General features: G+C 42.7%; 4 protein-coding genes across 6 annotated transcripts; 2 read left to right on the top strand and 2 right to left on the bottom strand.

The window, feature by feature from the left end:
- Positions 1-26,862: 26,862 nt before the first annotated feature.
- Positions 26,863-30,707, bottom strand: gata2b (GATA binding protein 2b). Its single transcript, XM_068742389.1, has 5 exons — positions 30,503-30,707; positions 29,609-30,097; positions 28,463-28,608; positions 27,615-27,740; positions 26,863-27,147 (listed from the first exon to the last, which is right to left on the bottom strand). Exons 1-5 carry the CDS (start codon positions 30,705-30,707, stop codon positions 26,863-26,865), a joined length of 1,251 nt encoding a protein of 416 aa, XP_068598490.1.
- A 10,925-nt stretch (positions 30,708-41,632) lies between these two features.
- pfkfb4b (6-phosphofructo-2-kinase/fructose-2,6-biphosphatase 4b) lies at positions 41,633-52,930 on the top strand. 2 transcript variants are annotated; one of them, XM_068741915.1, is made up of 14 exons: positions 41,633-41,675; positions 45,610-45,726; positions 45,827-45,923; positions 46,406-46,472; positions 46,565-46,639; positions 46,726-46,782; positions 49,856-49,977; positions 50,060-50,267; positions 50,403-50,549; positions 50,625-50,729; positions 50,919-51,048; positions 51,145-51,207; positions 51,383-51,447; positions 52,847-52,930. In XM_068741915.1, exons 1-14 carry the CDS (start codon positions 41,633-41,635, stop codon positions 52,904-52,906), a joined length of 1,356 nt encoding a protein of 451 aa, XP_068598016.1. In that variant the 3' UTR covers positions 52,907-52,930. The 2 variants fall into 2 exon arrangements, with proteins under 2 accessions (XP_068598016.1, XP_068598014.1); XM_068741913.1 differs by lacking the exon at positions 41,633-41,675 and adding an exon at positions 45,028-45,139.
- A 20-nt stretch (positions 52,931-52,950) lies between these two features.
- arpc4 (actin related protein 2/3 complex, subunit 4) lies at positions 52,951-56,166 on the bottom strand. 2 transcript variants are annotated; one of them, XM_068741917.1, is made up of 6 exons: positions 56,129-56,166; positions 55,624-55,742; positions 55,099-55,210; positions 54,879-54,974; positions 54,566-54,736; positions 52,952-54,367 (listed from the first exon to the last, which is right to left on the bottom strand). In XM_068741917.1, the coding sequence occupies exons 1-6, from the start codon at positions 56,129-56,131 to the stop codon at positions 54,362-54,364; spliced, it is 507 nt and encodes a 168-aa protein (XP_068598018.1). In that variant the 5' UTR covers positions 56,132-56,166; the 3' UTR covers positions 52,952-54,361. The 2 variants fall into 2 exon arrangements, with proteins under 2 accessions (XP_068598017.1, XP_068598018.1); XM_068741916.1 differs by lacking the exon at positions 56,129-56,166 and having other exon boundaries at positions 52,951-54,367; positions 55,624-55,813.
- Positions 56,167-56,548: 382 nt separating this feature from the next.
- LOC137897955 (ras-related protein rab7-like) lies at positions 56,549-63,761 on the top strand. The gene is made up of 6 exons (XM_068741953.1): positions 56,549-56,885; positions 59,504-59,566; positions 61,410-61,536; positions 61,627-61,845; positions 62,185-62,313; positions 62,430-63,761. Exons 2-6 carry the CDS (start codon positions 59,514-59,516, stop codon positions 62,523-62,525), a joined length of 624 nt encoding a protein of 207 aa, XP_068598054.1. The 5' UTR covers positions 56,549-56,885; positions 59,504-59,513; the 3' UTR covers positions 62,526-63,761.
- The last annotated feature ends 7,392 nt before the right edge of the window (positions 63,762-71,153 follow it).

The following is a 71,153-nucleotide window of genomic DNA, read 5'->3' as shown; positions in this document are numbered from 1 at the left end:
AGAAACCCAAAAGTACACTTAAGAACCTCAGAAGCTCGGCTGTAAGAAACCACAAATGGTTCTTTAATCGTCAGAGAAAAGCACTGCTTACAGATTTCGAGGTTCTCCACACAGTCAAACATGATCATTACCCACACAAACTTTGAAATGTTGTCTTTTAAGGATATCACCTTGAAGTTTATTCCTTGTCCTTGAGATCCTACACTGTATTGATTGTAATAGCCCAGTGTGTACACAGAGTTAATCCTGGACTGGCTAGCAGGGACAATAAGGTTCCGATGAGGGTTCTGTGTCTGCAGGGGGACCCAAACGGGACTCTGGTTCTGTCTGGGACTGTCAGCCTGGCCCAAACAATGCCTGATGGGGCTTTTAGGAGAGCGGCGTGAGTGCTGCTGTGCACGTATGTATGCCCAGCAGAACCTGCCTTTATGAAAACAGTGGCACGCTGCCCATCAGATACGAGCTCCACAGATCCTCGGAAAGAACTGAAAGGAGATCCCATAAGAACAATGCAAAGACTGTCTCGTCTCCGTCTGTCTCTCCAAGTCTTTATTCCCTGCTCTACGCACAACTTTTTCTCGTGTCTTTCTAAATGTTTCACTTCTGAACATTCTTTGCCTCTCTCACTAATCCATCCCTGCTTTTAATTTGATTCCCTGTGTTTAGCCCCCTTGGTTGTCTTCCTCCTTAATCATCTCACAGTGAGGCTGTCGACACGCACAAAGAGCAGCCCCGGACCAAACGCACACAAGCGCCCGCCCCACCAGCATCACAGAGCTCATTCTGTGACTCTCCAGGAGCCTAAAGTGTGTGCATACTTTGATTATTTGAATTTGCAATAACATTTATGTTTATTGTACACAGAGACAATATTCTCATTTTGCTCCCTGCAAATAACCCAATAGTGTTTTTTGTTAAATACTACCTTTACTTGTTTGGGAACCCAACAAAAAAAAATGTCATTAGTTTTGAAGAATTCTTCTTCGTATATGTGCTGGTGTGTGTGTGTGTGTCATGTTGAACGTGCTGAATTTTGTCCAGAGAGAATGTGTTGGTTTGATGGTGCAATGGTGTCCTTAATTATTTTAGTTTTATCAAAGGGAAATTCACATTTCAAATATTTTAATTGTTTTAGGCAGCTTTCATTTACTTTTCTAATAATCCCCCGAGGCAGCTGGAAGAGTATTTACCGTCTTTGATTTGCAGTCCTCTAGTTTTTACTTCAAGCGTTAATTAACCTTCAAATGGGGAAATTATAGCAGGCACACATGTATGCGTGCACGCCTGACAACCGCACACACGCACACACACGGCAACAACGGAGGAGCGTTTTTCCTTTGCTTTTCATCTGAGATCTCCCTCCCTCCCTCACACACGCATGCACACACACCAAACCTAAAACATGCAAGTCGACATTTCATCCTCGCTCGTCTCTTTTGTGCACCAAAGTCTGACTCAGTCTTGGCCTCCAGATTCTTTGAACTTCTGTCAGCAGGTTCAAAGACAGTCGATATCGGTTTTCTGAACCGTAATCTCTTTTGCCTTTCACTCCGTTTGTTTCTCTCTTCGACTCCTATATGTCATCATCTGCATATTTCTTTTGCCCACTTATTACATAGTTAGTAGAACATTGTACTATTTTGATATAGGCTCCCATTAAGGGTTCAGTCTAATTAAAAGAGCTCATTCATATGAAAATGGAGCACTGATAGTGATTTGCCTCCCTGGCAACAATCGCTAACCCTGCACAACGGCTCTTAATTAGAAACTCTTTTGATTGACATTGAGTATGCGCTGCACCCACATTTACACACTTGCATACATAAGTTTTCAGTAAAGCAATAAACTTGTGTAACATCTGTTATACCAACAATGTTTCACCAGAGGTTTAAATAATAATCCAGAAAATATATACATTCTCTAAAGCTCTGTTGACCCTGATCTTGTTTGTATGGACACTAAATTAGACGTATATATATTTAAGTATATTCTCTTTACCTCCCCTCATTTTGTTCGGGGTCTTATGTTGGGTTTGCTGTTCCAAAAAGATTCCTATCAGGGGCTTTTCTTCTACTCATTAGTTCCCTGCTTTCAACACTGCATATTAACAATCAGGTGTGTGTACATAATGCCTGCCAGAAGACACACAACGACATGGAGACAACAGAGGAGCGGAAGACATTCATGGGGGAGAATTAATGGAAGACACACAGTGACTGATGGCACAGAGCAAAATACAAAGCTCGTCTGATTCAACATTCATATCCCGAAACGTTCATTATAATTCTCTACATTAAATGTCAAGACATACAAGTTGTATTTATTTATTCAATAAGATTTTATTCAGCCAAGAAGAGCCTTATTGAAATTTAAGATCGATTTCTTGGCATCCTGACTGAACCAGGGACAAATGAAGAGGGTTTCTGACTGAACGTAAAGGACGGAGAATAACCGTGAAAAGAAGAATATGAAACGACAATCTAACTGGTGTACTGTGGCCTTTCAAATAAATGTGTGTTTAGGACATCACCAAAGTCCAGCACAGACACAAAGGTGGCAGCAACTAGAAGCAGGCAGGCAGGTACGATCTGAGGTTGCTAACCAACCAAGAAATCTACAATCGACATGTCCTCATCACATCTACGATGTTCCTCGTAGTCTCACAATGCTAGAAAGGAACCCCTGTAGAAGCAGTAGCTTGTTTTGAACCTGATTGGACAAAACCCTTTAATTGTTCACTTTAAAGGGACTATACTCAAAATAAATCTTGGAAATGGTGCATTTCATATCAAGGAAAATTAGTGTCCAATAATGTCTGTGCGCTGACCTAAAGGTCGGAAAAATTAAGTTGTCATCTGACTGGCTGCCGTGCATGTAAATCAAACAATATGTCATGCGATCGACCGATATTAACTTTGCGATCGACGTATTGAGCACCCCTGAGCTAGCCCTTTCAGGATCTCATATCTTACTTTTCTGTGTTGAAATGTTAGATTCTTTGTTTTCTTGTTAGCAGGATGCATTTAGCATAGTTAGCTGGATGTGCTTAATGAAAAGGGAATGGTGGCCCCTGGCAGAGGTCTACCCTCCACCGTGAGCCCGTCTACCTCTCTAATGTTTAAGATTTTATAAGCAGAGGAGTTATGATGACAATATAAGGTTGAGTTGCATCTTAAACAAAGAATTAAACGTAGTCCATTCAAGAATTAAATTAAATGCTGGAAATAATTTTCTGCATTAGAGCTAATGTTTTTTAAATCGATTGCAGACAGCATACAGGACCATGTAGGAATATGAGTTTAAGAGTGTCCTTAAGTTTAAGAGTGTGCACGCCTTAAATGTGAGTCTGCTTCTTCTCCTGGAGGATCTGACTGAGTATTTGAGGCTGCTGACTTTACTGCGTGAAACACTGCCGACTGTCCCTCCTCCAGAAGGATGGCACATTCATATTTAGTGTTACAGTACTGCGTGTTTTTGTTTGTGTAAATGCACGCAACACAACTCTGGTCATGTCTGCTGACTTTTCAGCGACTGGTATTAAGCCATAATCCTAATTTATCTGGCTTAGTTTGGATCTATTCTCATTAATTCTAATTCAAAGCTTTCAAAAATAGTATTATTTGATTGACCCTGATGGAGAAAAACTATTTAATCGTTCTGCTCCTCTTTTGATAAGTCATTGATTCTGCACTGGAGATTTAACCAAGCTAGTCCATTCATTAGTAAATGGTACATGACGACCACAGATGAAGGTCAGGAAGTCATCTGGTCAAATGATGGATGAAACACAAGCACACTGCTCAGCAGCTCTCAGGATAGTTATCAGTATTCCAGGAGATGTGAAACGGCACAACAATATAGGACAAAAGTTATCATTTTAACTGAATTTGAATTTATCATCCAAATCCGGAGTAGAGTAAACTTGTTTGGATAAATTTGTGGACGGTGTTGAGCGTCGCTTGCGGGAAGTGGAGGCTGTTTGGCATTGCTTGTGTAAGTTAACACTGATTTCCCTGCCGCTTTATTCGCCTGGTGGCTCGCGGGGGCCTATCCCAGCAGACACCCCAGGAGAGACAACCGCTCACACACACACTCGCACCTATGGATCATTTGTTGTGGCCAACATGGCTACTTGTTTCCACTGTTGTTATTTACCCACTGGTTTGTTGATGATTGACAGGTGATACCTGGTGCTTGTAGCCCACGCTGATATGAAGGTGCAACACTTGGGGCAATAATTAACACAAGAAAGCCCCCCTATAATACCACTGTGCAGATTGCCATTTTAAAGTAGGTTAATACATTTTGATACGTAATTATTTTTGTCACTTTTAGTAATTTTTCTCTTCTATGATAAAGTGAATGATGGAAAGAAAATTCACTCCCTTGAAGACACATCTCTTATTTATTTTCTTCTGTCTTTCTGCTTCCATCCCCAAAAGGCTTACTTTATTACTTTATTACTTTCATCTTTCATTTGATTTGCTCCAAACAAAACAAACTCGATTAACCTGTTTAATTCTATATTTCCAGCCACGTACATGTGTGTAACCCTCTCTGATACTGAACTAAAATGGGCATCGTGTAAATACGCAGTGTATCGGGGCATTATTCGCCGCAGCCTGTCAGTCGCTCCACTTTCAGCCACACACATGGTATTTTAGGACAAGTGTAATTCAATCAATTCACACTAGCGCTCTACCCCCCCCTCCTCCTTTCCTGCCGAACTCACCAGGTCATGTTCCGAGGCTCATGTGTTTGATTGAGGCCTCCCTCTCGTGCCTGGGAGGGAGGGGATGTGGGATCCGTAGGGAGCGATGGCTTGAACTTCCCTGAGCTGGGAAACAATTACAAGCACCGCAACCCCAACCCCCCCTGCTGCTGTTCATTTCTCCTCCGTCTGTCCACCAATATTCTTTTCTTTCTCTCCCTTGCTTTAACACCGTCCCTTCCGCCCCAGTCCTGGGGCACTATATACCCCCTCTATTTATTTGTGTATCACAAGACGGAAATGGACTCCCACGCAGGGAAAAGGGGTGAAAGCGAGGTGAACTGTGCGTGCACATCGGTGCGTAAGCAGATATGCGGTTTATATTGTGGGCGGTGAGATTTACTACCCAAAGGTACGCTGTGCACTCAGTGGTAGCATCATCATCATCATCTCTTGCAATTGCATCCCCATTTAATTAGTCATTTGTGCACTTGTCGTGGACATGCAGATGGCTCATTATAGTATTATGGTCTGAGGCGGTAACAACAGCTAAAACAACTTCTGATCCCAACTCAATAATAAAGCAGCAGATTTGTTCCTAATCTTAACAGAGAGACCTCATTTATGGTGCCTAAAACAAAAAGCCTCAATCAGACGAATAGTTCTGATAGCTCCTTCCTGCACACAACCTTCGCTTGACCTCTGGGAGACTCCTTTGAATGAAAGTGAAGGACTTCTGCTTGAGGTGGAGGAAGACGGGGTGAGCTGAGGTTCAGAGGAGCAGCTTTCTGATTGGCCCAGAGCGCGTGTTATCACCTTCATCACTGCAGCACGCTGTTGTCATTTCAGCTTGTGAACCTTTTTCTGGACAAGCTTTGATTTTTTTAAAGCTTCTCCGCCACCCTGTTGTTACAATCAAATGTTTCACTTGCTTTGACTGTCAAAGCTTTAAATGAAGTGATTATGGGCGGTGGGTGTTCTACAGGAAAACGTACTTCGCTGTTACCCTGTACCAGCAAACGTGCAAAAAGACGTGTCTCAAAGTGCACGAGTGGAGATTTGCTGCAATACTTTGTTGTAAAGAAATTATCTGCTTTATTATTTTTAACAGATGATAATTGAAAAAACCTGATTTATCATTTATTTTCAATATTGTTTTCAACCAATTTAAAACGTTGTATTTAATCACATTCTAATTTTAAACTACAACCGGTCTGTTTTATTTGGGCTGATACATTTCATGCCTCTAAAAGTTTTAAGAAGTGTGTTTGTGTTTTAAATACATTAAGCATTTAATGTTTGACTGCATTTTACTGTAAAATGATTGCAGCTTATGTATATATATTCTGAATTCTAGTCAAGAAGAGCAAAATCACAAAACCATTTAGGTACAATATACTAAATACAGTATAAATTTCAACCTAATAATTTGGACAATAAACTCTATGCTGCCCGGGTGTGTGTGTGTGTGTGTGTGTGTGTGTTTACATGTGATTTGTGTAGCTCTGAGGCTACGCTCTTCACCTGCAGGGCTGCATTCTTATCACATTGTACCCCTCTGATTGGCTTTAATCAACCCGCTGAGCTCTGATTGGGAGGTCGTAATGCGTTATAGCAACGGAGCATAAATGGCCTCATCCTAGAATTCACCTCCAACACACTGATATCCTCAACATCGTACCCTGGCTCTCTCATAGATCTTACCTTAAAGATTATGAATTTAGACTAACTTTAGTTTAACATTTCTCTATAGTAACACCTCGGCAGGTTCGTCCCCCTTTTACCTTCATACGTTTATCACAGACGGGTCAGTTTATAAAATGAATACTTTTAGTTTTCTATTGAATACTCATATAACCTAGCTGCTTATTATATTGAAGTGAGTACCGGTAATTGGCTTTTATTAAACTGTGTCGTATCATAGCAAATGTTGAGCAGAGTCAAACTGAACTGTGAGATATTTAAAATGCTCAGGAGGTTTCCCACAGGAGAGCGTTTCCCTTTGCCCTACAGGTGACTGCTAGTCTCTCTCTCTCTACTCAGACCTTCACTCTTATAGTTCCTATCAAATACGTCCAACTCTCAATTATCATTCTTAATTAAGGAACTACTCTAGAGGAATCCCATTTCCATCTGCAACCTCCAAAGGTCCTCAAAGAACATCTGAGGGTCTTTATCAGACAAAGTTTTTCCTTCATTTGAATAATTCTGAAAAATTGGTCAGAGGGAGATTTGAGAGAGAGCAGTGAAGTGGAATGAGATCTGAGTATCGCCGTGAGGGAGATCTACAGGGTTAGAGTTTAAAGATCTGTGTTGCTTATTTCTTTTTGCTTTCTCCATATATTTGATCTTCTTCTGGTCTTTGTTCTGCAGCCTTCACGGTGTATTTTATACTCATGCACGCACACAGACAAATGAACATACACGCTGGTCTGGAGGTAAAGGTGGGGGCAGGAATCATGTCCAGGGCCTGTATTTCATTACACAGGAGTGTGATAGCATCAGTCAGAATAATATTTAGCACATGCTGCCTGCTAATGAAGCAGCATTGTCCACAGACTGGAAATGAGCCTCTTTTCTTTTATCCTTCATCAGTTCTTAACAGTCCCCGCTGCCCATCCCTGATTTATGTTAATTATATTCATTATAAGTAACAATCAAATATGCAAACACTATCAAGTATTTGCTGTGTTTTGATAACTTATCGTCCATAAGCTTTTGGGATTGTATCTTATGACTGCATGTTGCTAACTGAGCTTTTGAGTCACATCAACAGAAATCATATCAATGTTGAGCTAAGCAGTTTAAGAAAAATCATTTCTATCAAAAGTCGCACTTAAATGTCCCGTGTGGAGGATTTAGGGGGATTTGCAGCAAACTTTTAAAATAACATTGACAGAAATGACCTGAAAACAAAAATCATTGTGTTTTTGTAATCTCAGATAAACTAGAGTAAATAAACTACGGTAACTATATTTATACCCAAGCGACAACCCGAATATTAGCTCTTGCTTTGTAGACCACTGTGAGGGGGTGCCAAAGCAATCCTACTCTTGCTCTGTAAATGTAACTATTTACTAGTTTTTTCAGCAATGTACATTAAGTATTAATGTAAAAGTACTTAATATGAAAAGAAGCTGCTCCTGTTATTTTATACTGGAATAGGATGTGATATTATTGCAAATCATTCATTTGAAAGCATTTCTCTGTCACTGTGGAGCTCGTTCTATCGCTGTATTATACTGCTAGCTTTATTTAATATTATGAGACACTATATAGAAAATTAGTTTGAAATCTGAACTGACAAAACAAATCATACTTCTAGTTTTTGTACACATATACAGTCATGAAATTAAAGTGTATTTATAGTGGAACACAAGCAATGTGAAATGGAAAAATTGGTTTCAAGTAACTGGACAGTTTTTGGCTAATTTGCGACATGAAATTAGTTACTTTTCCCACCACTAAACAAATTATTGGCTTTTTATTTGGATATGCATCACAATGTTTTCTGTCCAGTTATCTCAAAAACATATTGCTCCGTTTGAACAAGGGAGTTTACCCTACAGATGATAAAGCATTATAAAGCATTTTCCTTTTGCATGCGTTTCGATTATAGTATAAAAAGACAGAGTTATTATTTCACGGACGTGATTGAACCATAAAGTGTTATTTCAGTCAACTAAGAAAGGTTTGCTGAGTTCCTCTCAGACCTTTATTACATTACCTTGGTGGAAATGCGTCGTAACAATGCAGCTTTTAACACATTGACCTAATTGTAAATGATAACTTTATTAGATAAATGAGTCGATTGCAGCCGCCACAGGAACACAAGGACAAAGTTCTGTTAAACGTACTTTAAGACTGGACCACACTCGTGGATCTGATGGACGATGGCTTCGGTTTCCAGTCGGAAGATAAATTAGGTTTTATAGCTGCAGAATAAAAACGCATTTACTGATGATCCTCTGCTGGTTTATTGTCTTTATTTGGTTTTTGGTTTCGTAAAACCCTTGTGACTGTTTTATGACGATGGCGACAATTATTGCTTTACTTCAGGAAATAGTTTTCCTTAAACTGAAACCTCGTGTGTTTGCACTCGCTAAAGGGCAAATGCTTTTTGCATCATCCACCACCTTCTGACTGATCCTCTCTCCCTTAAATATTCGCTTTATTCATCTCCGGCCCTCGTCCCTGTCAACAAGATTTACAGGCTCTTTTTGTGTCCCTTTTATTTGCTGGTCGGCCCCCTTGTCGGCCCCCCCCACCCTGTCACAGAGGATGCGCTCGTGTGCCACCCACCAAATCCCTCTGAGTGTGTGCGTTTGGTGATGTCCTCGGCTCTGGTGTGTTACTGTTCGTTTTAATGTTTGATTGTTTTTAAAGCCAACTGTCCTCTAAATGAACAGAGTTAATACTATTACACAAGTCACATACTCGACTGATTGACTTAGTGAGTGTATTGGACATTAGAAACAAGTTTGTTTTGGAGCAGCTTGTTATAGCCGATTCATCAATCTGTCCGATCAGTTTGTCAATCTTCATTAATCAATGTGTCTGTCTGGTGGACCCAGTATTCCTTTAAATCCATTTAATTTTTATGTTTGACCACAGCTTGGGTCTACTTAGTTTAATTTAGTGTAAAATGTCCACCTTTATTGCTAATTCAAGCAGGAAACAAAGCAAAGATGCTGCAGCCACACCGGCAGCTTTCCATTTAGTGCCTTGAGCTAAATGCTACCGTACCAAGCGCATGATAACACACTGGACATGACAAAATACAGATGTTTATCACATTAGCATCAGAAACATGCTGAACTCTTAGCAAGTAGTAGCTGGAGCTGATGAGAGAGTATTTAGTCATGAACAAACGGAACCTTTTACATGATCAATGCCTCAAGTTATTATTATAATCCGTCCTGGGGGGTGCATGTATATCTGAATCAAATTTAATTGTAATCCATCCAATGGTTTTCAAGATATTTCAGAAAACACAGAAACAAACTTCATCATGGTAATAAAGGGAAGTTAGATTCGCTACTAACCATGAATGTCTGTATAATATTATAAGATTTTATCAAATATTTGTTGGCATACTGAATTTCAATCAGAACTAAAGTGATAGACCGGAAAGAAAAGCAGGTCTATGATATCCGTCTGAACAATTCATCAGTAATAAAACTATATATATATATATATATCATCTTATCCTATCATAATTTTGTAGTTTCGGGTGAATAAAGTAAATGTCATGTCATCATATTGTGACATCAGGGCCTTGGCATATTTCATAATCATTCAGGCCTTTGAAGAACACTGACATGAGAAACTTTAATGGGGTTAAGGTTAAGTACCGGTACGTGTATAATACTGAATCAGCATGAATGCAGGGTTCCCATCCCGGGGTACGAAACTATCCGTGGCATTCTTCGTCTTCATGTGAGATGTTACTTTTGTAGAGGTTGAGAACATATTAAACGTTTCCTAGGGGTTAAATTAGCGCATCATTAGAATCATGTGTTTATCATCAGAGGTTTATATGTTATCAGCGAAATGGGATTGTCTTCATTTTCAGATGGAGATCTTATTTCCTGGGTAACTTCTTGCCTTTTCAGACACATGAGATCCATTTGGATGCCGTTGAATCTGCATCATCTCTGCTCTCTTCCAAGGTTGAATCAAAAGCAACTGGACTTCTGAGGTTTTAAGGTTTCTCAAACCTCAAGCAGAAGTCCAATGTGTTCTGACTCCATGACCTGGATGGATGAGAATCTACACAAACATTTTATCAAATGAAACCCGGTGCTTTCTGTTATTTCTAAGGTCTTTATGAACAGGACAGTTCAAAGAAAATGTCCTGAGGGTCATACCTGAGGTCTACCCTCATATCATATCTTTCTTTGTCAGATATCTAAAACAACGTTTTGAGATATCTTTTGAAAACCCATGCTAATGTACAAAGATGGTTGATCACAGGAATGTTTTTAACAGGTTTAAAGAGGCTTTTCTTGCGTAACCTTTGTCCTTTCACACCACGTAAAGCGTCTGCTATTTGTCTTTGCTGTTGTTAGGATGTTATCAAGTCAGGCCCGTCACTATTGTCATGTAAATCCAGGGGGCTTGAACGGAACGGAAACAGTGATGGATAGATGTGTTTCACTGTGTGGCATTTTAAACGGCTCCTGCTCCGTGGCACTGGGATAAACCCCAACACACACACACTGAGCCCCCCCCCAGTCCAGGGGGCAGGAAAGTGGTTATCTCTGTCTTTCAGATCCTAATCTGACAGCAGCTCCTGCCTGTTGCCAGGTTACCCCTGGGGCGTCAATCTCCATTTAAATCCTCCCTCCCCACCCCCATACACCCCGCTCCATCGTCCCATTCCCTTCTCACCACCCAAGGCCTAAAGGTCCCTCTCTCCCGTCTCGTTGGCACCGGACCGAGCACACACAGGAAGGGCTCTGGCTGCAGGCTGCTCCAGCATGCTTCGGCTTGGGTTCACACACGGTGTATAGTCTGGTCTTGTAAAACAGGAGAAGGGGCAGCAGGCAGAGGGTCTCCTGGCCGTGGGAGGAGGAGGACAGTCTGTGCAGATGAGGGGAAATGATGGAGAGACTTCTCCTTCTCTCTGTCCTCCACTGAATAGTGAACGGTGCTTCATTGTGTACGTCTTGGATGTTGACCCTTACCCGGAGGTCATGTGTGGATGAGAGAGGTCGACCTTTGAGAGGCAGTACAGTAGCGTGTCTGTCCGTTCCTCTATATGCTTGATCTGTCATCTATTGTCGACTAGTTGAAGGAAATTGTTTCTGTGTTTTGGAAGAAGTAAGCATTTATATCTTTGAGAGGATAGATCCTCAACCTATCACGCAGGAGGATTTGTTTTTAGGAGTTTACTTTACGTTGCCCCCGTGAGGGGCTCTTCTCTTCATAGGTGGGTCGACTCGCCTTTATTTTGTGTGTCTTAAAACAACACTGACTTGCTCATACATACTGTTCAAGCAGTTCTCTGGGATGGTCCCTGCTGCACAGGTGTGCTATGTGGCCAACGTACCTGCACTCCTCTCTACCCATTGCCACATGATTTGGCTGCAAATTCAAACAACATCTTCAATCATATTTTATTTGCTATAACCATAATGTCTCTTTTACCATTACCTGTTCCATAATTCAATTAAGATCCCTGTAAATAAACACTTATCAAATTGTGCAATATCAACATCACTGTCTTGAAGGACAAATTGTGAGCTTTGACATTGAGGTTTTAGGGGTGTGTGTGTGTGTGTGTGTGAGAGAGAGAGAGAGAGAGAGAGACTACAGTCCACTGGCTCTCTCCAGGGCAGCATGTCAGTCAGTTCCTGCTCGGGGCATCTGAAACCTCGGGGCCGTAGGCTGGCGGGCTGCCCCACCCGGCTGCCCCACCCGGCTGCCCCACCTGGCTGCCCCACCCGGCTGCCCCACCTGGCTGCCCCACCCGGCTGCCCCGCCCGGCTGCCCCACCTGGCTGCCCCACCCGGCTGATCGATGCAGGCCTGTTTGAAGTCCTCTCAAGGAGAATGAACTCCATTCATAAGCCGCTGCACTAGCCCCACCCTCACTGCTAGCCCCCATTCTGTTAACAGCTGAAACGCTACACTGCTCGGAGGTCAAGATGAGATGAACCTGAGGTGGACAGACAGGATATTCTCCATCTCCATCTGTGGAGCTCCCATTAACTGGTGCATTGATTAACCCCACAATCTTATAAACTCCCACGTACATATTGGAGGAGCAATCTTTTATTATTAATGCTTTCAATGAATCTCTATTGATCAACAGTCAAAATGTTTCTCTTTGGTTTGCAGGAAATCAGAATCCATCACCCTGAATGGATCCCGATCGCCTGAGCTCAGAGAAACACGGAACATTTCCTACTTTCCTCTCCTTTGACTTGTCTTCATGAGAAAACAAGCAACATGGCAATGGTTGAACACTTTGCCAGAGAATGTGATGTGAGTGTGGCTCTCTTGCGTTTTCTATCAGAGATCTACTGTTGACAGGCAGATCCCAGGTCAGTTCCTGGCCCTCTCACCACGCTTTGTCCGTGGGAGCCCTGGAATGTGCAGGAATGCGCACGTGTACAGGTGGAGGGCTCCTCCTTAGAGGCGGACACCCAGACACAACCTGGCTGCTCCCAGAAAGCTTTATTGTCAGTATTCACCACGCACAGCGAGATCAAGCTCCTCTTTGCTTGGCGTCTGACGAATGACTGTCAGGAAACTGTTCTCCTCTTTACTCTTTGAAAGTGGGGAGGGAGACCAACTAGGGGGGAAGTTGACTTAACACAAGATCAAGACGTTTCTTCTTGCTTTCGTTCCGTGTTCTTATGGATTGACTTTGACTGCCACATGTAGTGAGATATTTCCTTTTGGACTGCAGTGGGTTTAAGGAAAAATGCTTCCATTCAATCTAATTCAGCAAGAGGTTGGGCGGCTTCATCTCCAGGTAAAATAAAAGAGAAAAGACCCCCCCTGTTTGGTATCGTCTGCTAGATTACTGCTTCTTGCAGAGACCTGCTGCTGCCTCTGCTCTCAGTTTGATTGTCCTCATGTTTCCGAGTGAAACCTGAGGACTTATAATGAATGTCTACACAAGATCCAGCTTACACATTAGTGTTAATAGTCAAATATATATCCTGTTAACCTCGGTTCTCAAACATAATTAATTCTGTTTCCGTTTCTGTAATCTGTTTTTTCTGTTTGAAACCGAAACTATATTCCCATAACAATGTAAACTCGATGAATCCGTTCCTACGCACCAGATAAATACCTGTTTACCTGCCTACAGTTATATTAATACGTACCTACGTGTATCTAAACAACAGATAACACGTAAAAGTGTAAATAGTACGGAAAATAAAGCATAATAAAAGTACATTTAACACAATTCTGTATAATTTATGTAACGTTTTGGCTGCGGTGTCAGAAAGGGGGGAGTGTTAGCCCTTTGAAAGAGAGTCCTCCTCTCCTCCATAAAATGACTGGCTAACTGTCCTTCTGGGTTTTTAATCTTCTCCTTCTCTTTTTCTCAGCTTTATTAAGAAAAGTCGTACCGCAGCAAGATCCAAGACACGAATGCTATTTTCATATTTGGAGATTACTTCCTTCTTTAGCTCAACAGTTGTTCTCTCTACTTTCCTCTTTTCTTTTCCAGTAGTTTTACTGCTGCCTTTCTTTGGATCCATGAATAAGAGCTAAAGAGAACAAAGTGAAAATGAGCACACAGTCCTTCTCCTACGGCATCTCCACTCGGCCTGAAGCTACTCGGGTCGACTCCGCCTTCGAACTCTGAAAATCAGTTTGACTGCCGAGGCATTTTAAACTCCATTGTTTGGGGTTGAGAACCGAGGTTCCACTGGATCTCCATTATGTGTCACAAAGTGAAATAATTTGTGTCCTAATTGCATTACCTTTAGGGTATGTGATCATAAGGTCTGTCTGACTACATTTTCAGGAGGAATTGATTTTAGAGCGTTAAGGTAGATCTGGATCAGGATGTGGGTCCAGGAAATTTTACTCTTATGATCAAATTCTAATGTTGAGCATATTTTTGAACTTTAATCAATAAATGAAAGAAAAAATTTGTCCATTAAAATTTTTTCATTTGACTACCGGTAATAGTTTTTGGTGGGGGTTCTGCATTTGATTGCTATATTTTGCTGTACAAAGTAAAATGTAGAAAAATAATGATGTTTTGATTATAAATCCCTATTCTACTTTTTGAATTGTTGCTTGGTTTCAATGTCAATAATTACACTAATTACATGATTGCTTTTTAGAAATTCATTGATCTATAACACGCATTCTTCAATATTTTGTTGTGGCTTGATCTGGAATCAAAGAAGAATTATTTGGCATAAAAAAATGCTTGAAATTGCTTAACTTTCTCAAGGCATATCTTCACTGCATGGAGGATGTACACAGATTTTCACCATGGAAAAAAGAAACTAGACTAAATTGTTGCACATTTAGTTTATAAATCAATGCAACCACATGAATTAGATCAACATTAAACTTGAAATAAAGATCTGAAACAGGGCTGTACGAGCTCTTCCAACTTGAAGTCTGTTAAATAATTCAGGCAGCAATTGACCAAGCTTTAAACCATGTCACTTAACATGTGCATTCTTTTCATTTTTGCATTGTAATTCCAGTGGCACATAAGCCAATCAAATATTCTTGTGTAAATTCCCGATGTAAAAGCAATCGCCTCCGAGCCACATTAGCGCATCAATTCCGGGGTAACAGGAGCCGTCCATGCCCGTCCTGTAAGACTTCTGTGGCCTCTGATTAGATTTCACTCTACAAATTGAATCTCGCACTGAAACAAACACCCTTTAATGCACACAAACACACATGAACTGGGCACTGAACCCTACTTAGTCCATTGTTTACACAGGAACTCTTATTCTCAGTAAAAGCTGCTAATCGGAGCAAATTACTGCCAACAACTTTGAAATATCAAGTGCCTAACTGCTCCAGCTGTAATGGAGTTAACTGCTCACCAATCCAATTATCATTCTGCTAGGGGTTCATTGAGGCCTGGGGAGGGATCGATGGGACGGAAAGAGGGGTGTGTCTGCCTCCGGGGACAGGAAAGTGGAGGGTACCTGGCTCCTGGACTGCTAACTGGCACTGTCCAGCTCTAATTGCATTGAGAGTGGACTATGGGACAGAGTTCAATCCAGACCGTGAGCAGGGATGTGATCTGATCAGCCTTTAATAGGAAATATAAAACAGCTGCTCAGCTCAAAGCGGAGACTTCCTTTGTCTCTCGTAAACTGCGATAACCGTTATTCCATGTCTCCTAATAGCACTTCCTGCGCAGCGCTAACCCTTTGACAGATTTCCATTTAAGAATGGGAGAGAGTTTTCTTTGATTGAAGGTTTTATTGAAGTTAAGGACATGTAGGAGTCAGAATCAGGCGTGTTTGTTTTGGTTCTGCTTTGTGAGACGCATTAGGCTGCTAGTGACTTGGGGGGGTCAGCGAGAACACAGCTCTCAGCTCACTGGGTCAACTTTGTTTGACATGAGGCGTAACTCAAACCAGGCCTGCTAATCAAAGCTAATGCGTTTGATGCAGCTGCATTTCTCCACTTAATTTAACATCCATTACCGCAGCCTTGCGTCCTCATTCCACGTCCCTGTCCCCCTGTCCCCCTGTCCCCCTGTGCTGCTCTGTTCAACTGGCCCCCACTGCCCTCAGGCATCCTAAACCTCATTTATACAGATATGTTTAGCCAGTACAGGAAGCAACCCATGCCCTTAACAAAATTATGGTCCAGCCAGCGAATGAGCCGCAGGGCTGGTCTGCAGAGACCAATCAGGAAGAAGCTCAGCCCTCCCACTTCCTTCTTTGGAAGGAGAAAGGAGGACTGGTGTCTGACTTGTTTGTATTTAGAGCTCATCTCTAAATGGAGTCCATTACAGCTTGTATATGGCTTGGTGTGCATCTTGATGATGGTGATGATGATGAGTTTTATTTTTGATGGTGATGTAAATGCACTGAGTGCTGTGTGAACAGACCCAGGGTGCTCTGATCACTATCTCAGCGGCGCCGCAGGAATTTGGCTCTGAAGTTTCACTCTCTTTCGTGCTATTAATGGAACTGCTTTTCTTTTTCCCGCTCATATCCTTTGATTCTACCTTTGGCTTCTTTCCTTCACATCTTGTGGAGCCCTCTTGTCTTCCAGACACCATCTTAAGAAATCACGCTATTTAAATAGACGTTCACAAAATCATACCCAATAAAATATTTCATTTGAAGTATTTTCTACATAGTTGTATGCGTAGTAGACGCCGATTCTATTTTGCATTAGTGCCTCAAACATCCACGCTTTTCGCTGCAGGTGTGAGTCTCCCCTTTGATTCCTGCTTAATATTCCAGTGTTGTCTGTGGTCTTGGAAGGACCATGGTGCCACTTGAACAAGCCCCTCTTCCTGTTCCAGTATGCAGCACAGACTCTGGAGGGGTAGCCGTGTGAGCTATCTCTCTCTCCCTCCATGCCCTCTGCTCAGGTAATTAACTCCCCCCCCCTCCCACCCCGATCCCCTTAGAGCCCAGCCTCGCTCTGCTCCTTATCTGGGCTCCTTTTCAGACTTTTAGAACTGCCAGCCTGCCTCCCTGTTCCCCTGTCTAATTCCTCTGACTCAAGGTGGGGAATGGGTAGAAATTAATCCAGACTAGCCCTCAACCCCCCCCCCCCCCCCCATCACTTCTGTCTCACACCAGCTGAATTACTTTCTACCTATTTTATCTCCATGTTTAAAAGAACCAAGGCTTTCGAACGCTTCACCCTCCTCAGCTTCAGTTTGAATGGATATTCAAGAGCCAGAGATTGGATTAATTAGTCATGTTATCCTGATCAGCGAAACTTGATCACTATACCCGTATCGGGATGTACGCGCGCACATACACGCACACACGCACACACACACACACACTGAGAATGCAAGGTGAAACGGGCTACATCTTTGACTTTTGGGACTGCAAGGGATTAAAACGAGATTGTAATTGCTTTTTCCTCACTCAGTTCATTTGTATTGACATCTTGTTCCTCCTCTGTCACACAGCCGAGAGCAGAGAGGTCACAGCTGGATGAATAGAGGCCGGTTGTACAAATGAGAGGATGAAGCAGCTGTAATCTCTCCTCTAGTGAGACTTTTATAGACCAATTTATGATCTTATTCAGAATGTCTGTAAATGGCAACATGCACACAGTTGGTTCGTGTTAATGGGGACGACAGAGACAGGTATAATCTTTGGCAGATAATCACAGTCATAATTGGGATACTCTGATAATGCACAGACAGAGAACCCAGGTTGGATTTGAGAGGCATTAAAAGGAAAGACAAATGCTTTGCTTGGTTCTCTCTTTTCTCTTTGGCCACTCACTACTTCTGTCCCCATTTTAATAGCTTGTGAGTCGCAGTGTGCGGTACTGCTCGTTGTGTGCACCGTGAGGATTTGTTCCAGATCATGTGTGGTTAAAAACGAGCACAAAGCCTTCAGCTAAAGTGGATCATAAAAGCGGAGTGGGTTGTTTGCAGCATCAACAATTGCAAGAATAGGGATTTAATAATAATATAACATAAGTCACAGTTCTTAGGCTCTCGGTTTATACACACGTTAACCCTCCATCCTGCCTTGCATCATTCAAAGAGAGTTGTTCTCTTGATCAACACAAAAACAAAGTGTAAAGTTTCAGTCTTCGCATTGTGCTGCCATTTAAACCACCTCAAAAACAATCACTGATACTTTCAAATTAATCAATATCTTTTGTCGCCTCCGTGCACACATGCAAGATGCATTGTGGTATATTTATTTTTTTATAATAATAATAGGATATTACCAGGACATAATCCTTCTACACCGTCTGTCTATACGATATACATCCTCACACATCCTCTCTACGCTTTTCCCTCATGTTGATTGTTTTCTGCTCGGCACTCGGCATCATAGCCAAGGTTGAACTCTGACTAAGGGAACGTTGGAGGCTGGAGTTACGTGGATCTCAGTGGGGGGGCAGGATGGATGAAGCAAGAGAATAACTGAGATAAAAGTAGGAATGGAAAGCTGAAAAAGAGAGGGGCAATAGGAGATTACTCGCAGCACTTATCTCAAAGTGAAAGAAGGTTATAATGATGAGAGAGAGGGTGGGTTGGGTCTTCAATGTGCATGAGACCTCTGCTGGTGACCCTGCATGAACTACCCTTCATCTCTCCCCCATCACGTCTCCTGCCCTCCACCCGTCGACCCCCACAGAGGGATGCTTGCTTTCAAAAACAGAGCAGAGTACTCTGCTGCATCCAGGCCGAAATATATTCCTTAACTAGAAATAGAAGGTATTTCATCACCATCAGCCTGATAAGATGAATATGACATCGGTGTGAACGTACCAAGCAACAGGTGGAACTAAGAATTACTGCATTCTGTTCAGAACTACTCACTGATAATGAGTTTATTATAAATTATATTTATTATAAACTTGCTGTTTCTCCATTTCTGGTCTGTGTTAGGTTGGACAGTTTTGGCAGTTGGTGATCTTATCGGATCTAAAGATTTTTCCCTTCCCATGAATATTCAAAATATTCAGAAAATTGGAAGTGCAATATTTTGTTAGGATTCAAGAATGCCTCAAATGTTTTGGTGAGAAAGATTGAACGTCATCAGAAGAGCTTGAGCTTTCAAGTGTTTTAATGAAATAATTTCAACTTTATCAGGTATTTTTGAGGTAACAAATGCCGTATTAATTACAATTAAAAGCTACAACATATAATCAGAGGGCCTGCTGATGTTATTTAAATACACCATCACTCAGGCTGCATAGGGCTTGAGCATCTTATGATGACCATGAGCCAGGCACAAAATATCACTTGTTGGCTGCCGGAAGCATTTTGATTTTATTGTAGCATTCATTTAGCGCCTATCACAAAGAAGCAGAAAGCGTTCAGTAATATGAAGAAGTACAATAATTTGTTTTGGACAGGTCTGCGCAATTAGAAGTGGCTGAATGACTTTCAGTGAGGGGTGTGCTTTGTTCCAGGAATATAAGTCAGCCAGAAATAGCCATGCACAAAAGGTAGAACCAGTAATAGCGATCTCCGTTAGGTGGCAGCAAGCAGAGAGCTAGCCTGATGACCTTTCTGTCTGGGAGCCACCAGTGTCTGCTTAAAGGAGGCATCATTGGATTACCCCCCCCCCCCCACACACACACACACACAAGCCAAAACATCTGATATTATTAATTGCTAAGTGTTCCGGGACTCATCAAGTCGGGACATGAACCTGTAGAGTGATTCAGGCAGGTCTCCATCCTGTAGCCGTAGCGGACCCAAAATGGGGCTGCATGCAGAGGAAGCACGAAACAAGCGCACCTTCACATCATCGACTAGAAAGCCGTTATTGTCGTAGCATGTTTGCTTGGACTTACAGCATCCGACTGTCGGTTTATAATGGAATAGTTAGTTTGAAGACCATCCTAAATGTTCGGTATGATCGCTACTCAGCTTCTATATGTTAGCGTCCCAAATAGAACCAGCTGGTGATGACAGCAGACTAATATTGATAGCTGATTGGATGGATGACTAAATCTCTTACTGAGCTAATGCAAGTACGTCTTATGAGCAATTACACCAAACTAATGCAACAACAAATGTGATGCTGCAGATTTGACTGTTAGCAAGAGTGAGATCGTCTGTTGCTGTTATCAAAGCTGCCACGGCGCTGGTATGAGCGAAGACGCTTGAATGCAGGGGAGCGGCGCCGGTCATTGTCAGGAGATGGATTGCAGCCATTGAGAGGAAAAGCTTTTAATTTGCTTCTGGTGTGGTAATTAGGTTTCAATTCGCTGTGCTCACTAAGAGGAATGGGAAGGCTAATGAAGTGAATCATCTTACCGTGTGTGCTCAGAGAGAGGAAGAGGCGGGGGTTAAGTGTGCACGGTCTCCATTTGTTTTGTGGCTTTCTCTGTCTCTCATGCTCTAATCTGTTGTGTAATGCTGTTTATTGGGGGTATCGCAGCACTCGTATGCGTTAGTTAAGAACATGGAAACACACTGAAAACCCGGTTCTGTCTTAGTAATGTCTCTTCTTCCATCTCACTCCTTCCCTGGATTTCCGTGGGCCCATGTCTGAACCAAGTTGATGTCACTAATGTCTTGGTATAATGTGCAGCGGAGACAGAACAGAATCTCCTGTTACATGAGCTGGGTTAAAGAGCAGAGAAGAACTCATACATGTTTCAATAATTGAACATCATGTTTAAATCTTGTGCTTCAGACGTGACTTTAGCCTCGGGTTGCTCCGTGTCCAGGTATGTCTGCAGCTGCTCATTTCCTGCATGTCCTTAAGTTTTCTGTCTCTCTTCACAAACTGATCTTTTATGCATGTGTCTGTTGGTAATATGTGGTTTGTATGTTTGGCAAAGGGAACAGTAGCTACAAGGTGAACCCTGCATGACCCCCGAGAAGCTTGTAGGCGCCGGGGTCCAGTCTGACTTGTCACATGATCTCACAATGGAGTATTAATGTGAACAACACCCACACTAAAAACGCATTCTTTGTCCTTTCAGTATTTGACTTGCATGTTTCTTTAATAACCTGATGGTTCCGCCACAGACCGATCTGTGTCTGATCTATTAGACCCCAACTGCTTCGACCTTTTTAGCACTATGAACCCATCATCACATTGTTTTGTCCCTCTCTCTCGGGGATTAGTGGCGTTAGAGATGGATGCAGTGAAGCTGGCCTTTGTGTTAGTGGAGGACGTGTGCCTCCTGTCAGTTTCCTCACTCCCCCTTTTTTTTTTAGCTGGAAGGACAGCGCTAAGCACCGTTTTATTTTTCAAATCATTAGTTGTACAACTGGCTAATACAAGTTCCCAGAGTAAGCCATGTTCTTAGTACTCTTGTTTCTCCTATGGTAGGGGCCCAGTGCCTCCGGCATCCTTGCTGTGTGGGCTGACTCCAGGCCAGCTTCCTGTTATAGAAATTTGCGGAACCACGTTCCCCCCCCCCCCCCCACACACATACGCAGGCATCTCCACCCTCAGTAGCTTTACGGCCGTCTGCAGGTAAGTGCGTGCCTCTGAATGTCATGCATGGACACACAACAGAGTCAATAAAGCAGAACAGGGCAGGCCAGAATGAAAGAGAAACGCTTCATATTGTAGAAATACTATTTTAATGCAGCACTCCAAATATGTAGAACTGTTGTGGTTTATGAACAAGCAAACAGAAGTGGAATGGCTTCATAGCAAATGTTTTTTTAGCTCCCTTGACCCCCCCAAACCTCGATTAGTGTATTCAACATATCTCTAGTCTAGCGCAAAGTTAGAAAATTCCCAGATTTGTGTCTGAAAGCAGGAAATATGTTATTGTAAGGTCCTCCAACAATAGCTAACAGGGTACATGAGGTACTTGTATGCATGTGAAAGCTGCACTGAAGTACAGCATATAGTGAGTAAAGGACACAGCGTCACTTAATCCACAGCGATTGTGCTGCAGCTCTGTGTCTGCATTGTCCATGTGACCTGGGGCAGCAGTTCATGAAGTTAAATTACAATAAAAAGCATCATCAGAGGGTGTAAGTGAGCAGTTTGATCGTGCTTATTTAACAAAAGATGCCGTTTAGAGGAGGTAGGAGGTTCCCCTTCATGCTCTGTACGCTTCTCCTGCCCACTTGGTCTCTGTGTTCAGAGGATAGATATGTGCACGCTGCAGCAGAAAGACTTCTTATTGGTCCATCGTCCTGTCAATGTGACGTTGTCTGTAATTACAAATGTCAAAGTGTGTCAGCTCGGGAGCTTGGGTCCGCTTTGACTGTGGGAGCCTCACAATGGCTGAGGTCTGGCTGCTGCACAGATAAAACATTGTGCTAAAGCGATCTCCTCAGCCCCACACGTCTCTGGTCATGGTATGGTGGAAGATCATGGAGCATCGCTGCTCGGATGCTATCTCACTCGCTCATCAGCAGATCAGGAGAACAAGCCCAAAGAAGGTCCTGTGAAAGACTCCAGTAGGAATGACAGCTTGATAGAAGAGGACAAACTCAAATTACAGTTATACACTTTATGTTACACAATTTACAACGACAAAAACAATATTTTGAGAGGAGTATAATCCCAAATCTATCAATATAACAAGAAAATTATATATATATATTTAAATGTATTAAACAGCACGCTCTGTGTTCTATGTCAACGGCCCGCTAAGCACACGTTTCTCTTTGTGTGTGTGTGTGTGTGTGTGTGCGTGGATGGTCGGTTAAACTGTTTGGGAAACACACATTGTTTCCAGCCTCACTCGGTTGCAGCAGCTGGACTACAGTAATGTCTGTCCCCATGAAAATGATTCCTCCGCGCGTGACGGCCTCCTTATAGCACGGCTGTGCAAAGGACCATGCAACAGGGTGTTCTGGCCACGGCAACCATAGCAGTGAAATTAAAGATGCCAAGAAGTTGCTGTGAGGAAATGGTTAGTGGGTTGTGGTGGGATAGTCGGAGGAGAGGGATCTGGGTCACATCCCCAGTCCAGCAGCAGCAGCAGCTACGGGCGAGACGTATCCATGTCTGCTACGCTCCCTTCTTTTTTCACCTCCTCTTTTCTCCCTCAGTGTTCACATCCGTGTCTCCAGTTTCTCCTGGCCCTGTTTCTCTCCATGCCCCACCTAAGTCTGTGAAAGTGCATCTCCTCCTAGAAAACACCGGCGCCTGTGAAAATGCCAGTGTTTGAATTTTAAACACAAGGAAAAATCGTGTGTGTGACTTTCACATTTACTCCATGAGAGAATAGAGAATTACAAGCATACAGATCAAATCATGTTCGACACAGAACCGCAGCGAGGCGGGGGAGGCTTTAAAGGAGCCTCGCACCCCACAAATCTTTAGACTGGGTGAGAGTTGTAAGTGTGTTTTATTTTTCATTTGACCTCTGGGACTCTGCAGGATCACTGATCTCTCTTATTGTGATTTTGTGATTTTTGTGTCTCTTTGGATCCCAGTAGAGACAACACTTGATGATGATGAATATATTTATTAGATAGAATGTTAGAGTACAAGTACAGTTACACAGTAGCATGTATTACAGTACAAGTACAGTCAAACATCCTGTCTCAGAGGAGCATTTCTAAAAAGCCCTTGCGGTCTTGTTTCCGTTGAAAGTCCTTTTGTGTGTCAAACCCAGATCTCCTTGGAGCTCATCTCAGATTGCAGCGGAGGCCCATTGGTACAGTTTGGACACAACTCAATTCCCTAACCTGACCCTGACCCTAACCCTAACCCATTGGTACAGTTTGGACACAACTCAATTCCCTAACCTGACCCTGACCCTAACCCTAACCCATTGGTACAGTTTGGACACAACTCAATTCCCTAACCTGACCCTGACCCTAACCCATTGGTACAGTTTGGACACAACTCAATTCCCTAACCTGACCCTAACCCTAACCCTAACCCTAACCCTAACCCTAACCCTAACCCTAACCCATTGGTACAGTTTGGACACAACTCAATTCCCTAACCCAGTGCTTCTCAATTATTTTCTGTCGCGCCCCCCCTAGGAAGAAAAAAACATTTCGCCCCCCCCCCCCCCCCCCGAAAAAAACCCCCCTCTTGTATCCTTATTAACATACAAAGAAATATGAAAAAGTAAGAAATATAGATCAACTTACAACAAAGAATAACTTTATTACCATTTTTTTTAGTCTGCAACCGAAAATCAGGAAGCCGGATCTTTCTTCTTCCCCCACCGTAGATTGTTTACAACCGCTCTTCTTCTGCTAACACTCCCTGCGCGCACTCTGACAATCAGGGCGCCACTGCCAACTACTGGAGTGGATGTGCAATGACACTTTAATCTCGTAAGGCAGAAAAACATTTTCTCCGCGGTCACAGGCGCCCCCCCTGACATCGCACCGCGCCCCCCTAGGGGGGCGCGCCCCACCATTTGAGAACCACTGCCCTAACCTGACCCTAACCTAACCTTAACCCTTGGTCTTGGACTAACTGGTGCACGATGAGAACTGACTACTGAGTCCATTCAGTTAAACACAGACTGATCGTTTGACTCGTCACTACTCTAAACAAAAATGATCTTGCAGTAGCAGATCAGCTGATTGGTGTTCTGATTCTGGTTTTATTTAAATATAATGTCCTTATGTTAGACAAGCATCCTAGTTTCGGGGCGACGGTGGCACAGGTGGTTGAGAGGGTCATCCTATGATCGTGAGGTTGGCGGTTTGATTCCCGGCTCGGGCACATGTGTACACTGCCGCTGTGTCCTTAGGCAAGACACTTCACTGGCCTGTGTGAGTTTAGTGAGCGAGTGAATGTCGGTGGGGTCAGGAGGACTGATGGCTCAGATTGGCAGCCTCACCCTGTCACCTTACCAAGTATGAGTGAATGAATAATGCACATACAATGTAAAGCGTCTTTGAGTATCTAGAAAAGCGCTATATAAAATCAATGCATTATTATTATTATAATCAGATCAATTTATACTTTGAATCTAAAAAAATTATGAACTAATGTAAAACCTACACTTTTATACAACGAAACGGAGCCTCAAAGTCGACATCAAGTCGACAAAGTGTTAAGATTAGCGCTCTTGTGACTGCTTACATCTCTGTAAACAAAGCCTTTCAATATGGCCGATGGCATTGCATTGTGGGATACTGCTACAAAAAGGACAAAGCCCTCTATAGACTTATAAATAAGAATGTCCTTTTCAGCGTTTTTGTGTTTTAGAAAAAATGATGATAGACAATACAAAATGTACAGTTAATATATTCGTTTTATAAAGGAAATGCCATATATTATTCTAAATCTAGCATCATGTAGCAGACTCACCATGAGGAGGCCGGTGTAATGTGGGAACATCACATAACTAACCTGTTGTTAGTGTGTTGTTCATGTGAACAGAGGTTATAAGAGTAATTTAAATACATTAGTAATAATTGTAATGACTGAAGTAAGGCTAGCAAGCTGGTGTGTGTTTGTTGAAAGGTTGGGATAGAGGCACATAGAAATACTCGTTATACAATTCTATTATATTATCCGTCACCAAGATAGGCCTAACCCTTTCTTGGGGAGATTTTAATGAATTGATCCATACATTGTGGTTCTATGGCATTTAATGCATCACATGAATTCTTCTGGTGCATTTAGGGTCTCCCGAATATTAGTGGAAGGAAGTTATGAACGTTGGATTTCATAACCTCCTGAAGGAGCCAGATTGGTTAATCCCACATGTTCCTTGTGTTCATGTGAAACTAAAATAAATGAAGCTCTCACAATAATTCAGTCAGGAAGGCTATTTGATTGCACCGTTTATTTCTCACACCATCCTGTCATTTACACCTCTCATGCATGCTTAGACTTGAATCCCTACTGCCAGAATCAGGTGGTCCTATCAGCTGGTCACATCTGTCCAATTACACAGCCTATCATCTTACTGCCATCTTTTAAAAATATGATTCTCTGTACCTTTAGTCTTTTCCTGTTGCTGTCATGTCCCAGCCTTTGCATATTCAGCAACATTATAATTTCATGAGCCTGAACAGTCACAGCAGAGTCATCAGCCGCCGCCACCACCAACACCACCAGAGTTTGGACTACAGGTGGAGGTGGGATTTATCCTAGTGCTATTCCAGGCAGATGCCTGTCCAAGCATTGAACATTTTCTGATAGACTAATTACCACATGTTTGCAGCAATAAGTAATGATTTTTATTTCATTTTTTATTTCTTCTGATTGAAGCTTCGCACTTAATAGACGTGTTTGTTGAGGTTGACTAACTGTCAACCCAAAACAACACAAGTGTGTTCCTGAAAGTACTCGGTTATTTCTTAAATCTGGGTTCAGAAGGGAAACTTAGAAAAGTACACATGCAGTATTAGATAAACATGGGAAAAGCATAAGACAGTACAAAGAAACAAATAAGTATAGTTGTTAATGGATTTAACTTGGAGTTGTATTAGTTGTGTTATTGGAGTGGAACATTTAAGTATGAAGGTTTCAGCATTAAACATTGATTATTGAATAGAAAGAGCAGGAGGGATAATGAACTTGACCTCTTTATTTAGGAGTATAAATGTCAACCAGCTCAGAGAAAGCGCTTCAGGTAAAAATATGTTCATAATAACGGTATCCATACTCAGGTGATATAGTAAAAGAAGACAAGGCAGTGAAAATAAATTATCTGAATAAAAATAATTATCATCGTAAACAGTGTCAATTTGTTTTGTTTTTTACTTTTTCTTTTGTGAAAATCTTTTAAAACCGTTCAACAAAAATAATAATCCAGCACATTTCATCCAATGTTGTGAAGGGGTCTGTCTGGGACGTCCCCTTCATTCTCACACATTTACAATATTCACAGTATTGATCCGCACCAGATCAGGCCGTCAGCGGGGATGAAACTATGAGCTGCAATGACATTTATGGGTTAACATGCAGGAAGCAGAATATCTTACCCCATCAAAATATGTACCTGTAAATAATCATCATAATAATATTGATATTTGTATTCTCCAGTGACTATTGGCATGATCACTCAAGACGGTCTCGACAAAATCTGTCTGTACCAGCCCTCATTCCGGTTCTCCTCGGCCTCTCATCCCATGGCTGTCACCACATTAGAGTGGTGTGGGTGCCCAAAGGAAGGGTGTATCGGAGTGGGTGTGGGAAGCATGTGTCCGGCATGGCCGAAAGGAGGCAAGTGGCCCAGAGACATGCGTCCGGCCAGGCAGGCGGTGCCGTATGGAGAGCTCTTCTCATGCAGGCATTTGGGAAATTCATCATAGCTGTCATTGCACCTCTTGTTCTTTTTGGATTTGTTGGACATTTTGCGATTGCGTGTCTGTATTCCCTCTTTTTTCATAGTGAGTGGTCGATTCACCTGTGAATCGAGAGAGAGAGAAATGAGATGCGTGATTTGGTGAAAGATTGGAGGACCAGTTCAAATATAGAAATTAGGAGCTAAGGCTTCGGGTTAAGGCTCAGGCGGCATCATTTCCTAAATTAGCTTTGGAACATTAGTTTGTAGAAGTGCTACACATTTCCCATTGGTGATAAACGTGCATGTCATTGATGAAACTCCTCCAGGTACCATCAGGATTTGGTTACTTTACAATAAATTGATTGTTACCATCTTTACATGAGATTTGTTGACCGTACAAAATTATAGAATACCATCTGAAACATGCCTCCAGTCTCCTATTCATAATCCACCATTGTGAGTCTCAATGGGATTACCATGGAAACAATAAATCTGACGGTGTCTGGGATTAAACAGTCTTCCCTTCTCGTTCCTCCACACCAGTGCAGCCAGAGGCCCAACTTCACAATCCACAAACACAGACTCACATTATGCAGCTTGAAGTAGAGGCCGCAGGCGTTGCACACTGGATCGCCGTGAGCGTTACGCCGCCAGAGTGTGGTGGTGCTCGTCTGACAGTTGGCACAGCAGGTGCCAGCTCGTCTGGCAGCGGACTGCGTGTGGAAAAAGACAGATTAAACTTTGATTAGGGGTCAACAGCACAAACAGACCAAAGGCCGCTATATTCATTCACATAGTCACACAACGATCTATTAAAGTTATTTGATGATCATGTTGCTATTTACTAAATTAATCATTTCACCTGCAAACGTAAGGTAAATGTTCAGAGAGGCACATTTTAGGGAATGTACCACTAAATACAAAGTGTGAAATTGACTGTATTTAACTAACGGTTGGTATATTTGTAGACCAATAATTGATCTCCATATCTAAATTATGAGGAGCCCTTGTGCTTATCGTCCCAGTTCTTTCCTCTTTGATCTATTTTACTAAGGACAATTCCTACATTAATCTGTTCCACCATGATGTAATAAATGTATTATCAACAAGATATGAATTATGTTTTACAAAACGTGGGTCCACTCTGAAAAATCAAGGCAAAATGATTGGAGCGTCGATCAGCGCCAAACATTATAGATTATAGGTCTCAGTCCTGTCGTTAGGAGGAAACGGGCGCTGCTTTATCTGGACCGGTCAGATATCCGGAGAGGAAACAGCTGGAAGGCTGCGGGGCGGGGCGGGGCGGGGCGCTGCGGGGCGCTGCGGGGCGCTGCGGGGCGCTGCGGGGCGCGAAGGACGCACAGAGAAAAGCGCTTTCATTTTGAACGACGGAATTGTTTGGATGCTCTTCGGGTTGGTCCCCCCCCCGACTCACCAGTCTCCGTTTGGGCTTGATCAGAGGTCGGTTCTGACCATTCATCTTGTGGTACAGCCCACACGCGTTGCACAGGTAGTGCCCGGTGCTGTCCCGGCGCCACAGAGGTGTGGCGGTGGCTCCACAATTGACACACTCACGGCCCTCTGAAGAAACACACACATGGAGGTTTGTGAAACTTTCAACTATATATTCCCAAATTGCGTCTTTGTGGTTCCGGTTCAACCCCCAAATACAGACTCGATGTAGTTTCCAGTTTCTGTTTGTCCATGAGAGAATTAAGGGAACCTTCATGTCTGCGAGTCTGCTGATTTATTATTCTGTCAAACGTTATTCCCTTTGTTCAACACCTAAAACGAGGAATATTATTGTTCTATAAATCTATAAACAGGGCCCAGTTTACCGGATTAGATCTGAAGCCATCCAAGATCACAGCAAATTATTAGCAACAAGTCATAATTATTTGAATGCAAATTTAGAATCAGCTCGCACTTCAACAAGTTCTTCTTTGAGATGATTCCACTTTATAGAGCAATCGGGTCTCCGCTGGGAGTAGTCAGATTACAAAGTATTCCTGTCTTCTGTAACTGAGAAGAGCCTAAATACTGAGCTTCCTTTCACACCTCGGAGCGGATCGAGTTCATTACAAGCATTTATTGAACAATGGTTGTATCATTTATAATGATTAGAGGTTTTAATCGTTACCTTGCCTCCATTTAGACGCTATGAAATTGCTTTTGTATTAAAAAGGCTGCTTTTGTACAAAGAATGAGGGTTTTTAAATGTTGTTTCTTAAATAATTAGTATGTTATAGGTAAAAGTATTTTATAATTCGTTACTGCTTGTGGGCTAATGAATGTCTGATCTTAAAACTTAAACCCGTTTATACTACATTATAACGACTCATTTTAAATCACGGTATCTGATTTAAATGCGGTAAATAGAAACACTGCTGACCCTGATTACGTCGGGGAATGTTTTTAAGCGTTTTTAATTGGGATATTTCTCATTTTCCTTGACGAGGCCTACTTTGAGTGGAGGTTTAGTGTTTATATCAGATTTATTATGTGCTCGTCTGACGTTTGAACATGTCCAAACACTCTTTTATTTGTTTCTGGCGGGTTCGTGGTGCGTTTGCGGACTTACCGGTGCAGGAGCGTGTCTTGCCTTTGTTCTTGTTCATGAAGCAGGGGGGGGCTCCGAGCAGGCCCCCGGGGTGAAACAGGCCGCCGCCGTACTCATGCGCCGCTGGGAATGAGTATGTGGGATATGTCGGTATGGGGTGGTGGGTGGGGGGGGTCTGGCCGCAACCCTCCATCTTCATCCCCTCCTTCTCATCCATTCTGGAGGGGGGAGACGCGGCCCCCAGGTCCGGCGAGACGTCCTTCGGTGGTGTCGGGGGGAACGCATACAGATGGGGGCTGCAGTGGGACGTGGAGACCGCGTTGGACGTGCTGCTGCGCGGGTAGACGGCGGAGAGGCCGCCGGTGGACGCGGAGCCGTGCTGGTGCAGGCTGGGCTTGCTGAAGGGACTGACGGCCCAGGCGTTGTGGGGGCTCCCCCCGTCCTGCAGCCAGGAAATGCCCGGGCTGTGGATGAGATGGGGCCGGCAGACCTGAGAGCCAGTCAGACGAGCTGTAAAAGATATATAGATAGTTTATTAGCAGGAAAAAATTCGATTAGATATCAGGTAAATTTGAATTGAAAATTAACGAGACTTTGTGGTTCAAAATTTAGCCTAATTAAAACAAATAAATTAGGAGAATGAAACTAATATTTCCTAAAGTTAACTGTACTTTGAAAACAGCCATTCCCGCGCTGTTTGATTATTTTAATTTGGATAAACCTGAGGCCAGATAAAAACAGCATGACGTAATCAATACAAGCAACGTTTCTTATTTATGAATAGGTCACATTTTAGAGCGCCAAATAAGAGGAACTGGCGTTTGGTGCGTAATCGTGACTTGTTTAGGAGTCACAATAACTAAATATATCGTCTTTGACAGCTGCCTGCGTCATTGCGCTCATTGCGCGGCCTACCGTGCGCTTGGCTGTAGGACACCCGGGCCCGGGCAGAGTTGTGGTAGTACGGGTTTCCTTGTGAGTCCAGGTGATTAAAGAAAACATCCACTTCATCTGGGGGAAGCAGCTGCGTCGTGCAGGGCTCCATGTAGTTGTGTCCCAGGCCAGGGTGGGGGGGGTCCGCGGGATGCATCCAGCGGGGCTGATCCGCCGCCACGTCCATCTCTGAGGCGTGTCGAGTTCAGAAAGATGCAGGCAGAGGTGAAAGGGTCTCGAACACATGTGCACGAGGCGACAGATGTTGTGTTTTGATTCCTCTGGCTTTGCCTTAGTTTGACACTGGAAACGTGCAGCGCAATCACCGGAGAGTGTGTGTCTGTTTTGGTGACTGTTTGTTGTGCGCCTGTTTTTCGTTCTTTCATGAGAGTGTTTGAATGATAATAAACATTTCTTGATTTCTTAACATCTTAAAGTCACATCCCTGCAGCGTCAGTCCTCCTGCTGATAAAAAGCCACGTTTGAGCTCCTTGTTTGCGCGTTACTCGATAAGGCGCGTTACTCACGCGTTATTGTGTCCACAGCATCAGATCAACCCACGCACGTCCTTTCCCCCGTTAGCTCCTGCTGCTCCGGTGAGCGTGTCAGAGTAAACTCCTCATCCAGCGGGACGCACGACCGTGGCTGACAGCGGGGCCAGGTTGGTCAGTCTCGGAGGCGGAGCCTCTTAAATTCTTGATTCAGCCAATTACAGCACCTTTCAAAGCTCGGAGGCGGTTCCCCAACAGCCAGACATCATATTCATATTGGTGCTTTATGATCAAGGTTCTATCTGCGCTGTTAGGCCAAGGTATCGATCTCCGTGTCTCCTGTAGTTCTGAAATCATCTGAAGCCTCTTGGATGAAAGGATTCAAATATTTCCAAAACGTTATAGGATGCTGTTTAGGGTAATACCGGCCTTTGGGTTCGGGACCAGAGACGGGGACACGGACTGTCCACATCCGTTAGTGCGCGTTTTAGCGCGGAGACACGAACGACACTGAAGCTCAGCTATAGATGCCGCAAAAAAGACCTTTAAATAAATCATATTTTCCGGATAAATTTACTGCCGATATGGTTAATTCTATTGTTTATTTTATATATTTCGTGCTTTTGTGCGAGTCGTTTATAAAGATATGTAAAAAGGATAACGTGACACAGCTGCTCTCTTTGATCTTTTTTAGAGTCTCTCTCCCTCTCTCTCTCACGCACATATACACACACACACGCAGATTGACATACAATAATTGTACATGGAGCGCGTGCAGCTCAGGCCGGGGACCCTGCCGCCTCCTTGACGCCGTTACGCATTTTAGTGAAGAAAAAAAGAAATGAGAGCAAGGAGATGAAAGAAAGAAAGAAAGAAAGAAAGAATAATCTGCTCGAGTCCCATGACAGCATCTGATATTTTCACTCTGACATTAATAATGCATCAAATCGACCCACATCCTTATGAATGCTTTGATTTGGAAGAACTCCACCAACAATTCCTGAACAAACAGGGTGGACTATACAGATTAGATTAGATTAGATTATTAGAAATAGGTTACGTTTGATTTGAAGTGTCCTCACCGCCTCTCCTTAATGGGCATGCTGTTCTTGTTGTTTCTCGTTTTGTCTGTCCGTCTGGTAAATCTGAGATCGAACAGGCCCAGAAAGGTATTTTAAAGTAAACACCTTTAGTGGTTAAATCTTCCCGGAAAATGAAATACTTGTGAAATACGCTTGATAATTGGCCTATCAACGATGACGCCCTCTTCCAGACGAACCAATCAGCATGGAGCGTATCATTTATTTTCTTTCTTGCAATTAAAGCTGAACGTAAAACGTGTTTTTAGTGGAGATCACATCTGTGTAACTAAAATCCAGAACACCAGAACCGCAGAGCGAAGCCCGGAGGAGCTTGTATTAGAGCTCATCAGCATGATAATGCTTCGAGTGTGAGCTCTTTGATCTGGCGTGGTGATAAAACCTTATCGGCTGCGAACATCCACTCCATTTGAGTATTTGACATTAATTCAATCCACCTTCTCTCTCCCACCCGAGCCCAGAGAGAGAGGGGTGGCCGCACTAAAAGTTGGTTTTATAGCATAAAAAGATAAATACCAATGAAACGTCATAATGTTAGGGTTAATTTTTTAGGTAATATCGATGTTTTTTAATGGTAATTCATTTGAAGTGGCTCTTTTATTAATGACAGACGTTTTTTGTATGTTTTTTAATCTTTCAAATAATTTTTAAAGCATCTGAATCATTATTTTCTCCGCCTGTGTTTAAACAGTTTAATTGTGTCACACTGATTTAGCCCATCCTGGGGTAATTTTTCATCGGTGCTGGCTAATCTTTGTTCTGTGTGAAGATAATAAATAGCCTAATCGTTATCAGCGCGCTGCTGGAGGGGGAGAATGGGGTTGATCGGCCCGGGAAATAGGCTCCAAAATGCCGCGGAATAAATGGCATTTCTTATCTCTCCCCCCCAGATTATCACCGCCTTTTCAAGATCGCGCGACAAATACTTCTATTGCAGGGGGGGGGGGGGGGGCATAATTTACTGGACCAGATCTGGAAGATGGGGGCGCAGGGTTTGCCTATTATTATGGTCTGCATGTGCAAAGACTTTAAACAGCATAAGAACAGCTCACCTTTCCGTGAAGGTAGGAGGAAGATGATGAATATATTTATTAGATAGAATGTTAGGGTACAAGTACAGTCACACAGTAGCGTGTATTACAGTACAAATAGTCAAACAACTTAAGGTATTTTATAGCTCTTGTTTTTCCCAGGACCCTCCAAAACAGGGACAAATATTTCAATGTGTATATAGGCCATTTGATGAATATTTTGCAAATGGTAAATGCACGCAAGTGCACAAGTATAAATGTGTCAGGTACAAACAGTGTGCTCACTTTGCTCAGTCAAAAATAGCAAAGACAATTTCGATAAAGGAGACAATATTAATATGACAAACAATTTAATTGTGAAGGCGTAATGCTTTTGTATAGCAGCATTGTCCATAAGTGTGAGGAGTGATGGCTGAAAAGGTATTTTTCCATCATACAAACTGATGCTTAATACCACCCTGTGCTGCTGATGGTCTCCAGGGTAACAGAGATAAGAGCACAGTCATTTTCCATATCTTACAGTCTAGTATATTCAAGGATTAAAGTTCTCCTTCCTGAAAAGGTCAAACATAAAGTCAAGCATACAGTGACAGAGCGTTTTCCATTTTTTACAGCGTGGAATGACCTTTGCTGACATGCTTTGATAGATGCACACCTCCCAGTGCAGACAACAGCCTTCTGGAAATATCTTTGAATATTCTCACAAGGACCAGCGTTTATGAGGAACAGTGATTTATACTTCACTATACAAGCGCTAATGATTTTCTTGTCTATTCCTTAACTTTAACCAAAAATAGTTTACTCTTAGGTTGCTCAACAAGATCAAATGGACAAAGACATTATGCTCCAATTGTGGTATAATAAAATTTTGTCACAATATGTGAGGCATAGCAGCATAATCGTTCAGGAGGAATATTCTGAAAACATCCTAATATACATTTAATTCTAATAGAAATTCAGTCTCAAAGACCTTCTCTTATTCAGTGTGCAGATATAAACATACTTCACGACGTGCAGAAGTACACGCTAACGTTCCATCGTAGAGCTCCAGATTCATCAGATCTCGGCCTCCAGAGTTGATTGAGCGAATAGTGAGGGTGTGGAGCTCCATTATCAGAATTGATCCTTCTTGTGAAACAGTGTCGTCTTTTGTCCAGTCACTTATATAAAGAGTAAGAAGCTTGTCTCGAACCTGCATCCATAATAGGTGTAAGTTTGGGGTAAGATGCTGAATGGCTCCACCCCATGCAACTTCCCAGATCCACCATTTATTGTCTTGGCCCTTTAAATGAAGGATATTGCATTTATTGTTATTTATAATAATGATTATTATGATTATTTTGTTAGTTATTAGATTGGTATAAGAATAATTAGATTACCCTAAATATATTCCATATCAGGTCTCTGGTATATTTATTTATTTATTCAATTATTTTTCTATTTCTATTTAAATTTAATGTAATGTAATTTATCAGGTGGTGTGACTCCTCTTTTTAGCATGAACGTGTTTTTGTAAAAACGTTTCTTTTAGAGTTCTTCAGAAGGATTTGTTTTTGCTGCAGACAGTGACACCTAGCGGGCACGTTTATCAGTGCACGTTTATCAACTGGAATGTGCAGCAACCTCCTGCCTTTATGGTGTTGGGTGTTTGATTTGTCTTGTTACCATCTTGTTGTCACAATACTGCATCAATGATTTATCCCATTTTACACCCATGCTCTAATCTGAGAGGATGATGGAATTATAGAGGGTGCATGAGGAATATGAGGTCTCACCCACAGGCAGTCGTCACATGCCAGAAAAGCATGAATAAATTAGTGGATAAACATTATAATGTTACTTCACCAGGAGTCACTGGAAAGTTTGGTGAGAATGGGAATGATGATGATCTTGATAAAGCACCTGATGGGAGATTTTTTGGTGTTTCACAGTTCCAAAATTAAGATGAAAGGAGAAAATAACCCCAACACAATAGGAACACATAAATGTTTGATTTGGAGTACTTATCTGTTTAAGATTAATACTAGAATATCAATAAATCAACAATCAACTAATCCATATTGATGCATTTCCAAGCTTTACTGAAATTGGCAAACAAGGAGTGTATAAATTAAAACGAACGAACCCTTGTTTACAGAGAAAAAAGAAAATGATATATGTACATGAATTAATCAATATATATAATGAGTATAACAACAGTAGAATATTTCTACTATGTTGCTTTGTTTTTATTCATTTGTTCATTTTCTTAATGGCTCATCCTGTTTTGGGTCACAGGGGTGGAGCCTATTCCAGCTGGCAACCAATCACACTTGCATCCATGTCAATGTCACCAATTTAGCTAGGTTGCATATTTTTGGTGGTGGGAGGAGAACCCTCCCAGGCACGGGGTGAACACGTAAACTCCACAGAGAAAAGGTTTTTACGCAGGAGGCCACTGCGCAACCACTGCGCCACCGTGCTGCCCCTAATCTCTTTTTAATTACCGTAAGTCAAATATTTTAGTGCTTCTTCTGCCCGAGGGATTGTTCGAGTGATCTTGAGTCGAGGCCGGTCCACATTCTGAGTCACAAATATCCCTTTTACATGAATTATGGTGAAATGGCTGCCAGTTGTGAGGAAAGGCTGACCATGATCGTGTTTAAACTGAACTCAACTCTTTGTATATAGTTGTCTGACGTGGATTTCGGCTGTGCATCCTTTTATTGTCATTACCTGATGTATTGATTGATTGTGTGTAGTCTTGACAAGGATCTTTAGTAAGACGTCCGAGGTCAAAGGTTCACTACTTCACTTCCTGCACAGAGAGCAGCAGGAAGTGAACGTTTACAGGACCTTGTCACTAACAACCTGTCAATCAGACTCTGTCTCACTGGAGCTGTCCGGGGAGTTGTAGAATTCAAAACAACTTCTTTTTTTACAGCATTGAAAGGTAATCTATTTCATAATTGTTTTCTTTACCTGCATCCTGTGTGTACTGGTTCATGTTCAAACATGTGCAGGATGCTGTTCACTTTTACAAATTAAATGTTTGCTCCATTCACCACCTAGACTGAATTAGAACCTCATGTCGATATTATTCTGTGGTGAAACTCGACTGTTCACCATCATAAAATCAACTCCATCTCAGGACTATTTTAAAATCATTGCCTCTGATGATTTTGTCGGTGCATCTGTCTATCTGTCTGCTTGTCTGTTTGTCTGTCTGTCTTTTAGCAGCATAACTCAAAACATTACAGAAAGATCTTGATGACATTTTCAGGAATCTTTTTGGAATATTACCAGAAACAGATTATTACATTTTGGTGCTGATCCAGGAGAGGCTGCTACGGACAATCTGGACGAGGACACGGACACGGACACGGTGACCTCATGGATCAGCTACAATGAGGGTGAGTTATGCTAACGACAAGCCCTGGTTCACGTCGAAGCTCAGCCAGATCAGACGTGAGAAAGAGGCAGCACGCAGGAGTAGGAGGAGTCTATCAAGGCACCGCCCCCCGAGAACAAAAATCTGTTCACGCACACACTCAGACAATTTGGAGTAATCAATTCACCTAAATTGCATGTGGGAGGAAAAGCCACACGGACAAGGTTCCTGATATGTAAGGTTCCTTTTTTGCTGCTGCGCACACGCACACGCACACGCACACGCACACGCACACGCACACGCACACGCACACGCACTCACACTGTCTCTCTCTTAGCTTTTAGGTGGCTTTGCAGTGCCCTTTAAATGGAGGACACTGAATTTGTCGCTCTTCCACACTTCTGCAGGTGCAAGAGAGAAAAAGACAATGAGAGAAACAGGCTGACCCTTTTACTTTAAGCTGATTTACCATGTCCTCATTTCTTTCTAGTGCATGCTCATATATAAACAAACATTTTTGCTAACACAGTGTTTGTTAGTTTATTATTTTTGATGTGTTTTCCTGGTATCTCCTGGATTATGATGAGCTGCTTTTGACTTCCAGGTGGTTTCCTCTCAAGCGTGTCTGTGTCACTCTGCATTATCAGAAGAGATAAACCTTCGATTTGCCTGATCAGCATTCTCAATCTATTCACCTTTTCTCTGACTGCACTGTTTTCTCCAGTTCGGTGGATTATAATGAAAACAATCAGAGGGGAAACTGCTGTGAAGCATTTGATAAATATTTTGTCTCATCAGAATTGTTGGAAATAAACATGCGTAAACATAAAGATGTTTTTTTTATACCAAATCACATCTTTAAGAAGGTAGCGTGGGACCTTTGCTGCACCAAGGAGGGCTGTTTGGTGTCACATAAATCCTATTTATTTGTCTCTTGGAACTTTGGCAACTTTCTACACTATTTTCAGGCTTAAATACAAGGAGGAAATGGCTAGAATGAAGGCATGAACGTGTAGCATGTTGTGGCTTTCTCATCAACGTGGTTTGTCATGAAATGCCTTGAATGAAGGTTTAAATTACTCATGTAATTGTAGTATTTAATCTGAACGCTTATGAAACCCACGTCTGTTCCTGCAGTGGTGAGGCTGTCCTCTATCAGCTGTCTTTAGGAACCAAACGATATGAAGATGAAGCACAGGCTGGGTGTCAACTACTTAATTCAATTCATTAAAGTTGTATTTAGGGTAAGAAAACGTCACACAAGCCTTTTGGCCCTCTTTCAAAATGCTTCTCATATCCAAGTCTGTTTTGCAGATCTAGAAATGACAAGAGATGGAGTGAGGCCTGTTCCCCCTCCTCCTGCCCCCCCCCCCCCCCCCAGCTCCTCACCACATCAGGATACACTTGTTCTGGTGAATTCCGGTTTCAAACGTAACGCTGCCTTGCTCTGCTTTTCTGCAGGACCAGTATTAAAATCAGGCACATGTTGTCTCTTAGTGACCCTGCGGTCAGAGGGGGGGGGCCTCTAACGAACTTTTATACTCACGCACCTTTAAAAACCTCGCCCGCTCTCGCTTCCTTTCCTCCGACAGCCTGCATGCTTTCCCTTATCACCATGAGAGCCGATGAAAGAACTTGAAGGTCCTTTTACAATAAGCCACACTGTTGATCTCCTCCTCTCGCCCCTTTCAGGCTTGTCACATCGCTGATTCGTGAAGATATTGATGAGACATAATCTTGATATTCCAAATCCACTCTTTATTATGACATTAAATATGTATTTATATTTCTCAATGCCATCCTTATACAGTCTGGGTTTGTCCTTTGACCTCCACCCATCATTTGTACCCCTAGCGTTGGACAGATGCATTGCAGCGAGGCCTTTTCTAATTCTAAAGACTCACATGAAGTCGGTGCTCTCCTGTTTTTGAAGTTTTTGTGTTCGACCCAGTCATTCTTCTTCCTATATCACACAATGCATATTGTTCTATTCTTTCTTCACAGTGTCTCTGCCTCTTTGTGTTTGAGTTGCTCTTTCTCATGTGAAAGTTCCAGAGATTTCCTCGTTGTGAAGCAACATTGCCACCTGGAGCTGAACAGCATCACACTAACTTGTGATTTGTTTGGTGGACTTTAATGTGAATCGTGACGGCATTCAGACAATCGATCGATAAAAGCTGGACGTGTTTTAGGCTCTGTGTGAAATACACGATTGCTGTTTGGTCCCAGCAGATATGCTTGAATTAAATGTGATACCAGATGTGATGTTGTCACTGTTCATTCAGAGTGAGGCTGATGATATTGCCCCACTAGAACCCTGCGGTCCCAAAATGCTGGCCTGCTCGTGGTTCCAAACATTTCCAAGAGCAGACAGGGGGCGGAGCTTTCAGTTATCAAGCTTCTTTATTGTGGAATCGGCTCCCTGATTGGTTCGTGAGACAGACACCATCTCTATGTTCAAGAGTAGATTAAAGACTTTCCTTTTTAACAAAGCTTATAACTAATCGATGCAGTAATCAATATAATCAATATGCTGTCATTAGGCAGCATTGGTAGCTTAACATCATGACACACTGAGCTCCTCCCTCTTTATCTGATTATTCATGTTATAAATATATGTCAGTAATCTCTCTCTCGTCCCTGTAGTCTTGTGCGCTCTCTCCCGCTGTTTGTCCCTCTCTCTCTTTCAGGTCCTTCTGTCCGTGGTGCTGCAGAACCTGGACCTGTGTCCCTCAACACTGATGTCCACGTCGCTAGCATTAGCATTTATAGCTTTATATCGCTAGCATTAGCATCTTGTTTTTGTCTGCTCCTGCTCTGTCTCGCTATCGCTTCCCATCCATCTCCTTGTTTTTGACTCGTCTCCGACCTGCCATTCTCTCTCTCTCTTTCTCTCTCTCTCAACCCAGCCGGTCAGACAGATGGCCGTCCACCATGAGCCTAGGTTCTGTCCAAGGTTTCTGCCCGTTAAAGGGAAGTTTTTCCTTGCCTCCGTTGCTCTTGTGGGTCAAGTTGGGTTCTGTGTTTCCCTGCAGGTCTTTCCCTGCTAATCCTGTAAAGTGCCTTGAGATGACTTTATGTTGTGATCTGGCGCTATAGAAATAAAACTGAATTGAATTGAATTGATCCGGTGAGCAATAAAGCAGCTCATGATTAAAGTTGGATGGATGGATCTTATTTTCCCAAAATATCACTACTCTTCAGTTTGACTGTCAAATAATGTGACATATTCCAAATATCTGCAGGGAAGAAAAGACACTGCTTTCAGCCCGGAATGAACAGGATGCTCAAAGATAAATTGTCTGCGTATTCAATTTAAAGTTTTCATTGGCACACAGGAATGACTCGCATCTCGCTGGGGGACTTCCCACAGAGGCTGGCAGATGCTCTGAGAGGGATGTGCTAGCTAACCGCTGCCCAGGTCGGGCTTCCGGCCCTGGGGCAGCACACTTCACTGGTACCCTTCACGTCTTGCAGCACCACCACTATCACTCTCCAACAGACACCATGCCAGGATGCTGTGGTGACATTACGCTGGGCCTCGGTTCCTCCCTTGTCAACAAGACTGATGGATGCAGAGAAGAGGACAGCAGGTCAAATTAAAATGACAAAAAGCTGCAGCTGTGAGTAAGAAAATGTGATCTTTGATTTATTTTGGGGTGGTGGGGGCAGAATGAATGGAGGAAAATGGAAAGATGAGTAGAAAGTGATATACGGCTATAATAATAATAATAATAATAAAAGGAAGTGACTTAATTTTAGATGAGACAATAATCCTCTTTTTAGGTACTAAGCTGCCTCTGAGAAGTCCAACATTATACGACACAACTCTTTTTAGAACTATGAGATGCAATTTGAAAATTTCCAGTGTTTTCAGTCCAAATGCAAGATTTCAGATCAAACTTTTAGCAGACATATTTCTCTGGCTTTGTAATATGTTCATGGACCACCAGAGGGCAGAATATGGAGCCTTTTATCTTTACACGCACACACATCCAAGGAGAAAGCTGATACACATCATAGTCTCATAATAGTGGCTCGTCATGTCTGGTCTCCCACACCGACTTTCCACAGAAAGGTCCCAAACCCCATTCATTTCTATGGGCAAATTTCAAATTGAATTATCGCGAGAACGGTACGCTGTAGAGACGTGGAAACCTGATCTGTCCCACATAATTTGGCGACGCTGAAAACGCTGGTCCAACCGCGTCGCTCTACGACCTTCCGTCCCCAAGATATGGCAAAACTACAACTTTGCACGCATGTAATGTCTACACCGTAAATCACATCAACCTGTCTGCCACCTCAGTTTATAGCCCTATGTGTCATCTATAAGTGTACCAAGTTACAAGTTGATGAGACATTTGCTTGTGTGTATATTTATGCTGATTGTAAACTTCTGATGCTCACTGTAGCGGCCACATGTCTCCACAAGAGGGCAGCATGTCTCCACAAGAAGGTGGCATGCTGCCCTCTTGTGGCCGTTTCTGGAATGAAACCAGAAAGGGCCCAAACCCCATTCAATTTTATGGGAAGATTTCAAATCGAATTACTGTATCGCGTAAACGGTACGTTGTAGAGACGTGGAAACCTGATCCCTCTCACATAATTCGGACACGCTGAACACGCTGGTCCAAACCCCGTCTCTCTACGTCCTTCCGTTCCTGAGATATGGCAAAAAATAGAATTTTGCACGCCCACATCTTCTACAGACACCGTAAATCACATCAATTTTTCCTTCACGTCTTTTACAGACCTATATGTTATCTATAACCCTAACCCTAACCCCCAGACTGTCTCACAGCTTCTTCCCGTGGGCCATACGGACAATGAATAACAATTGAAAAAACAACAATGATCTTCCCAATCAAGAACAATCCCAAACACTGTGTTTATCGCAATAACCGTCCAGATGTATAAATGGTCACATTTATCTGTCCTTTGTGTTGAGCAGAGCCTGCTTAATGTGATTGTATCACCGTGTGTAATGACAATAAAGTTATATTCAACAATAATATGAGGAAGCGACCGTGCGCGCGCGCGCTCGAGCGTGTTCGCGCGCCTCCTTCCACGCAGTTCATTCATTGCTGCTTGAGAAAGGGAGGCTTTAAACCGAGACCATGAGGGGCTCCTGCCGCCCGAAGAACACGCGGGACAGAGCAGGTAGGGTTCGATTCCCGCCGACGTCCCACTTCTCTTGTAGTTTTCCTCCCATGTTTGTTGACACTTTGCCAGTCGTTAGCACAGGGCGCTAGGAGCGGCTGTGCTAACAGGCGCAGATGAAGTAAACAAGTCCGCGTCACGTAGCTGTCGCGGGGGGGGGGGGGCTGCGACACAGGCTGGGGGTTCGGGACACACTTTATAGTCACTTTGTAAATCCAGGTGAGGCGCTGGTAGCTGGTCGGCTAGCCTGTGAGCTAGCAATGAAAGTAAACGCTGGCTGCACAGGGTTACAGACATGACGTCACTCATGTGGCGTGAGGGAGCCCTAAACTCACCTGGAGGAGGTAGTACACGCAACATCCTGGACTGAACTTCCCTGTGTCTAACCCTACACTGCCTGTTAAGGGCTTTGTGCACATGAACGGAATCTTAACTATTGCTAATGTATATAGTGTATATATATAATGTATATATGTATATAGACCATAGTCCAATAACACACCTATTGTAAAACCAAGACATTGCACTGTTGTGGTTGTGTATTCTAGAGAGCCGGATTAATATATTATTTAAAGGTAAACAGATGTAGAGGCATTGAAGGGAGTTTTTGTTTGAATAAATACGTCACAGATGTGCGTCGGATGATCATAAATACGTTACAGATGTGTGTCGGATGATCATAAATACGTTACAGATGTGCGTCGGGTGATCATAAATACGTTACAGATGTGCGTCGGATGATCATAAATACGTCACAGATGTGCGTCGGATGATCATAAATACGTTACAGATGTGCGTCGGGTGATCATAAATACGTTACAGATGTGCGTCGGGTGATCATAAATACGTTACAGATGTGCGTCGGGTGATCATAAATACGTTACAGATGTGCGTCGGATGATCATAAATACGTTACAGATGTGCGTCGGGTGATCACAGCTCAGGATGGAGGCTTGAGGAGGAAATGGCCGACATGCAGAGAGGCACAGAGAAACCATTATGTGAAGTTCAATAGTTGGATTTTTTTTGGGGGGGGATCTTCATTTTGGTAATTCAGTGCATGATTGTTAATCATGAATGAAATGAAATACTTTATTAATCATTATCTGTCTGACACACAATGAGCGGTATGCTGCTGTTATAAATATATATTTTAGATGGCGCTAGCTGTGAACGCCTCACCCTATCTTTGTCTGAGGTGGGACCTCATAGCCCATATGTGAGAGAGACTGCAAGAGGAATATGCTTCACAGATCACATCCCTGCATGCGCTGCATGGAGGTTTATATCCATTCCTTACATGCTGCAAGCTGCAGAAAATCTGCATTTTCTTCACTTCTGTTTTTATCTCGGACGTTCTTGCTCTGAATACGTATTCACCATAAATCTGTCGTTCTCCTCCTTGTTTTCTCACTTGCTCCCTCCCTCCCTCCCTCCCTGCCTGCTCTCTATCTAGGGGAAAGTTCACGCGCTCGCTCAGAATCTCATTACAGGCTTCAGACTGCACTGTAGCCTCCGTATGTATGTGTAATAATCCTGCAGGACTGATGTGCCTACTCTATTTTTGCTGTTATTACCTCTTCCAGGGAGGTAATAACAGCATTGATAGTACAAGGGGAGTCTGGATTTTTTTCTCCCATTATGACATTTGCTTTTCTAGACCATATCTGCCAGTTACACATGAACCTCTTGAAAATGACCATGAAACTGAGTGGAATGCTACATGCAACAGAAGAGCGCATTCGATTTTGGAGCCGATTCCTGAAGAAAACTACCGTTTGCAAAACATTTCACAAATGAACTGTAAATGGTAAATGGGCTGCACCTTCATGGTGCAGTCCTGTATATCCATACTCCAGTGGGAGACTGCTGCCATGCAAGGCGCTGCCAGGTCCACGGGGGCCGATTTAGGGTTCAGTGTCTTGCCCTTTGACATGTGGACATGTGGATATGTAACACTGGCCTATCGGTCACTGGATGTCCCGCTGTAACAACTGAGCCGCAGCGACCCCTGTAGACATATTTCATAATGTAATCATTTAAAATCATATTTCAAGTTGAAGTATAAAAACAAATCTCTCTTTGCAGCTTTTTAGGTTTTATTTTCGTTAATGTGTTTGGGGAATTGTGATCTACATGATGATGCAGATGGTGTTATAAATTTAATTAATTTAATCAAACTCTGATTTCAAATACATGACCTAAAGTGAGCACACAGTGCCACCTAGCGGCTGTGATTCTACATTAAGTCAGGCTGACAGCAGACACTCAAAAACACAATGCTGAGACCAGCTTGTTGATATATTTTATTTAGAAATTTAAATGTTATAAATGATTATCCAGAGGTTTAATGACGCAACAGTCGCTTAACAGCATTGTACGAGGTTCTGTAGTCCGCTTTTTGAAAATGTCTATTTTTTGGTTTTACTCTACCTTAAAGAGTAAAACCATAAACTCAAACTGAGGCATTTACCTTGTAGGTGAGCCTGGGACGGGACCAGATGACACTTTACTCAAATCTGACTCTTGACAAATTAAGAAAAACCACCAAATTCACTGAGCGTTTAAAACTAATCTTAACGTTTAGGATTATGTGTTTATCATCAGTAGTTTATAAATTATCAAGAAAAATCGAATCTTTCTATAACAGATAATTGGCTGATATTTAGTATATGGGAATATGTTTTTTTAAAGGCCCAGTGTTGGAATTAAGTTAAAAAGTAATCTAGAATCAGCATCTGTATTCAAGTCTGGCCCATGGTTAATCTCAATGGACAATTTAATCAATAGAGGAATAAACATCGAAATACATAACTAAACACAAACGTCTGTTTGTTCCAAGTGTAACTGAAATCAATGACAACATATTTACTACAATAAGGATATCTTGTGGTTCCTCTTTGATCTGGGAGCTCCAAACGCTCAGCATGCGCTCCTCGTTACCGACCTGCCTCTCCTATTGGCTGGTGGAGCTGTATACCTTCCTCTGATTGGCTCAACGCTCTGCAGCATTCACTGCCCATGTGCGCTGCATGTGAACTGGAAGTTTGTTTTCTCAAACCCCTTTACTTTCTTCTCTTCTTTTTGCGCACTCACCGCGTATTTACGGTAATATATAGTTACAAAAATATTTTGATAGAAAATGTTTCTACGATCTGCTTTTGTTCTGGATATATTTTTGGTTGCAGTTACACCTGAGAAAGTTCAATTAATGATAGCACGTGATAAACACCGGTCAGGCAACTGTCCAGGTTGCTGCTGCGCTCGTTCTCCAGTCGTTACGGTAAGGAGAAGCCATTGTTCCTCAGCTGACCTCCCCCCAGTCTGCTGAATCAGACCGCTAGCTGTCGTGATGTTAGACAACGAGCAGTTCACGCTGGACTCTTCCCCCCGGGAACTCACCCAGAACCCGCTCAGGAAGATCTGGATGCCGGGCAGGAACGGCCACATTGCCCAGAGACGCGGTAAGATGGACCTTTGGAGCAAGTGCCGCAAAGGATGCGAGCGGGACGTGACGTGACGCGACGTGACGCGGGGCATCTCTCATTCCAGCCGCGTTACCCGCACGTCTTCCACGACGCGCGTTAATTTAGATGTGGCGCATTTAATAAAAGCTGCACATCGATCCTCCTTTTGTTGCGCTCAGGGTTCCATCTTGAACTATGAATGGAATAATTGGCTGAAATGAATTTGTCCATCTGACCCATGTCGGATGCCCCCCCCCCCCCCCCCCCCCCCCCGCAGCGCCGCTGTGAGCAGCTGTGGGGATCAGCTGGCTGTTTCTGCTGAGTCAAGCTCTGCTGTTCTTCCTAAACGGACTCATCTGGTGTCTCGCACGGAGACACTAGTCTTCTTCAACGTGTTCCAGAATAGCCGGCAGACGTCTGATGGCTGTTATTAAGCCGTTAAAATGTTGTGTTTCTGTCTCTGGCAGTGTGTACGACAAACTGCCCCACCCTCATTGGTACTGTTGGACTTCCTGCCCGAGGAAAGACGTACATTTCCAAGAAGCTCACGCGGTACCTAAACTGGATCGGGGTGCCAACCAAAGGTAGCAGCTGCAACACGATCACATGCACATATTTGATATATTAATTTGTTGTACAAAACGAGCATACCCCCCATTAAAAAATTAACTATATCTTCAACAGAGTTCAATGTTGGCCAGTACCGGAGAGAGTGTTTGAAGACCTACAAGTCCTTTGAGTTCTTCCGGCCAGATAATGAAGAGGGTTTAAAGATCAGACGGTAGGTCTACCCTGAGAGACGCCAATCGGCATGTTTTCAGGCCTGAGACTCCGCCCACTGGAAATCAGAATGAGGGAGCCCAGCTGTGAAATAAACAGCAGTTTGGTTGTGTTCTGTAACACAGCGCTCTGCCCTGTAGTCAGAAATGTGTGTAAATTTAAGGTGTGCTACCCCGGGACAGATATGTCTGCAGATTATATGACACATTTTATTTCTTGGATATTCTGAAGTTATTGAAGAGAAAAGTTCTTAGAATCTGGGACCCCTTTATATGTTTTTTGTTTTCAAATGAAAACGCCTACAGCATCTCTTTTCCCACAAGTTTCTGAGATCAGATTTACTTGCTCGTATACAATTTCATGAACTGTGCACACAGATTTTAGAATTAGCCTCTGAAAGTGATTTGTAATTTTCAAAAGCTTCTGTTGAATCTAAAAATGTTTCCCTCCAGTTGACTGACGCGGTCTGTCATTTTTCTGCAGTCAATGCGCCATGGCGGCATTAAACGATGTCCGGCAGTACCTGAGCGTCGAAGGAGGACAGGTGGCGGTGAGTGTTTAAAGCGGGCCCTGTTTGTCCGCGGCAAATGATCAAAATATCAATACAGGGCTGCATAAGGGTTGGTTTTCCTGCTGTCTCAGGTCTTTGATGCCACAAATACAACAAGAGAAAGGAGAGAGACCATCATCAAATTTGCTGAGCAGAATGCTTTCAAGGTACTTAAAAAAAGGTTTGTGTTGAATCCAACCAGTGGCCTTGGCTTGAAGACAGCTCAGGTCGCCATGTTTTCTTATCAATCCAGGTATTTTTTGTGGAGTCTGTGTGTGAGGATCCAGACGTCATTGCACAAAATATAGTGGTAAGCTTTGTTTAATTTATGCTTTGAGTTTAAAATGAGAAGAAGCAGATAATGCGCTGTATTTTCTCATGAAAAATACGTTGCATATTTGTTACTTACATGATGAAGTTTCTGAACATGAACAGTATATTATATTTTTATTTATTTCGAGCAGTTTTGTGGCCGAACAAAAACAAATAAAATAGATTATTAAAGCCGCAAGCGGCGTTGTAGGCCCTCGCCGGCCGACAGGCCGTTGAGCTGACCCGCCGACGCACGCCGCTTTTGTCCTGAGTGCTTCGCAAGTGTTTAGATTTGAGCTGCATTGGTAGCTCACAGTTTAGTCAAATCGTTACTTGGATTATATGGCCATCTGCCATCGGGAGTTTCAATCCAATATGGCCGCCTTCCTGTGTGTCTGGGGGCGTGGCCATAATACATTTTTTTTTTGCCCTGACATGAGGCATGTCTGTACCGAATTTCGTGGCTGTCCGACAAAGTTGGCGTCGGACCCCTCCCCATAGGAGGGGTTGCCATCGCCATGGCAACAGCGTAAAAACAACAACGTGGTTACGATTGTGTTTTTTGATCGGGACCACGTGAGGGACTTTTCTGGTAAGTTTCAATCATTTCTGGCAAAGTATTTTTTGAATTCCCATTCAATTTTTGTTATCGTTCTCTAGGGGGCGCTGTAAGGCTGATTGTCAAAGTTTCACTTTTAAAATGTCCAGGTAGGAAGGGTCAATAAGTGTTTAAAATCTGGTTTGGATTGGATTGTGTGTGTGTGCAAACGCTGACTCTGCAGTTTTTAAAATTATATCCAATATGGCCGCCTTCCTGTGTGTCTGGGGGCGTGGCCATAATACTTTTTTTTTTTTGCCTTGACTTGACGCATGTGTGTACCGAATTTCGTGGCTGTCCGACAAAGTTGGCGTCGGACCCCCCATAGGCACAATGCATTGTGATTTTTGTAGGTGGCGCTGACGCGCCACTTTTTCATGCCCAATTTTAAAACACATAAAATAATTAATTTTTCGCCGGTTCTGAGCTTGGTTCAAAGTTTGGTGAGTTTTCGAGCATGTTCAGGGGGTCAAATTGCCGTTTAAACAGCAGAACAAAGAAGAAGAATAAAGAAGAAGAAAGAATAAAGAATTTTTGCAAAAACAATATAACTTTTTTTCTGAGTATGCGATTTCTAAACAAAATACATTTTTGGAATGGTCTCGACGAGGGCTACCCGTCTGTGGGGGCACACAGACACACACAAACACGAGTTGACTCGCTGCGCTCGTCAACTCATGTTTGTGTGTGTCTGTATGTGTGTTGTTTAGTGTCAGGGTGAGTGTGTGTGTGCTGTTGAGTGTCGTGTGTGTGGGCGTGGGTGTGTTGGTCGCCCGATGGTTGACTCGCTGCGCTCGTCAACCATCGGAAGACAGTTACAAACACAGTTGACTCGCTGCGCTCGTCAACTGTGTTTGTCGATGTCTGTGTGTGTGCGTGTGTGTTGTTGAGTGTTGGTGTGTGTGTGTGTGCTGTTGAGTGTCGGTGTGTGTGTGCGTGAGTGTGTTGGATGCCGAGGGTTGACGAGCTGTGCTCGTCAACTTTGTCGAGGGTTGACGAGCTGCGCTCGTCAACTTTGTCGAGAGTTGACGAGCTGCGCTCGTCAACTTGTCGTCTTCTGCGTTGCAAAAGCAATAGCCCCTTACGCCTAGAATAGGCGCTCGGGCCTAATTACGCCTAGAATAGGCGCTCGGGCCTAATAAAGAATTTTTGCAAAAACAATATAACTTTTTTTCTGAGTGTGTGATTTCTACACAAAATACATTTTCGGAATGGTCTCGACGAGGGCTACGCGTCTGTGGGGGCACACAAACACGAGTTGACGAGCTTCGCTCGTCAACTCGTGTTTGTGTGTGTGTGTGTGTGTCTGTGTGTCTGTGTTGTTTAGTGTCGGGGTGTGTGTGTGTGTGCTGTTGAGTGTCGTGGGTGTGGGCGTGGGTGTGTTGGTCGCCCGATGGTTGACTCGCTGCGCTCGTCAACCATCGGAAGACAGTTACAAACACAGTTGACTCGCTGCGCTCGTCAACTGTGTTTGTCGATGTCTGTGTGTGTGCGTGTGTGTTGTTGAGTGTCGGTGTGTGTGTGTGTGTGCTGTTGAGTGTCGGTGTGTGTGTGCGTGAGTGTGTTGGATGCCGAGGGTTGACGAGCTGCGCTCGTCAACTTTGTCGAGCTGCGCTCGTCAACTTTGTCGAGAGTTGACGAGCTGCGCTCGTCAACTTGTCGTCTTCTGCGTTGCAAAAGCAATAGCCCCTTACGCCTAGAATAGGCGCTCGGGCCTAATAAAGAATTTTTGCAAAAACAATATAACTTTTTTTCTGAGTGTGCGATTTCTACACAAAATACATTTTCGGAATGGTCTCGACGAAGGCCACGCGTCTGTGGGGGCACACAAACACGAGTTGACGAGCTTCGCTCGTCAACTCGTGTTTGTGTGTGTGTGTGTGTGTCTGTGTGTCTGTGTTGTTTAGTGTCGGGGTGTGTGTGTGTGTGCTGTTGAGTGTCGTGGGTGTGGGCGTGGGTGTGTTGGTCGCCCGATGGTTGACTCGCTGCGCTCGTCAACCATCGGAAGACAGTTACAAACACGAGTTGACTCGCTGCGCTCGTCAACTCGTGTTTGTGGATCTCTGTGTGTGTGCATTTGTGTTGTTTAGTGTCGGTGTGTGTGTGTGTGCTGTTGAGTGTCGTGTGTGTGGGCGTGAGTGTGTTGGATGCTGAGGGTTGACGAGCTGCGCTCGTCAACTTTGTCGAGGGTTGACTCGCTACGCTCGTCAACTTGTCTTCTGCGTTGCAAAAGCAATAGCCCCTTACGCCTAGAATAGGCGCTCGGGCCTAATTATAAAGAAAAAAAAAACTGTGCAGTCCATAAATGGACATATTCAAATTAGTTAATAATTTAATAATAAACAGCCCAAGTGGAAACTGTGACGCTGTTTTAAGCCCAAAATGTGTCCTTACTTAAATCAAACAACCTGAGAATGAACAAAGACCCAACTCCCTCTCTCCTCGGCTCGCTTCCTTCTGTGTGTCTTGACAGCAAGTGAAATTGGACTGCCCAGATTACATCCACTGCAACACAGAGGAGGCGGTTGAGGACTTTATGAAGAGGATCAAGTGTTACGAGTCCTCCTACCAACCTCTGGACGAGGTTCTGGACAGGTAAGGATGCACAAAATGATGTCCTTCAAATTAAACCACCGCCTCAAGATCAGAGATGGCTGACTTGTCTCTCTTCCTCCAGGGATCTGTCCTATATAAAAATCATGGATGTGGGCCGGCGTTACCTGGTGAACCGCGTTCTCGACCACATCCAAAGCCGAATCGTCTACTACCTGATGAACATCCACATTACGCCAAGGTCCATCTACCTGTGCCGCCATGGTGAGAGCGACCTGAACATCAAGGGACGGATTGGAGGAGACTCTGGATTGTCTTCCAGAGGAAAAGAGGTGTCTGTGTACCTTAATCACGTTTGTCACATATGAATTTAAATGCAGCCCAAAAAAGTCATTATGGTTGTGGAGAGGGTTGTTGTTTCGTTACGATGGATTTAAAGCATATTAATACTTTGTCTTATCTTCTAGTTTGCCAAACATCTGAGGAAATTCCTCCAGGAGCAAAACATCAAAGATCTCAAAGTGTGGACCAGCCAGATGAAGAGAACGATCCAGACAGCAGAATGCCTGGGCGTGCCATACGAGCAGTGGAAGTCTCTCAATGAAATAGACGCCGTATGTTGGTTCCTGCCTTCAGTAAAGTTAATACCAGGTTCAGCTGAATGAATGCATCTTCTCTCTGCTCAAAAGGGGGTGTGTGAGGAAATGATGTACGAAGAGATCCAGGAGCATTACCCAATGGAGTTTGCACTCAGAGATCAAGACAAGTACCGTTATCGCTACCCGAAAGGAGAGGTACGAGCGATTGTTCCGTTCACCTTATTGGTATCGGTTCAGCCGATGGAATGGGCTGGTAGCTTACAGCAGGGACCGAGGTCTGATGTGAGCTGATCAAATCAATAAAAGGATCATTCATCTTTAAAATGTGTTCCAACGTAACGTCAGAATTGAGCTTGAGATTTACTTTCTGTTGTTCCCCATCAGTCTTATGAAGACCTGGTGCAGCGACTGGAGCCCGTGATGATGGAGCTGGAGCGGCAGGAGAACGTCCTGGTCGTTTGTCACCAGGCCGTCATGCGCTGTCTTCTCGCTTATTTCCTGGACAAGACGGCAGGTATGAAGGACTTGCTGTGCGTGATGAGGAAACATTGCATTAAAAACTATTGTCTTCCTTTTTCAACCTTATCACTTCCTGTCTCCACCTCCACAGTTGAGTTGCCTTACCTGAATTGCCCTTTGCACACAGTGTTGAAGTTGACCCCCATGGCTTATGGTGAGATTCTTGAGCCTTATATTGAATTTCTTTCCAATTACTGTCCTATATTTCTGTCCTAAAGGACAAGGAGTTTGTACTTTTTGAAATATTCTTATTTGTGATCCAATGACTTTGTGCAGTTATCTCTGCTCGGCCTGTTAATGGTCCTTGTTTTGTTTGGTCCCCCACGCAGGATGTAAAGTGGAGTCTGTCTATTTAGGTGTGGACTGTGTGAACACACACAGAGATAGACCAGAGGTGGGTATCGCAGGCAGCAAGCCGCAGTGTCTTTCAGCAGACACCGACGTGATTCTCTTTCAGGTGTAATCAGTCTCACCACATTGACTCTATCAGAAGGATGTCTCAGTCTTCCATCATTTTAGTTTACATCTCCTCTCCTCCTGGACTCCATGGGTCTGAAGTCAGTGTTCATTCCTTTGCACAAAGATTGTAAATCCTTTACCCTCTGCAGAGGAATCCATGTTCAGTCTTCGTCGGCCGGTAATCCCTGAGACCGCTGAGGCATCGCCTGGCACTGACATGTGATCCCATCTCCGTCCTGTCTGCAGTTATTTTCAACTTGTGGTCATTTCATTGTCTTTGGACATTAGAACCGTGCATGTGTGCGGATGGCCTTGAGAGTTTACGTAAGAAAACACTTTTAATGATGGGATAAAACATCCTCGCAAAAATAGGATCACACGCTTGAACAGCTCTGAAAATACAGAAAAGTTGCAAGTTAGATAGAAAACAAATAAAAATATTTCACTTAAAACAAACTTTTAGTTTAAATGTTCTGAATCATGCCATTGTAAAAGGAAATGAAACATTGCTTTCTCATTTTATACTTCTTAGAAAACCTTAGTCAGGACATATTAATCACTTCCTAATGTTACTTGAAAACTTCTATTTGCATGATGATTACCTTGTTTTGTGTAATATAAACACTTTTGTCTGTCATAATAATGCTAATTTTTATTTCTGTGTACACAAGCAACAGGAGACATACATTTAATGTCGACATCGATTCTAGCAGATGTAACATTTTTCTTCTTAAACATTCTCACTTTGTCTGGTTACTGTTGAATTGTGATCTGTCTGAATACTTCACGAGACTGGCACTGAAATCAAGCTTTACCGCTCTACAATTATCTCTGATGTTAGCTGGGTATTGGGTAACACACATTGGCATAATTTCATAAATGTATTTTACTTTTCATGTATTTGTCATAAAAATCTGATTAAAACATTCTCTTGTTACTGTTTTCTGTATTAACGACGGTGATCTTCTATTCTGTCATAGCTGATCTGCATTCAGTGGTAATTATGTATCTGAAGGTGCAGTTCTACATTTGTCACATCAGTGGATGTTCTTATTAAAGCATTCATCAGTCCTGATTTAATAACTCCTCTTTGAAATTAACAATACAGATTAGTTCTCTGGCACGATTATCATATTTCCATATCGAAGAATATACTTTATTTAAAAACAACCTAGCCATGTCTAACAGGCCCATTTTTCTGCTCTGAATGTCTCAATTTGTATTTGCAAGTCTTTCTACTGTGACATGAATATGAGGGTACTTTAAATGAGCAAAAACAAACAGATCATAAAAATAATTTCAGATTCTAACTCATCCTCTCATCACTATTTCAGAATGTGAATGTGCAGCGCACCACAGATGACGCTCTACAAACAGTCCCAGCTCACTTCTGATCCTCTGCACTGAAACCTTGTCCTGCAATCCGTTAAGACCCCCCCCCAGGTGCTGTCCCACTGCCAACATGTGAGATGCATCACTGGCGAAAGGACTATGTTCTCAACCTCAAACTGTAAAGCACTTTCACGCAGTCCTTTTTGGGCATCTCTCGTTGTGGACTATACTCTCCAGCTGTAGCTCGAACTCCTGCGAGGGAAACTAAAGGGAAATGCCAGTATTTGTGATATTGTCTGTTACTATTGTAATATTTGCTTCTTGGATATATTTAAAAGCCTCTGCATTTTCTGTGCATAGTCATTTGCCTCGTGTTCCTGAATATATTGCCACTGTATAAAAGATGACAATCACAAACCCCAAAATACATGAGGGTACTGTACCCACTTAGTTGAGTCAAAGTCCTTTACCCTTAACTGATGACTATTTTTTTTAATCGTGTACTTCCCTTGCTACTTGCTGAATTAGACAAAACATGCAGCAATTGTTCTTGGGTTATCTACCAAGGAAATAAATCCTGAACATTCCTGAGGTGCAGATTAAAATCATATACCACAGAGTTGAAATTACATTGTACATCAAATTACATGTTTGTCTAAAATTTTTATGTAGATTATGTAATCTGAAATCTTTAAATCAAAAAGGGATTTGGGATCAATGTCATTTTTTCAAGACGATGCAACAACAAATCTTGAACAGGCATTTTAGAATTGTGTTATTTTTCTAATAAATTACTCATCTGATGAGCGTAATGACACTATAATGCTGTACAGACATTTGACATTGTTTTATTTATAATTCAATGTGTTTGACAGCTTCGTACGATTCCTGTAATATTGCACATTTGATACCGTTTCCTGGACTGAAACCATTTCATAATGCCTTGCTTCTATTGGTGGCCATCCTCAATAAACCATGACGTGTTCGCCCCGCTGTGTTTCATAACCTCAAACAGCAAAACGGATTGAACGCGACTAAAATACAAAGAATAATGCTTTTATTTATTTTCACTCCAGCAAACACCATAATTTTAATGATTTCCTTTTGCAATAGGGTTTTACTCTGGTGCACATTTCTTGTCACAAATACAATTGATTGATTGCCTTCATGTTTTATGGTCCGTCATAACAAAACAGCGCAAATAAATTCATGTGCATATATTAAAGATATTTAAAGAAAAGCCCATATTACCCTGTGCTCACTAATGTCTATTACAAATACCTATTTTAAGGGTCTTCCTAAAATGTAAAGACAGACATTAATATTTATTATGTACAAATATTAATATATTTCAGCAAAGGATCCTTTTAGGGTTTAATAGCATCGACTGATACATCTTTACTGTGCATCTGATGTTTGTGATGATACTTTGTTCCCTCTCTGCCCCACGATGTGAACGCTCCAGTGACGGCAAAGATAGCAAAAGGAATGTTTTCCTGGATTTTCCTCTCTCTCTCTCAGAACTGCAAGAGTAAAACAAAACAACATAAGCCCTAAAAGACATAGAAAAAAACCTAAAGACAAAGAAAAGTAAACATATTTCTAAAATGTTATATATATATATATATAAATACAGGACTGAAACGTAAAAGTCCACACAACCTCAGACACCATACTGCACTGAATTGAATCCACATATAATGTAGAAGCAAACGACTCACGTTTTTGAGGAACTCCTCAGCGACTATGCGAGCCCTGGCGTTGACTGACAGCTTCATTTCACTAATTTCCTTGTCAATTTCTTCCATGAAATGAATGACAAAGTCCACCAGTTTATGTTTGTACATCTGCTCTGTGTGGAAGTTGGTAATGAGGAAACTGATGTCGTAGCCCTACAAAATGAAAATGGGCAATTAAGGAAGTGCCAGTCCAATCAAAAAGTGTCTGACATTTAAGATGGGGATAAGTTTAGGGTTAAAACATGAAGCTAAAAAGATGTCTGTTCTTTGTAATGAATCCTTTTCCAGAGCATACCTCCACTGGCTTCCTCCTTAGGATGAAGAAGTTTTCTGCTCTCATCATCATGAAGCGCATGAATTTATGACACAGAATCTTCTCAATCTCATCTGCCTGTAAGAGCGCATTATTCAAAAGAGAAGTCAGAGTCACAGATACAGTTCTCATTTTTGCATCAATCACTGGCTAAATGTTATTATCAGGATCAGAAAACATAATAACAGGCTGCCTGGCTGACCTGCTTGACAGCGATGCTGACTCTGACAGAGTTGATGGAGCCCTCAATTAGAACCTTTTCCTTGTCGTTTCGACTGATGATGACAGGCTGGAGGAGTAACTCTTTACTACTCCTGAAGGTGGGAGAAACACACAGACTGCAGTTTTAAGACCTCTAAAGTTACAGTTGCATTAAGGCTACATGCAATATCACAAGCCTCATTGTTCATTTGAGACTTTTTGCTCAAATTATCTTTGGTTATCTTGACAGTTCACACCACGATTAAAGTGACCAGTGTCTAGTGTTCAAAACTAAATACATACGCAAGAAGCAAACATAAGATTCACATTTGACTTTGGAAGACCATGAATTCTCAAAACAAATAATTTTCTGGTTTTATGCAAAGACGAATCATTGTTTAATCATCACCTGTTCTTTTCTAGGGTAGATGCATTCACATTCAAGTTCAATATGGGTGTGAGCCACCAAAACAAAAAGTTCTCAATTGAAAGAGTTCTACAACTTTGAATGCAGCATTAGCCTCACCTCACTTCCACCTCTGGCTTGTTGTGTCTCTCCACCACCTGCGAGGAGAAGTTCTCCAGGCAGAGGGCAGCCTGCAGAGTCGCACGCACTGCGTTGAGGTATGGGCGCAAGGTGGCCGTCTGAGGAGAACCGAACGTTATCATTCCAGTGTGAAATATGACACCTCTACGTCAGCTGGTGTAACAGCTGCTCCGTTCATCACAGCAGTTCAGTCCTTGGAGAGCAGCAAGCCCCACGCCAATCTTAACGATCGATCTGCTGATATCACCTCTATTCTTCCAAGTAAATTATTTTCTATTTCAGTCTTGAAACCGGCCGGCTAACGTTAGCCAGTTAGCTCACCACCAGCTTAGCTCGCTCAAAAAAAGAGGAGAAATAAACATATATTCGTCAAGAAACATGCCGTCGTAGTCAAGGAGACCATGCCAATAGTTTTGATTTACGTATCCGATCATTTGTATCTGGGCTGTTGTTGTTGATCACATTTGTGTATAATGTTTCTTACCATTTCTGAGATGGAAGAGCAGCGGCTAAATGCGGAAATAGCTCCGCCCGGCAGGCCGTTTCCGGCAGAAACCGGAAACGCAGTTATTACAAAACAATGGTTTGGCCATAAAGAACCCAAAATGAGATTCTTCCTGTTTCTTTCTCCTTGAGTACAAATTGATTGGATAGAACTGTAATGAATGAGATTCAAAGAAATAAATTGACTCTCGGTGTTCTTGAAATTCGGTGACTTTTCACGGGACGAAATAAATAATATGGAACATCTTACATTATGACATAACTGAACTATCCACATGTATGTTCATCAAAGAAAATGATTTATCGAGAATAAATAATTCACAATTAAACAACTCGCTGAGTGTGACGTAGGACGCACGCGTCATGGCTCTCTTCTTTGAGACAGGAAGTGAAAGGGGAACCGAGAAGCTTGAGCTAGCAGGCAGGCGGCTCGTTAGCAGCAATCATTTTATCAATTTGGAGAATTAGGAAAGCAGTTGGGGATAATCCTGTCTGCCGAACCAGGGCATGACACGGATTTGTACCCGTTTGTAGCAGAGAGTGTAATTTCCTAAAGATTTCGAACGAGCTATTGCGAAATTACGCTCCTAACGAGTTCCCTGCGAGCTAGCCAGCTAGCCAACGTAACGCCTAGTTAGCCACGGACGCTGACTGATCTGTGCGATAACAGCTCGTTAGCTCGCAGTTCGGTCTTTAGCCCTCAAGAAGTCACAGCTCCGGTGTGCTACAAGTTAAAAGTAAGTTTTTCAGATCACCTTCTCTTTACTTGTGGATATAGTATCTACCCGCTTATCCGTTTATCCAGCGTCTGGCTGATAGAACTGGTTGTCAAAACAAGGCCAGTTTGGGCTCCTTCGAGTTAACTATTACATGAACGAAGATCCGGGCGAATAGAGCGTCTAAAAATACTTTGAATGTCTCAAAGTGACAGATTCCTATTCGTCCTTCATGTACTGTACTCAGAAAGAGGCTACGGGGTCAAAACAACGACTGCTGACTCATCAAATGACGAGTTTGGGTTTTGGTAACGTGTTTTTAAAGCGGCGCCTATTGAGTGTCGCACATTTATGTCTGTCAGCAGCTGATATGAATGACCTTTAACCTCTACCACGGTGTTGCTCTGCTGTCCTGTCCTAAGTTATTCTGTATAAAGCAGGTCATTTAAAATGAGGTGGCAGTAACCTCCTTAGTAATCGTGGGAATTTACTGAATGACGTGTTTGTGCAATGTGGATTTTGTATTTCAATGTGGCGTCTTTCTTTGAAGCGCGCAAACAATTACATGATATATGATGAGTACTCTTAATTAATATCAGATCTAAATTGAAAAGCACCATATGAGTTACTTGAGTTTTATCACATATTTTGGTATCTTACAGAGCTCATCTAATGTTAAATCACACGGCGTACACATTATGTTCTCTTTATAGTCTGTGGGGTAATGTGGGAATAATTCATTTTCTTTCAAATATTTGTTTTTCTATTTGATGGACTGCTATTTCCATTCCACCATTAGAGTACTGAACACATGTTACTTACTGGAGAGCACCTGATGTAGTGTACAATTTTCTAATATTGTAGTATAATGGATCTAATCACACATTTAGAGTAATTTGTTCATAGTACTAATACTTAGTATTTTGACAGTTAGGTTTATAGGTGACCCTGAGCTATTGGATGATCTCCTTGTCACATGGGCACTAACCAAGATAGACATTACAGAACTGATCAGACAACACTGGTGGACTCGTGTAATGAAACATTGAGAAACATCTGAGCTCAGTTTTCCCAAACTATATTTAGCTGTGTGTGTGTGTGTGTGCACATGCGCCCATATATAATCCATATATGTAATACTACCTGACGGCTTGATCAAATTTATTATTTCTTGTGGGAAAGTGTAAGAAAATTTCAGTGCTCTCAGCGACTTTACACTCTGAAATGTTGATTATAATGCAAAATGATGTAAAGCATCTATGAGCCAGTCTAGTTTGTTGTTCATGTGGAAGCAGAATTTTGATTTATTTTGTGATCCCGGTTCTGCGTATTTGAATCAAGGCTATGTTTCATCTTTCTGTCTTGGCTTTTTAATCCAAGTGAAGCTTAGGTTTTTATCGTTCATGTTACACCAAAAACCTGCTTGAGTTGACTGATTGGTATGCCTGGAATTTCTTTGTACTTTGTACACAATGTAGGTTGACTTCCTAGAAGAGCTAATTGTGGATGTATTCTGTATCGTTGCCAAAAGATGCTGAAAGTAATAATTTCAGTGATTACTTTCTTTCATTACTTCCGGTGTAATATCTACTCTGCACTCGCGTATATCAGTCAGATCATTTTGTTATTTTATGGTAGGTAGGTATTTTATGTATGTTGTTAAACTTGCAGTTTATTTTGTAATACAAAGTATTTTCATGAACTTTGTTGAGTAAAGCATTGCTAGGCTGCAAATATTTTGAAATCCCACCAGTGTGAAGGGGGGCGAGAGACGGTAGAAGATTTGGGCGATAAATCAGTTCCAGCTCGGTTTAGTTGTTCCGAGCTTTGAAGAGTTGATGCTCATCACTGCTGCTCGCCGTTGTTTTTAATTGATTGGAAAGTAGACAGAATTTCTGAACAAGAATTTACCGGTACATTTGTAACCACATCTTGAAATTTAAAGTTATTAAAAATACATCTACACGAAAGAAGTGCTAAATTATCATTACTACCTTTACATATTTTGAATTGTACATTGCTTCAAATTCAGGTTGTATACCGTATGCAGTTGCAAATATGGTAATTTAATTTTAATTGTTTTATATAATCTGTCAGTTACAATGGCTGTAGTAGATTGTCTGCTTAGCAAAAAAAATGATGTAATTGGTTTTGACTTATTTATGAATAAGTTAAAGGAAATTCAGGATGCTAGCTTGAACGTGTAAATGGTAAATGGACTGCACTTATACATACACATATACACTCCAGTGGGCGACTGCTGCCATGCAAGGTGCTGCCAGCCCACTGGGAGCAATTTGGGGTTCAGTGTCTTGCCCAAGGACACTTCGACAGTCAGAGCTGGGATTCGAACCACCGACCTTCTGATCACTGGACGGCCGCCCCAAATGCGTAGTGCGCTCATCACTGGAAGGAAGGAATGGTATTCAAACAGGATTCGTACGGGAAATTAAATCCTGTTCACAAATGTTTAGACAAGTCTTTTTCCAGAAGGCCTTTCTGCATAGAAACAGATTTAGTTTTGCGTTGTTTGTATTGTGTATGGAAGTCTAAGGGGACTGTTGGTTGGGTTGTTGCAGTGAACATGCTTGGAAGCTCATTGGGTTCTCTGTGCTGAACTGTTTTTGGCCTTTCTGCAGCTGTGGAAAGATGACGTCCAGGAAGAAAGTGCTCTTGAAAGTCATCATTCTGGGAGATTCTGGGTGAGTCACAGTGTGGGATGTTTCACTTTTGAACGTAGTACCATGAAGCATGAATGAATGAATGAATGAATGAATGAATGAATATATTTATTCATTCATGGCAAAAAACTCCGGGGGAATAATCCGCATTTCCGAGGCCTCTGCTCGATGTGACCCTGTCTGTGTTCCCAGGGCGGTGGGGGAAGCCCCTTCCGTCACCGTGACGTATCTGCGCCGGGGGAATTCCGTGACGCGCCGTCGCGCGTCGGCAGCGTTCCTCGGCGCGAAGTGCCGGAAGTGAAAACAGGGAGAACGCTTGCGCTGCTCCTTCTCCGTCTTGCTGCTGGGGGGGTACGGTGGCTGGGTAGTCCTCAGGAGGTTTGTCGTGAAGTCCTCGGGGCGCGTCCTCCACGTGTCGCTGCTCCAGATGTTGTGAGCGGCGACGAAGGCTGAGTCGAGCGGCGTCTCCGTGAACGTAGAATTCGCGTCACCGGGTCCCGGGTTTGGGTGTATATTTCCCGACAGAAGTAGACTCATACAGATGATTTTCCTTACTGTCCTGCCGTCCAGATGGTGCACGTTTCTCCTCCTGGGTTTTAAAAAGCGCTGAAGAAGCGGCGCACGGAAACGATCCATTTCTTTCCGATATCCTCGGTAAAAGTACTTCCTGGGACTCGATGAAAATTAATCCCTGTAAGGTTACCGCATAGATCATCACAAAATAGTTCAATATTTTTAGGATGGATTTCAGAAGAAGATGTTGTTTCCTCTTGTAGAGCAGTGATCGAGGTGGAATGCAGGAGCTCGCCGGGAGCTCAGCAGCGGTGCGACCGCTCTCACCGCCCATCCCTCTCTCTATGCCCTTAGATTGGTGGGAAAACTAAAAGTCACGGTAATGGTAAATGCATTTCCTGGTATGTAGTTCCTTATAAATACAACATGGCAGTTTTACTTGCATACTCTTTCTGTTTTAAGTGCTGCATCAGAAGAAGAAGATTGTGAAATACGAGTTGTTCAAAGACTATTGTAGGTGCAGTTGTTTCACAGCAGTTTAACTGTGATAATAAATACAGTATGAAACTGTTTTAAATCTGCCACGTCTTACTGATTCTTTGTCTAACTGTTGGTATTTCCCCACATCAAGTCCCATGATCCTTATTCACGAATCAACAGAGCGTTTAACCGGGTGACCATTACCCACATGAATGCATTCCCAGCTGAAACACATTTTGCTTGTCCCTTTGCCTCCCTCCTGAACAGATTCTGTTTTCATTTTCAACAACAATTTGGGATATAATGTTTCGTTAAAAAGCCCTAATGTTTGAAGTGTTTATTAAACTCAAATTAATATACTTAAATTAAAGTTTTCCCATTTCTCACTGAGAAACTGATCACATGTATTGTAGTTGCTTTTTGTTATTCCCATAGTATTTTTCTCTTTGCATTATAGGAAGTACACTTTAAAATGCTCTGTATTTTAGAAAATGAGTACTGCTACGAGTTTGAATTAGCAACATAAACGGAATGTATAGATTGAGACGACCACAATTGGATCAGAGGGTTTTGTCTTGGTCATAAGTCGGCCGATGTTAAATTACCATAAGACTATCATGCTGCATGATGATGTGATAAATGAGGAGGAGAAAGAGACCATTTCCTCTTGGTAAGCGTCGTGCGTGAGGCCGCAGAAACTCGTACATCCGATTCGCTCACGTGCTTTCCGGTGCGTCGTAGAAACACCTTGTAAACATACGAGTGCGGCCGTAAAGTCGAGCGGTTGCGAGTTCTGCTCCGGAGCTCGAGGCGTCGTGGTTTACTGAAAGTATCTGTTATCGTGCTGTTATCTGTTGCCTTCCGCCCTCAGTGTTGGAAAGACCTCCCTAATGAACCAGTATGTGAACAAGAAGTTTAGTAACCAGTACAAAGCAACAATAGGAGCAGACTTCTTGACCAAGGAGGTGATGGTGGATGATCGGCTCGTTACGATGCAGGTATGTCACGTTTACATTGGAACTGCTGAAGTAACTGTAGCAGTGTTCTGTAATCGCTCCCAACTTCTTTTTGCCTCTGTGGTTTTCTAGATCTGGGACACGGCTGGCCAGGAGCGGTTCCAGTCTCTGGGTGTGGCGTTCTACCGTGGAGCAGACTGTTGCGTCCTCGTGTTTGATGTGACTGCACCCAACACCTTCAAAACACTTGACAGCTGGAGAGATGAGTTTCTGATCCAGGCCAGCCCTCGGGATCCTGAGAACTTTCCTTTCGTGGTGCTAGGCAACAAGATCGACTTGGAGAATAGACAGGTCGGTGGATAATGCCGCCAAAATGAATTACGTTTTGCAGCACTACACAAAATATCTGAGGAAAGGTTTAGAGAGAGACATTGGAACTTTTTTATTTCAAACTATTGGTTACATATGAAATATGATCTTACCCTCACTTTACTCAAACAAAAATGTATTGAATACTCTTTCAAGGGTGAGTATTGTAATGGAAGATCTGAGTGGTTATTATGAGAAATGATGCCATTAAATCCTAGATGCTGAACCGTTAATATTCCTCTCTGTATTCAAGTTGAGACCATCTTAACAGTATATTTCAATGGATCATATTAATGAATCTCGTCCTCCTCGTATGTGCAGGTAACCACTAAACGGTCTCAAGCTTGGTGTCAAAGTAAGAACAACATCCCCTACTTTGAGACCAGTGCTAAAGAAGCCATAAATGTAGAACAGGCATTCCAGACAATTGCACGTAACGCCCTCAAACAGGTAAGTAACAGCTGCTCGGTGTAATGCCCTTACGGCAATGATAGCCGATGTGAAACTCTGTTTTTTGGACTTGGTTGGTCCTGTTTTGCTCATCTTTTTTTTTTAATGCCTGCCAGGAGACAGAGGTGGAGTTATATAATGAATTCCCAGAGCCCATTAAGCTGGATAGGAATGACGGAGCCAAACCTTCAGCAGAAAGCTGCAGCTGCTGAGGGACAGCTTGGACCTGGTTTCCTCTCACACCCTGGCACCTGGTTACTTCACCTGCACCTTGTACCCAAGGAAACAACTCCCCTATTGGTCTTCCTCCTTCACAGCATTGTTTCATTCCATCAACACGACCCCTAACGCAGTATGCTGCACATGGATGTATCCCGCGACATCTGAGTATACACATTATTCATTGGTGAACGTCATGAAATAAACCCACAAATAAAGTACCCAAAGGTCACGAGAATAAAATGACAGCCATTCGACTTCGGTGTCTTGACTCGATCGTGAGTGATCCTGAGCCACCGACCCATTTTCTGACCGGCCCCGAGTCTCACACCGAGTGGGCAAGGTGGAGCCATGTTCAAAGAGTGCATTTGAGAACTCCGATGGACTGGCTGATGCCCTGGAATGTGTGATGATGATGATGTTGGCTAATGTTAGCATCCCGTGTATCTTGTAATTTCTTCTGTTTTGTCTTTTTCTTTTGCCTGTCCAGAAAATAAAAAGTTCAATATATATATGTTTATAAATGTTTATCAGCTGACGTTCTTTCGCGAGCCAATCTGAAAAACTGTTTGTTTTTTGCCTTTAATTGTAATATAGGGATGACTGATTTTGGACAATGTCTTCATATGCCTTTTGGTAAGCTTCAAATTACAGCTCTTACTTAGCCATTGAACACTTGAGTGAATGGACTTCCTTTTCCCTTCAAGGCTGTGTGTAAATTGGTTTAGAACTGCCTCACACTGCTAGAAATGTTTCTTGACATTAGGTAAAAGCTAATGTAGTCACAGTATGAAACATTGATTATCCATTGATATATTGATATTTGCCTTTCATTTATCATTACTTACGCTGCTACCATTACTGCTGTACCCGTTAGGATCTGCAGTCAGACAGCTTTCAACTCTATGGAATTCTATTACGTCACCACATACGTGTCTTCTGTCATATCTTTGTTATTGCTGTTCTCACTCTCTGCTTGTAGCTCAGGTTGGCTAAGAACTTCACATTTTTAAAGGAGTGTGCATTACAGTGGTAAATGGCTGATAGATTGAACTGATTGGATGTTTTCTCTTTACATTTAAAGAAAATATTCCACTTTGTGAACTATGGTATTACTCTTTCTCCTTAAAAAAGAAAAAAACTTCAATGCCAATGTTATCAATATAAATTGGAACGTCAAATAATAAAATTCTTGAATACAGTATATCAATTCACTAGCATTACGTATTTCATGATGCATCCAGACACTGCTCTACTTTCATAACAAAAGATAATGTGGCCTTTTTTTCCTCTTTTTCTTAAAACATATTTGGGAAACTGCACCACAAAGGTTTTCCGCTTGTTTCGGTTAAACACGACGGGGCTGACTAACATCTGCTGCTGGTGTAACTTGATTCTTTCATAATTACATGGTATTTGAAGAACATAGCAAACTCAGTAGCTGCTTAAGTTATTTCATATTTCTAACAAAATAAAACTTGGTTGGCGGTTCGATCCCCGGCTCAGGCACGTGTGTACACTGTCGTCGTGTCCTTAGGCAAGACACTTCACCCACATGCGCATGCGCACGCTGCGACCAGCAGCAGAGTGTAACTGCTGTACACCAAATCTACCTTCGGGTACAAATAGTCACCTTACCTTACCTTACACTGCTGATTGGCTCGCCTGACACCTCTGTGTGCTGAAGTTGCTGGTGCAACGCCGCGTCTCCTCGGAGCCATGGCATCGACTGTTATCTTCAATGCAACAAAAAACAAGCTTCTCTCTCCATGAACTTTGCAGACTTTGACTGGATGTGAGCCAAAAAGGGCTTTGATTAATTAATTTATTGAATATAATTTAAATACAATTCTGAACAACCAGACAGTTGGGAAGGTTCCCTGCATCACATCTAGTGCGCCTGAATACTCCTGGACTTGAAGTGATCCATGATCAGAGTTAAATAAAGAATCAATAATATTGATACAGACATGATGCCTCAGACTACCAGAAACATCACATCCCATTTTTGTATTTGGGCTACAGGGGAACTCGGAAGTAGTTTCTGGACAGTGAAGTTCATCGTCTCGGTTCTGCAGTGGTGACCATGCTTATTATTGTGGACAGAAAGATGTAGAAATGTGTTACTGACCCCGAACCGGGACCGTCAACATTTAGACCTGCTGACGGGTACCTGATCGGACAGACACCTGGCGGGAGTTCAGCCCCCTTGAGTCCTTTTGGTTTGCCGTGATGATGTTACGGGACCGGGACCTGCTGTGTGTGTTTGATGTTCTAAGAACCTGCGTCTTCCCGTCGGTTCCTCCTTGAATGGGTTCTTCTCGTATATATGCACGCTATTTTAAGGCTCTCTATTTTTGCACTTGGAATAAAAGCTAATGAAAGATATTTGTTGTTTTATGCTTTTTGTCAGCTTCAGACGCTCACTGAAGCGGCCGCGTTCGCCCTCCTGTGGCTGTTTCTGGAATAACACCGGAAATGTTCCAAACATTTGAAATCGAAATATCGCGTGAACCGTACGTTGTAGAGACTTGAGAAGTGGGTCTACCCACCATAATTATGTTATGCTGAACACGCCGGTCCAACCCCCGCCTCTGTACGACCTCCCGTTCTTGAGATATGACCAAATTAAACCTTTACACGTCCATAACCTCGTCACCGTAAGTCACACCCACTTTTCCGTCACGTCAGTTCCAGGCACATATGTCATATATAAGTGTGCCAAGTTACAAGTTGTTAAGACATTTGTTTGTGTGCATATTTATGCTATTTGTCAGCTTCAGACGCTCACTGAAGCGGCCGCGTTCGCCCTCCTGTGGCTGTTTCTGGAATAACACCGGAAATGTTCCAAACATTTGAAATCGAAATATCGCGTTAACCGTACGTTGTAGAGACTTGAGAAGTGGGTCTACCCACCATAATTCGGCTCTGCTGAACACGCCGGTCCAACCCCCGCCTCTGTACGACCTCCCGTTCTTGAGATATGACCAAATTAAACCTTTCCAGCCGGAGTGTTTTTCGATTTCAAATGTTTGGAACATTTCTGGTGTTATTCCAGAAACGGCCACAAGAGAGCGAACGCGGACGCTTTAGTAAGCGTTTGAAGTTGACAATAAGCATAAATATGCACACAAACTGTAGCTGCCAGCTAATGTATCTCTAATATTTATGTGTAATTAATTTGATGTCGGGGGGATAAGGGGGAACCAAACTTTAGTTCCGCATGTTTGTGTACCCCACGGGATGAGATTATTGGCGCGCTCCATGAGAAAGACTGGGCGTGCGGCCGTCAATGTCTGGAAAGGAGCAAGCAGAATTGGTCCAAGAAATTGTTGGAAAATAATCTCTAAGAAGACGTTTAACCTCATCCTTATTCCTTTGGAGTCTATGTGGCCAATGAGGTACAGTTTGTTTGCTTTTCTGCGTTAATTAGTGTTTATGTGAATGCCATGTGAAGCCAATTAAGCCTGTGATTTATATTTGTGCTTATTTGTTTAATGCGCATTTATGTCATTTTATGTCAGTTCTAATCCTTACGTTAATTTGTCTTTATATTTATATTTTCTTGTTTTGGTTGGGGTTAGGGTATGCACGCAAACAAATGTCTTAACAACTTTTAACTTGGCACACTTATAGATGACATATGTGGCTGGAACTGACGTGACGGAAAGATGGGTGTGACTAAGAATGACGACGTGATGGACGTGTAAAGGTTTAATTTAGTCATATCTCAGGAACGGAAGGTCGTACAGAGGCGGGGTTTGGACCGGCGTGTTCAGCATAGCCGAATTATATTGGGTAGATAAACTTCTCAAGTCTCTACAACGTATGGTTCACGCGATATTTCGATTTCAAATGTTTGGAACATTTCTGGTGTTATTCCAGAAACGGCCATTAAAGCGCCACGTTATAGCGCCACAGCGTGGTCCGGAGGCGGTACTGCACACTAATCATTATAGCGCCACGTTATAGCTCCACAGCGTGGTCCGGAGGCGGTACTGCACACTAATCATTAAAGCGCCACGTTATAGCGCCACAGCGTGGTCCGGAGGCGGTACTGCACACTAATCATTAAAGCGCCACGTTATAGCGCCACAGCGTGGTCCGGAGGCGTTACTGCACACTAATCATTAAAGCGCCACGTTATAGCGCCACAGCGTGGTCCGGAGGCGGTACTGCACACTAATCATTAAAGCGCCACGTTATAGCGCCACAGCGTGGTCCGGAGGCGGTACTGCACACTAATCATTAAAGCGCCACGTTATAGCGCCACACCGTGGTCCGGAGGCGGTACTGCACACTAATCATTAAAGCGCCACGTTATAGCGCCACAGTGTGGTCCGGAGGCGGTACTGCACACTAATCATTATAGCGCCACGTTATAGCGCCACAGCGTGGTCCGGAGGTGGTACTGCACACTAATCATTAAAGCGCCACGTTATAGCGCCACACCGTGGTCCGGAGGTGGTACTGCACACTAATCATTAAAGCGCCACGTTATAGCGCCACGCCGTGGTCCGGAGGTGGTACTGCACACTAATCATTAAAGCGCCACGTTTTAGCGCCACACCGTGGTCCGGAGGTGGTACTGCGCACTAATCATTAAAGCGCCACGTTATAGCGCCACTTTGTGGTCCGGAGGTGGTACTGCACACTAATCATTAAAGCGCCACGTTATAGCGCCACACCGTGGTCCGGAAGTGGTACTGCACACTAATCATGCAAGCACCACGTTATAGCGCCACAGCGTGGTCCGGAGTTGGTACTGCACACTAATCTGACGCTGCTTTAATATCGATTTCACTCGGGACAGTTTTCCGTCAGCTTTCAGTGACGTCTATGGAGGTAAAGGTTTCTGCCCATCAATTAACTGTAAGGATTTTCCTGTGTATTGGTCGTTGGTTCAGGTTGGCATGGTAACAATACTCTGGTTTATTGTGTTGACTACACATAGAACAGGAAAGAAATGCTCAGTCACTAGAAATATTGTTGTGATTTTTTTAAATTGTGTTTTTTCATGATGTAATCTAAGTTAGAAAGTTGGCGGCTGAGCTTTTCACAATTTTCTCTCTTTACAATCCTCAGATGTTATCACTTCTCTCTATCAGTTACATTTTCTTATGCCAGCTGAGGCTTGCGTTGACGTTCAGTCCTGCTGACTTGTGAGTGGAGTTTCTCTGGCTGCAAATCTTTAAAGGGTCTCCGTTCTTTCTTGGAAACAGTTCTTATTTAATTCACTTTATCTCATCTTCCATCTTCTCTTGCAACACACGATCAAGTGTTTGCCACCACAAGGACATCCATTTCTGTTCCGTTGATTTCATTAGATGTTGTGCACACCAGGGTTATAATAGTTTTGGATTTTTAATTATAGTTTATTTTTAGTTAGTTTTGAATTTGTTTTCTCTAATTCAGTTAGTTTTAGTTAGTTTTTAGAGTGGATTTTTTAGTTTTTATTAGTTTTAGTTTTGTTTTTATTAGTTTAATTTAGTTTTTATTAGTTTGTTTTTCATACTTTCAGTTATTTGTCAGATGCAGGATTAAAATATAATAAAATAATACAACTCAACAAAAGATAACATATAAAACATTTATTCAGTAATTTTAAACAACCAACCGTAACAGTCCGCAGCATAGCTGCTAACGTGCTACAATCTCGGACTTAATATTTAATTTGCCGCTGATGATTTGCTCTCAGCGTGGACGAGCTTTCTTGCTCTTGATATCAGCAAGTCAGTATTTGGGTTCTTCAGGCAGCGTTCAGGGTGAGCTGAAGGGTGAGAGCCAGACATGGATCCTCTGGAACTTGTTGGTTTCTCCATCTGGCAGGTCAAGCTCTGAGCAAAAAGAACAAACAAATGTAAAAGACACAAAGAACAGTACAGTTAAATAATTATGTATTAATTAGGACTGTCTGTAATAACCCTTGTTTTTACAGCAGGGATAATAACGTTACTTCTTTCATGATGTTTAATTTCTTAACTGTTAGCACCCTAAACTAGTTTCCCCAGGATAACCCATTTAATATTGTATATTTATAATGAAGCCCAATATTAGATCTGAAATCATGACATGACAATAACGATGATTTCAGTGTGACAAATTATACATTTCAGGTTTTAGCGGATGGAGGCTCCAACATTTGTGATTGGCATTTTAGGTTTTGGATCAGAATGGGTAAAAGAAATAATTTATTTCCTCTCCTTTTGCGACTTTATGGGGTTTTAATATCAATTAAAGTTTACAACACTGATTATTGTTACATTTTATATCAGCATAAAAGGTCAACAAGACTAATGTATTTGGGACTAGAACCACTCACCAGGTGTTCAGTGTCCTCATCATCTGTCTCTAATCCAATCCACGGTTCATCCAGACCATCTCCAGGTCCTCCTGGCTGAGGGGGGCTCCATCAGGGGGGCTCCATCAGGGGGGCTCCATCAGGGGTCTCCTCACTTTGGGCTTGGCTCCAAGCAGCTCATCTTCTTCTCATGTCTCATTAATGCGGTGAGCCATGCCCCCCCCAGTGTGTGTGTGTGTGGGGGGGGGGCTCCAGTCGGTGCAGGTTAAAAGCAGTCCCTTATTGTTGTCTCCTTCGCGGTGCTAACTGCTAGCCGGGGGGCTGCTTCTCTTACGGGGGGGCTACTCGCAGTTAGCTTTCTTGTTTCTCTCCGTCGTAATAAACAAATCCCACATGGGGCTGGAGCGTTCGGCGCTTCCTGCCTGCTTCCGTCGGTAGTGACGTCACCAACCCGATTCTCAACGAGCAGTAACTCCAAACAAAATAAATCAATTTAAAAATCGATAAAAACGAAAACGAAGAGATTAGTGTCTTTAATTTTTATTAGTTTTAGTTAGTTTTGTGAACGGACAATACTGTTTTAGTTAGTTTTCGTGTTCTCTTTTAATTATAGTTTTTATTTAGTTCTAGTTAACGAAAAAAAAAAATCTATTCTAGTTTTTGTTTTTTTGTTAGTTTTCGTTAACTATAATAACCCTGGTGCACACTTCTATAGATTTTTGTGTCTGACCTCCTGCTTCCTCAGTCACAACTTATAATTCTTCTGTTTCCTAAAGACACTTGTCCTGTTGTTATATTGCGCTGTTCTGTATTGATACACCGTCGGAAACATCCTTGATGGTCTGACCTCTGAATTAACATGGAGACTCTTAATTTACATTTCATTAAAGGTATGTTTCAGGAGAAAGAATATGGAAAAATTATAGGGAAATTAGTCTTTTTATTATTACCGCTTTACTGTTAGTCAGGGCGCTCTCTGCTGCCATCTAGTGTTTCAATTATTTCTTAACACAGTTGCTTCATAAAAGCTGTAATAGTATTCAAAACTTGAAACAGCCAGGAAGGGATGCATGATGAGAGTCAACATGGGGTTCTTTCCTGCTGGGGCGGTCGTGTGATTGGTTGAAACGCACGCAGAAGACGTTTGACATTACTTAATTTTGTTCTTTTTTAACTCCATATGAAATAAGGCAGCCTGAGGCCCATTTTATGTTCCCACTTTCTGTTTACGGAGCTAAAGTATATGACGAACGCAGGCTAGCAGAAGTGTGGAAAGTATTTTTGCCATGCAATTCCATCACTAAATGATAATTTCCACGAGATCAACGGCCAATGTTTTGCAGCAGTCACCAGCTTTGTGTGGAAATCAGTGTTTCAACTGAAGAGTTACTGTTTAGCCGAGTTTTGTGCTTCACTTCTTGCAGAGAGAACAGGAAGTGAGAGGGGGTGAGCTCTGCCCGCGTGGAGCCATTAATATGGGAGGTACGGGCACGATGTACAAAGACTAATGTAATGCAGAACCTGACGATGATGTGATCCATGCATTAATATCATTTATTAACGTACTGCATGTTAAATAGGTTTTCATCTAAAGTGTAATTACTTTGAAGGAATGCCAGAAGGAATAAAATGGCAAAACCACGTGTTGAAACTAACGCCATATCCAGTGAACCTGGTGGGATGGTTTTATCTCGTAGTTTGGAAATCCTGGGTCCTTGAGCTAGCATCCTGTTACAAGAGAGTTGAGAGTTTAGTTAATCATTAAACAATAATTAAAGGCCACGGCACCTTTTAAGAACCTCTGAAGCCGAGTAAAGTTAAGATCTGTGATCGGGATGGGGGGTTAGGGTTAGCGTAGGTTTTTTGTTGTCGCGTATATTTTGGGCTCTTCAAAGGAGGAGCCGGGTGGGAATGTTCGTTAGCTTCCAACTGAAAGCCAGCGCTAACGTCTAAAGAGGCGGCTGACGTTAGCGCCAGCGTCCAAACCAATGCTCCGCTGTTCTGCGCGTAGATGGCTTTAACCGGGCCTCTCCGGGGCCCAGTGGTAACCGGGGTCGTACGATGGCCGTGAGTGGACGGGGAGGAGCCATTGGCCCCGAGGGAACTACAAATATGGGCGCGCCATTGAAGTCAGAGAACGGAGCCATGGTAACGTATCAGTAAAAATGAGTTGCTCTGATATCGACCGTTGAAGGATGTGAAGGTGCGTTTGATAAACTGGAGATCTAATCGTCTTATTCCTCTCTCTCCTTCTGTCTGCCGGGGCCGACCTTTCACTCCCGGACTGAACCCCCGACGAACTCTAAAAATCCCCACCGTA

Source organism: Brachionichthys hirsutus, chromosome 8 (assembly GCF_040956055.1).
Source record: "Brachionichthys hirsutus isolate HB-005 chromosome 8, CSIRO-AGI_Bhir_v1, whole genome shotgun sequence".
In the NCBI taxonomy this organism is placed as follows: Eukaryota; Metazoa; Chordata; class Actinopteri; order Lophiiformes; family Brachionichthyidae; genus Brachionichthys; species Brachionichthys hirsutus.
Note: the sequence above shows the minus strand (reverse complement) of the source record. Positions and strands in the feature narration are given on the sequence as shown.

Excerpts from the sequence above, each read along its gene's own strand:
- gata2b (XM_068742389.1), bottom strand. The coding sequence starts at position 30,707 with ATGGACGTGGCGGCGGATCAGCCCCGCTGGATGCATCCCGCGGACCCC. Across the intron at positions 30,098-30,502 it reads GTCCTACAGCCAAGCGCACG|CTCGTCTGACTGGCTCTCAG; the intron begins GTAGGCCGCGCA and ends TATCTTTTACAG. Across the intron at positions 27,148-27,614 it reads TCTACTTCAAGCTGCATAAT|GTGAATCGACCACTCACTAT; the intron begins GTGAGTCTGTGT and ends CTCGATTCACAG.
- pfkfb4b (XM_068741913.1), top strand. The coding sequence starts at position 45,028 with ATGTTAGACAACGAGCAGTTCACGCTGGACTCTTCCCCCCGGGAACTC. Across the intron at positions 50,268-50,402 it reads TGTCTTCCAGAGGAAAAGAG|TTTGCCAAACATCTGAGGAA; the intron begins GTGTCTGTGTAC and ends CTTATCTTCTAG. Across the intron at positions 50,730-50,918 it reads ATCGCTACCCGAAAGGAGAG|TCTTATGAAGACCTGGTGCA; the intron begins GTACGAGCGATT and ends GTTCCCCATCAG.
- arpc4 (XM_068741916.1), bottom strand. The coding sequence starts at position 55,766 with ATGATAACGTTCGGTTCTCCTCAGACGGCCACCTTGCGCCCATACCTC. Across the intron at positions 55,211-55,623 it reads AAGCCAGAGGTGGAAGTGAG|GAGTAGTAAAGAGTTACTCC; the intron begins GTGAGGCTAATG and ends TCCCACCTTCAG. Across the intron at positions 54,737-54,878 it reads TAAGGAGGAAGCCAGTGGAG|GGCTACGACATCAGTTTCCT; the intron begins GTATGCTCTGGA and ends TTCATTTTGTAG.
- LOC137897955 (XM_068741953.1), top strand. The coding sequence starts at position 59,514 with ATGACGTCCAGGAAGAAAGTGCTCTTGAAAGTCATCATTCTGGGAGAT. Across the intron at positions 61,537-61,626 it reads ATCGGCTCGTTACGATGCAG|ATCTGGGACACGGCTGGCCA; the intron begins GTATGTCACGTT and ends GTGGTTTTCTAG. Across the intron at positions 62,314-62,429 it reads CACGTAACGCCCTCAAACAG|GAGACAGAGGTGGAGTTATA; the intron begins GTAAGTAACAGC and ends AATGCCTGCCAG.